The following is a 68,904-nucleotide window of genomic DNA, read 5'->3' as shown; positions in this document are numbered from 1 at the left end:
CAAACTGATTCTAAGCCAAAGGCCAGGCGGAACAACTCTGTCTTACAGGCCCTGCAGAAAGAAATCAGATCCCGCAGGGCCCTGGTCTCATGAGGCAGAGCGTTCCACCAGTGTTGAGAAGGCCCTGGCTCTGGTTGAGGCTAATCTGACTTCCTTAGGGCCCGGGACCTCTAGGAATGATTCATGTTCTTATGTAGCTGCATTGTTTTATACTTTCTGGATGTGCCATGATCATACTTTAAACCAGTTGTGTTCCAAGTTATAAATCAAGCACTACTAGGAGTTGTTTCTTTTTGTTTTCCAACGTATTTATTATCTATTAAAAAAACTGGTGTGGCACAAGCAAATTTTTATTCTGAAAGTGTGGCCCAGAGAACAAAGTTTGAGAAGCACTGCCTTATGGAGACTGACCTGATACCTCCTGTTCAGTCCTGCCACTCTAAGGAGTTGAAAGGACCACTGCCCTATTCTGCAGCCCTGGGAATGGGGAAGGCTGGCCGGGAAGGCTGGCCTTGGAGCCAGGGTTGTTGGGCAGTCCTCCATCTTCTGGCCTGGATGATCCATGAGGAGGGGGCACTGGCTCCCAGGCTCTCTCTCTTCTTCCTCTGAGTCTGCCCCAGAGCTGCATTTTCATATCATGGACCAATAATGTGGCCGTCCTTGCCTCTCCGTGTAATTCTGATTGTGTGGGGAACCGGAAAAATCACGTAGGGCTTAAATGTAAATGAGTTGATTGTAAGCTTCTTAGCACAGGGACCTGCCTTCATTGCTGCACTGCACTTTATTTATTTCATAAAATTTATACACCTCAAAGCAGTTTACAAAAAAAAATGAAACAATACAGTTATTGGTAAAACAGTTAAAAACAACTATTTAACACATTCAAGAATTAAAATTGGGGATAAACTGAAAACCAAATAAAAAAACGCACCAGCCTTCTACTTATTTGGGCACAAAGAACAGAGGGCTCAAAAAGGGGCTCTGAATACCCGTTGCTTGAAGTCTCCCGCATAGAGAGTGCTGATGGACTAAGGTTTGGCTTACGGGTTTCCCGGAGTCATCCAGGGGCCACTGTGAGAACAGGAAGTGGGGCTCGATGGCTGTGGGGCTGATCCAGCAGTCAGGCTCCTCTCATGTGCCTATGCTTTTATTTTTTAAAAAAAGAATGAGGATGATGCAGTAGTTGAGGCTGTTGCCCCTCCCTTGGCTTCCATAAGGAATGTTAAAATGACACCGATAAGAGGGGTAGGGGTGAAAGACTTTTTGGCTGCATTCATATCTACTGGGAAATGCCATTTCAGATGTGTGCCGCACAGATAAAATGTTCTGATGTCATCCAATTGCTTCATGGAACGGCAAGTTCTCAAAATATCACAAAGATTACATGGTTCTTTGATATTCTCCAACGTGGCTGGGGAATTAAGCAATGGAAGCAGCATTTTGTTGCAGTGAAACTCATCGGTAGCAACTGATTGAGAAAATGTGAATTTGTAATTGACCAGCAAATTCCTCTTTTTCAGTTCTGCCCCTGAGTAGTGAAGCGGAAAGGATTCTTGCAGGCTGGTAGCCAGAAGTATTGTGGTGGGGAACCTAAAGGAGTACCTGGGTCCTTGCAGACATCCTTTTCATTTTGCACTCAGGATGTGCTCAGGATGCGATCTGGGTGGTCATACACATGCCCACTTTCAACACCATTTCATTTATTTGTTTATTTATGGCATTTATGGCATTTATATATCACGGAATCATTAGCATCTCTAAGCAGTTGTGGTGTAGAGCTAACGGTTATATGGCTATTTCAACTATAGGTGGCGCTGTGTCCAGCTGAGGCCGGGAGTGCAAGGTTCTTTTGCAATGAAGCTGGTCCTCTGCTAAGCAGCCATTTGCAACTGACTTCTTCTCTTCAATAGCCTTACAGCAGCAGCATTGTATTGTTTGCTCCTGCAAAGGTTTTGGGGTGGGCCTACTCATTCATTTCCAACCAGTGCATACCTTGTAACTTTTCATACCACAAATGTTCTGAGGGTGGTTTTTTTGTCAAGCCTTTGTTGTATGATAGCCCACCCCCCTCCCAGACAGCTATATGGCAGCAATCAGAGCCCGCCCTAGAACAACTGATACACTAGAATAGATCCACCACAAAGACCCGTTTGGAGAGGCTGGAGGTGGAGGGCTGAGGCAGAACAGTCACGTCCCAAATGCAGGCAGCCTAATATGTTCAAATTTATGAAATAAAGCCAAATATTCATAAAATAGCATTTACAGTGCAATCCTATATTCAGAATTAAATGAGTTCAATCCTACTCCCAGGGGAGTGTCTATAGGATTGCAGCCTGCAAATTACAAATAAGGGCCTGGGCTGTGCCTGTTATCTCAGTGGCTCTGTCCATTTTGGCCCAACTCTTGACCAGTCGAAGCCTGCTTACTTCTTAATGTGCTTAATGGGTGGAGTGAGGCAGCACACTTTCCCCCGTGTTTATACCCATGAAAGGGTCAGGGACAAGAGCAGGACATGAATGAAATAGCCTTCTCTCACTCTTGTTCCCAACAACTGGCATCCTAGGCAGCGTACAACCATCATGACTTGCAGCCACTGATTTGAAGAATGCCCACCATGACATCTTGTAGCAAATTCCATAGTTTAACTATGTGCTCTGTTGTTTTTTTAAAAAGGTCAATAGCTCAGAGCTGGAACATCTGCTTTGCACACAGATGGTCCCAGGTTCAACACCACAACTCATCTTGTTGCTTGGCTAGAACAGGAAGCCCTTGTATACTTCCTGTTCTAGACGAACCAGTGGCCAGCCTGGGTGGACTGAGAAGGTGCTTCACAGGGAATCTGCCACATGCTTTCCTTTCCAGGTGCACAGTTGGGAGTGCTCTTTAAGGCTCCTAGTTGTGCACTGGCAGCCCTGTCTCTACCTGCCCTCGCATCTAACATCAGGTATGCCATCAATTGTGAGGCAGGTGAGCATAGCTTAGGGAAAATGCATTTCTTATGTTTCCAAGGAAGACTGCCGCCCTGTTCTGGTCCCACCTCGGAGTCTAGGAAGCAGGGCAGGGAAGACATCTCAAGTGAGCCATTTCCTCTGAGGACTGAGGACTTTTGAGCAAGGCAGGCCTGTTGTCTCAGCACCGTGGAGAGCTCCTAGGGAGCAACTTGCTCTGCCTTCAGTAAGCTCTCCGGAGTGTTTGTTGTGTTCCTCTGTGCAGCAAGGCCCAACATGGGTGTAAGTAAAGGTTCTGAAGGCTGTGCTCTGAAGAACAAAGCTCTGTAGCTGCTCCAGCAAGGAACAAGCTGAAACTGAGTCCATTTACAGAAGTAGCAGCAGGTACAACATAACTGTTAGCTCCACCTGTGCTGCAAGATGTTGCCCTACCTAAAGGGGCCCAGCCTCCTCCAGTAGTCTAGTAATCTACTGCAACAAAGTGGGGGAAGCCGCAGGTCTTTCTTGTTCTTCTCCAGCGGAGTCCTCTGAGTCAGAGAATGGCAGTGCCACATCCCCAGGCAGGAATGGGTGGGGCACTGGCCCCACAGATTCACCTGAGAGCCTTTGTGGGGCTGGCCCTGCTTACCCTTCCACTTCAGAGTCCATGCCCTCATCTGGAGGCAATGACACTGAGACGCTTAAGAGGGCCAGCCCCCCAATCCCCGACACACAGAGGGCTGGGCTGTTTGGAACCCCTTGTGGGTTCTGTGGGCCAGGTCATTATCATGGGCTGAACTGGACAGGTACCGGCCTTTGTGGCCTCCCGCCTGGCGTGCTCTCTGTGCCAGTGAACTGGTGGCGCAGGGGGAGGGGAATGTGGTTCCCTGGCTCAAAGAAAGGTGCCTGTGAGGGTCCTGCTCTGGCATCAGGCTCAGAGTGAAGAACCCGATTTGGCTTCTTAGCTAATGACGCGGCAGCTTTCCACTTGGCGTCCTGGTTGTGAAGAAGGGCCCCTTCCATCACCAGAAAAATCAGCGCCAGAGTTCCAAGAGGGGATCTTCTATGAAGCTGCCCGGTCTTGCTGATTGGACGTGATGGGCTGGACTAGATGACCCTCTGGATCCCTTCTAACTCTGCAATTCAGTGATTCATTGGTTTTTTAAAATGTATTTTTATTAAAGATTTTCTTGGTTTACAAAAGTATGTGCAATGTCTCTCTCTCTCTCTCTCTCTTTCAAGTAACATTTTTTACAGATCAGTTTCATTTGTTGAAACATTAGGAAGAAAAGGGGGAAAAAGGTGGAGGGGGAAAGGTGAGTGGGGTCAGGTGGCAATATTTCTATTTTACTTAATATATGTATGGGGTTTTGTGTCAGCCTCGCTTGTGCAGGTTCTCTGCTATTTGCTTGTGTTCCTTTGGTGGTGGGAGAGGTTGGGGTGGCCTAGGGTGTGGCTGTTCATTTGTGATTGGCTGTGGTGATCTTTGTTTTCAAGTATGAGTGGGGTGGGTGGGTGTTTTGGATCAAGTTAGCCATACAGCGGTACCTCGGATTAAGAACTTAATTCGTTCCGGAGGTCCGTTCTTAACCTGAAACTGTTCTTAACCTGAAGCACCTCTTTAGCTAATGGGGCCTCTGGCTGCTACCACGCCGCCGGAGCACGATTTCTGTTCTCATCCTGAAGCAAAGTTCTTAACCCGAGGCACTATTTCTGGTTTACCGGAGTCTATAACCTGAAACATCTGTAACCCGAGGTACCACTGTATTGATTTGTATGCTGTTGGTGGAGTTTTGTTACTGTCTTGTTGGGCTGTGTATGTGATAAAGTCTTCTTCTATTTGTCCCCATGTCAGTTTCAGTTTCTTGGTTAGTTTTTCTAATAAGGCCGTTTCCCATACTATTTGGTACCATTGGTCCATGCTTACTCCTGACAGGTCATACCAGTGTCTGGTTATGATGTTTCTGGCTGCTGAGTTCTGAGTTCTGGTTATGAGTTCTTTGTGGTGTAAATGGGCATTATTGTCTTGGTTCTGTGGTTCATTGTGAGTAAACTTGAATGAGTGGAGTGAATAGGTTAGGATTAGTTCAGTTTTAGAGCCACAGTGACTGGGTTCATTTTGCATTCTGTCTGGAGCTTCTGCCTGCTTCCCCCTGCATTGCTCCAGTCTCCTGGTCATTCTGAGTGCCATTTCTGACTTTCCCCATCTCTGCACTATCTCTTTTGAGTCTGGTTGCACTTTGTGAAGCTACAGGAATTCTGATGTTAGATATATTTGCCCCATATGTCTGTGACATCTTTATCTTGCTCATTTGTCATCAGCTCCCGTCTTAGCCCACTTCCCCATAACTTTTAAAAGCTTTCACACGGTAACATTTCAAAATCCAGTTGTAACAGTACCCTGTAATTTGTACCCTGACATTTTCAGGAGTATTATTGCAAGTCACAAGGCTCTTTGTACTGGAAATGTTTACTTATTTCATGCCAACAACTTATTGGTTAACTTGTATAGTTTCTCCTTGGCATGAGCAATAGGTGATCATGATTCTAGTTGTTGAATCACTGCCCGTTAGGAGCAATAACTAGGTCCAGATACATTATGTGTCTCTGTGACTTCTATCAGATTGTTGTGCTGTGACGACTCCCCAGTGTTGTGATAAGGCCTGAGACTGACGTGGGCAGAGCTATAGATGGGGCACACAGGGAAATCATGTCATCTTTGGAGATTCACCAGGATTTCCTCCCTGCGAAAGCTAGGGCATGACATTTCATCCTAGGGCGTTTCAGCTTTTTTCCTGATGGAAAGAGCCCTTTTCTCTCCCTGGATGAGCAATTGATCTGCAGTTTTTGCATAAAAACTGCTGCCGAGATCCAAAGTGAGATTTAAGGTGAATCAGCTTTCCTGTTGTTCCTGTGTGGTTATTGCTGCAGCAAAGCATATTTTCTTCCACGAAGTGACAACCTTCCCATCAACTGTGAAACGGTGGGCAGGGAAAAGGTGAAAAACACCTTTTTTAATGTGTTGATATATATCACAAGATGTATATACTGCTTGATTGCAATAAAATCTCAAAGTGGCTTACAAAAAAATCACTTGCACTATTTCTCTACTCAAAAGTGTGCCCTCCCCCCCCCCCCCACATTTTGGCTGCACACACACCATATATTGGAAGCACAGTTAAAGCACATGGCTCCCCCACCCTCAGAATGCTGGGAACTGCGTTCACCCCTGCATTTCCCAGGCTTCTTTAAATGCATGGTACATATGCAGCCTTTGTTTACAGAAACTGGCTGTTGGAGATTTGTAACACACTTTTGCATGCCTGCTGGGCAGTTAACCTCTCTTGCCTTGCCTTCTAAAGCAGGATATGTTTATGAAAAGCAGGATGCTGCTGGCTTTCTATGCTGGCAATAATAGCTTGCTTTCCCAAAGTCTTATTCTTATGAAAGTTCAATAGAATGCTTTATCTCACAATAAATCTGATTCCACTTATATTTCCCTCTACTAGTGAACTTGCCTGTCTCTGTTCCTTTTCACTGTGCTTTTATGTGTGTATTTCCCCATCAGATTAGTTTCCACACTTCTTGATGCCAGCTTTGTAATACTGTAGATTGGGTTTTAGAACCTTCCAGTTTTTAGCAATAATAAGTCTTGAACTGATGAATTAAAAAGTTGCCAAGTATTTGTCCATCAAATACAAGTAATAAAGCCAATTCTGGGTTGGGCTGGAATCATAGAATCATAGAATCATAGAGTTGGAAGAGACCACAAGGGCCATCGAGTCCAACCCCCTGCCAAGCAGGAAACACCATCAGAGCACTCCTGACATATGGTTGTCAAGCCTCTGCTTAAAGACCTCCAAAGAAGGAGACTCCACCACACTCCTTGGCAGCAAATTCCACTGTCGAACAGCTCTTACTGTCAGGAAGTTCTTCCTAATGTTTAGGTGGAATCTTCTTTCTTGTAGTTTGGATCCATTGCTCCGTGTCCGCTTCTCTGGAGCAGCAGAAAACAGCCTTTCTCCCTCCTCTATGTGACATCCTTTTATATATTTGAACATGGCTATCATATCACCCCTTAACCTCCTCTTCTCCAGGCTAAACATGCCCAGCTCCCTTAGCCGTTCCTCATAAGGCATCATTTCCAGGCCTTTGACCATTTTGGTTGCCCTCCTCTGGACACGTTCCAGTTTGTCAGTGTCCTTCTTGAACTGTGGTGCCCAGAACTGGACACAGTACTCCAGGTGAGGTCTGACCAGAGCAGAATACAGTGGCACTATTACTTCCCTTGATCTAGATGCTATACTCCTATTGATGAGGCCCAGAATTGCATTGGCTTTTTTAGCTGCCGCGTCACACTGTTGGCTCATGTCAAGTTTGTGGTCAACCAAGACTCCTAGATCCTTTTCACATGTACTGCTCTCAAACCAGGTGTCACCCATCTTGTATTTGTGCCTCTCATTTTTTTTGCCCAAGTGCAATACTTTACATTTCTCCCTGTTAAAATTCATCTTGTTTGTTTTGGCCCAGTTCTCTAATCTGTCAAGGTCGTTTTGAAGTGTGATCCTGTCCTCTGGGGTGTTAGCCACCCCTCCCAGTTTGGTGTCATCTGCAAATTTGATCAGGATGCCCTTGAGTCCATCATCCAAGTCGTTGAGAAAGATGTTGAATAAGACCGGGCCCAAGACAGAACCCTGTGGCACCCCACTAGTCACTCTTCTCCAGGATGAAGAGGAACCATTGATGAGCACCCTTTGGGTTCGGTCAGTCAGCCAGTTACAAATCCACTGAGTGGTAGCATAGTCAAGACCGCATTTTACCAGCTTCTTTACAAGAATATCATGGGGCACCTTGTCAAATGCCTTGCTGAAATCAAGGTAGACTACATCCACTGCGTTCCCTTCATCTACCAGGCTTGTAATTCTGTCAAAAAACGAGATCAGGTTAGTCTGACATGACTTATTTTTCAGAAATCCATGCTGACTATTGGTGATCACAGCATTCCTTTCTAGGTGCTCACAGACTGTTTGCTTAATGATCTGCTCCAGAATCTTCCCTGGTATTGATGTCAGACTGACTGGGCGGTAATTATTTGGGTCCTCTCTTTTCCCCTTTTTGAAAATAGGGACAACATTTGCCCTCCTCCAGTCTGCCGGGACTTCGCCTGTTCTCCAGGAATTCTCAAAGATGACTGCCAGTGGTTCTGAAATCACATCTGCCAGTTCTTTTAATACTCTTGGATGCAGTTCATCTGGCCCTGGAGACTTGAATACATCTAGACTAGCCAAGTATTCTTGTACTATCTCCTTAGTTATTCTGGGCTGTGTTTCCTCTGCTGAATCATTTGTTCCAAATTCTTCAGGTCGGGCATTGTTTTCTTTATCGGAGAAGACTGAGGCAAAGAAGGCATTGAGGAGTTCAGCCCTTTCTGTGTCCCCTGTTTGCATTTCACCATCTTCTCCTCTGAGTGACCCCACGGTTTCTTTGTTCTTCCTTTTGCTACGAACATACCCATAAAAGCCTTTTTTGTTGCTTTTAACCTCTCTAGCAAGCCTGAGTTCATTTTGTGCTTTAGCTTTTCTGACTTTGTGTCTACACGTGCTGGCTATTTGTTTGAATTCCTCTTTGGTGGTTTCCCCCCTTTTCCATTTTTTGTACACATCCTTTTTTAATCTTAACTCAGTTAAAAGTTCTTTAGATAGCCACCCTGGCTTCTTTAGGCACCTTCCATGTTTCCGTCTCATTGGTATTGCCTGAAGTTGTGCTTTTACTATCTCCCTCTTAACAAACTCCCAGCCATCTTGAACTCCCATTCCTTTTAGTATTACTGTCCATGGGATCTCACCCAGCACTTCCCTAAGCTTTATGAAGTCGGCTTTCTTAAAGTCGAGAAATTGAGTCCTAGTATGCTTGGCTGCTCCTTTCCGCTGTATAGTAAACTTCAGAAGAGCATGGAAAAGGGGATACAAATTGAACTGACTTTAATGTGTACACTACAGAACCACAGAGGGGGGAATCTCCAAGTGATTCTAGTCCACCCACTGCCTAGCCTACAACATCCTTGCTAGTTGGTCAGCCAGCCCTCTGCTTAAAAACCTCTAATGAACATTTTGTGAATGCTGTGTTTTCACCCATTTATTAACTGCTTTGAGTATAAATGAAGAGAAATGGAAGCAAATAAATATAAAAATTATATGTACCAACCCTTCCTGCTAGGTAGTTCCTCACTCTGTGCACCGGCTGCTAGTGTGGTGTTGTCGTTGTTGCTAGCCTCCTTCTGTCTTGACTTGAGACAATGGAGTGCACCTCTGGGGGTGAAGTCAAACCGCTGCATTAGTGGCACTGAACTGCCACATGTGCCTAGGTGTGGCTGGTGGTTGCTGCCTCTGTTCCGATGAACTAATCAATTGAAGAAGAAACCAAGTGAGGGGGAAATTGTCTGCTTTTGTGCATCTTTGTGCTTTTTGAAGCAGACAGCTTAATTTTTTAGCTTTGGCAACAATCCAAGCCTAACCATACCTTAAGTCCAAGGAAAGACCTCTGGTGTGTGCCTCTGATTTCTGCACTATTTTTATGTACTGTACACTGCTACTAAACTAAAGTTTCAAGTCTTTGAATGAGACATCTTGGCTAGCACCTTCCAATGAGTTCAATGAGGCTAATGCTGGTGACACACACAGCTGGCTCATTGAATGAAATTATCATTGATAACTTGATAACCCTTTCCTGCTAAACCACCCTAAGGGCTTCTCAAACTTTTGGTATTGCGAAATTGAGGTCTAAACCAAAGTCTCATGAGATTTTGAGGGAAATAAAGTACTACCAGATGCAATACATGGAACTGATGAATCAAGAGATAGAATGGAAAATAAAGCAAATGAGACAAAAGACATTTGAATCGGCAGATAAATGTGGGAAACTTCTGTCATGGCAACTGAAAAAGAGGCAAAAACTGAATACTGTGACAAGTTTGGAAATGGACGGAAAGATTATCCACAAACCAAATGAGATAAGTAATTGCTTTCAAAGTTTTTTCAGGAAATTATATGCACAAGGGCCAGTCAACGAACAGGAAATAGAAGAATTTATCAAGAAGTATGGATTACCAAAGATTTCAGAGCAAAGTAAAATGATTTTGAATGAGAAAATAACAGGACAAGAAATAGAGGGTGCCATTCAGAATATGCAATTGGGAAAATCTCCAGGACCAGATGGTTTGACGGCTAAATATTATAAAGCATTGAAGGAATGGTTAGTACAACCACTGAAGGAAGTTTGCAACGAAATTTTGGAGGGGGAAAAGGCACCTGAATCGTGGAAAGAAGCTTTTATCTCACTTATACCGAAAACTGAGACTGAAAAGAACCAGGTTAAAAACTACCGCCCTATATCATTACTTAATGTGGATTACAAAATTTTTGCAGACATTTTGGCAAAAAGACTGAAGAGAGTGTTGGTAGGGGAGATTCACAAGGACCAAACTGGCTTTCTTCCAGGGAGACATATGTCAGATAATGTGAGGAACATTATAGACATTTTGGAATTGTTAGAAGTTGACATTAATAGGAAAGCTGTTTTAATTTTTGTGGATGCAGAGAAAGCCTTTGATAACATTTGCTGGAGTTTTATGAAGAAGAATCTCCAAGGGATGGGGGTAGGTCAAGGTTTTGAAAACGGTATAGGTGCTATATATTCCAAACAAAAAGCAAAGTTAATTGTAAATAATGTGGTTACGGAAGAAATACCTATAGAAAAAGGTACACGACAGGGATGCCCAATATCCCCCTTACTTTTTATATCAGTCCTGGAGGTTTTGTTAAACATGATCAGAGAGGACCAGTTGGTTAAAGGAGTTCAGGTCGGAGCTAGACATTACAAACTAAGGGCATTTGCAGATGACCTAGTATTGACCTTGCAACAGCCAGATACTAGTACTAAAAGAGTATTAGAACTAATTGAGATATTTGGTCAAGTAGCAGGATTTAAACTGAACAAACAGAAAACAAAAGTGTTGGAGAAAAATCTAACAATGGCTGAAAAAGAGAAGTTTCAGAGTGAAACAGGTTTAGTGATAACAAAAAAAGTGAAGTACCTGGGGGTAAACCTGACTTCTAAGAATGTGAACTTATTTAAGGACAATTATGACAAATGTTGGACAGAAGTAAAGAAAGATCTAGAAATATGGTCAAGATTGAGACTTTCCTTGTTAGGCCGAATTGCTGTCATTAAGATGAATGTATTGCCTAGAATGCTGTTTTTATTTCAGACACTCCAGATCTTGGATAAGATGGACTGTTTCAAGAAGTGGCAGAAAGACATATCCAAATTTGTCTGGCAGGGCAAAAAGCCCAGAATAAAATTTAAGATTTTAACTGATGCAAAAGAAAGAGGGGGGGTTGCCCTGCTGGACTTAAGACTCTACTATGAATCGGCAGCTTTCTGCTGGTTGAAACAATGGCTGCTTCTTGAGAATACAGACATTTTGGATCTGGAAGGGTATGACAATAGATTGGGTTGGCATGCATATATATGGTATGACAAGGTAAAATCGCATAAAGGCTTTAAAAACCATATTGTTAGGAAGGCATTATACAATGTTTGGATAAGATACAAAGACCTATTGGAAAGTAAAACTCCCAGGTGGTTATCACCAATGGAAGCTAAAGAGACTAAAAAACTTAATATGGAGTCTAAATGGCCAAAATACTGTGAAATTTTAGAACAAGACGGTGAAAGAGTTAAACTACAGAGTTATGAGAAATTAAAGTCTAAGGTAAGAGACTGGTTGCATTACCTTCAGATAAATGAGGTATTTAAACAGGACAGGAAAATAGGTTTCCAGATGGAGAGGTCAAAATTAGAAACAGAACTGTTAGAATCCAATACTAAGAACTTGTCAAGAATGTATAATTTGCTGTTGAAATGGAATACACAGGATGAAACGGTGAAATCAGCTATGATTAAATGGGCACAAGACATTGGTCATGACATTATGTTTGCTGACTGGGAACAGTTATGGAATACTGGTGCTAAGTTTACGGCATGTAATGCTTTAAGAGAAAACATTATGAAAATGATTTACAGGTGGTACATGACCCCAGTCAAGCTTGCAAAAATTTACCATTTGCCCAATAACAAATGTTGGAAATGTAATGAGACTGAAGGTACCTTTTACCACCTTTGGTGGACCTGCCCGAAGATTAAAGCCTTTTGGGAAATGATCTATAATGAAATTAAGAAGGTTCTTAAATGGACCTTTCCTAAAAAACCTGAGGCTTTTCTCCTGGGCATGGTTGGCCAATTGGTGACAAGGAAGGATAGGATGTTTTTTATGTATGCTACTACAGCAGCAAGAATTCTTCTGGCAAAGTATTGGAAGACACAAGAGTTACCCACTCTGGAAGAATGGCAAGCGAAGGTGATCGACTACATGGGACTGGCAGAGATGACCGGCAGAATCCGTGATCAGGGGAAAGAGACAGTGGAAGAAGACTGGAAGAAATTTAAAATTTATCTTAAAAATTGTTGTAAAATTGAGGTGTAATGAGATGTTAAGGTGTTAAGAAATAGAGAATTGCAGCTGTAAACAATAAGCTAAGGAAATTAGAATGAAAGTGAATTAATTAATCAGTTGGAGGGTTGCTGAAGTAAGGTAAAAACAAGGATGCAGAAAAGGGGAGGTATGGGGAAGTCCGGGAAGCAAGGTGCAGGAAGATAAGATTATGAAAGTATACATGTTTATATGTTTGTATGTTTTGTTTTGTTTTGTTTGATTGTTTGTCTTTATTATATGCTTGGAAAACTAATAAAAATTATTAAAAAAAAAAACTTTTGGTATTGCAACCCACAAATCCAAATCTACCACTCTCTGCTGCCTTGGTCAGACCAAACCTGGAATACTGTGTCCAATTCTGGACATACCACAATTTAAGAAGGATGTTGACAAGCTGGAACGTTGTCAGGTGAGGACAATGCAAATGATCAAGGGTCTGGAAACTAAGTCTTGTGAGGAGCACTTGAAGGAGCTGGGTAGGTTTAGCCTGGAAAAGGAGGTGGCTGAAGAGATATAAATGACATCTTCAAATATCTAAAGGGCTGTCACATGGAAGATGGAGAAAGCTTGTTTTCTCCTGCTCTGGAGGGGAGGATTCAAACCCATGGCTTCAAGTTGCAAGAAAGGAGATTCTGACTAAACATCAGAAAGACCTTTCTGACAGTCAGAGCTGTTTGACAGGGCAACAGACTCTCTCAGGAGATTGTGGCCTCGCTTTCCTTGGAGGTTTTTAAGCAGAAGTTGGAGGGCCATCTGTCACGGATGCTTTAGCTGAGATTCCTGCATTGCAGGGGGTTGGACTAGATGACCCTCGGGGTCTCTTCCAACTCTTATCATTCTATGGTATGGTGAGCCATCAACTTAATTAGCACAAGGGCAGAGAGTGTGCTTACAAATAAGAAGGTGGCAACCCCTTGGTGCTGAGGCAGCCATTTCCTGCTTGATGCATCTAGCCTGGCCATGACCCAAACCCAGAGCAAGTGTTTCTGGAGGCATCTGGGCCACAACATGGTGGTCCGCTGGTTTCCTTTGCTCCTCCAGCCCAGCAACTGTGTGCCTCTTGCAGCCACGACCCTAGTTCCCCACGAAAAGCAGGCAGAATAGTTTTGCTTGCAGCCTGGCTCCTCTTGGTCCTGAGTTCCTGGGAGGCTTTTCCTGGACTTTCTCTGCTGGTGCAGCACCTGGGATGTTGAGGATGATGCCCTGTTTTGACTCCCCGCCGATCATGGAAGGGGTTTTCGTGGAGTCCTCAGCTGAAGGCCTTGGGGGCAGTGAAGGGGGTCCCCAAATACAGCAGGAGACCTCGCCGCACCCCTGCTTCTCATTGGAATAAATGACCATACAAGTTACCCCGCTCAGATAGTCTTAATTGGTAACCAATCTTTCCCCATATTCTTCAAACGAAGCCCAATTTCCGTAACGCGGCTCTGAAAGTGACCACGGAACCTTCCACGAAGAACTCTGCCACGGGGCTGGGAGCCTCTCTGCCCCCCCCTCGAAGTTGGCCCGGGAGGGGCGAGGGGGACACGACCTCCGCGCCGCCCCGGGAAGGGGTCCCCCTCGGAGCCGAGCATCGAGGGCCTCGCCGGCCCCTTCCTGGAGGAAAGGGGCGGCCCGAGGGGGTCGCCGGCGGCCTCCGCCCGCCTCGGGGCGGCGCCGGCAGCAGCTCAGGGCTCTTCTGGCCCCGCCCGCCCGAGTCTTAAGAGCGACCCGCGACGGGAGCGCGACGCGCGGACGCCCAGGCAGGCAGGCAGGTGAGTCCGGCCGGGGGCCGCGGGGCGGGAGCGGAGCCTTCCGACTGGGACGGCGCTCCGCACGTGCTGCTTGTTTCCGAGTCGAGGAAGGAGATTTCAGGGGGCCGCGTGAAAGCAGGCGTGGGGCCGGCCCTTCCGCACCTGGGGCCGGGATGCCCCCGTCGGCCCTGGCTGCGCGGGGCTCGGGGAGCCTCTCCGGGCGGCTGGGGCGCAGGCAGGCAGGCAGGCAGCCCCTCGGAGCCGAGCGAGCCCGGGCGCCGGCGCCTCGGCCCGCCCTTCCCATTCCCCAGCGCCGGAGCTCCGACCGGCTGCGGGGCGTCGTGGTCGAAGGCGGCCGAGGCAGGTTCGAATCCGCCCTCGGTGGGGAAGCCCCCGGCGCCGCCGCCTCCAAGGAGGACGGGCGAAGCTTCTCTTGGGCTCCGTCACAAGTTCAGGCTGCAGGTGGGGAGCGGGGCTGCTTCTGTGGGGGACCCCGCCTTGCCAAACCTCCCTGCCAGGAGGGGGAAACGAAGAAGCCTACGCAGAACCCGACCCAGTCTAACCTTCTGTGCGCGGGGCGAATGCCCTGAGGACTTCCTCGCCTCCCACTCAGCATCCTCTTGCATATATGCCTTCTGCCACCAGCACCGGGCATAAATGGATCAAGACACAAACTGATCTCTCCTCTGGAGATTTCAGTGCCACTGAAAGTAGCCATCCTAGAATCTCAGAGTTGTAGAGTTGGAAGGGACCCCAAAGGTCACCGAGTCCAACCTCCGGCAATGCAGGGATCTCAGCTAAAGTATCCAGGACAGAACTGATATTCTGCTTAATTTTTTTAACCACCTCCAAGTGGTTTATAATTAAAAATAAAAATAAAATATCCAAATTATCACCATACATCTTTACAAGTACAAATAAGTGGGAGGGGGAAACTCCCTCCTTCCCTTTTTGCACAGACAGCACTCAGGAATTTGAGAGTCACACAATGTTGTTTTGTCTTTCTGAGGGTTCTGGCTGCCTCTGCAGAAAATAGATGTTCCCAAAAGGCCATCCAGTCCACATGGTTTTAGACTGCCTTTGGCACTGGATTTACTATCTTCTCCTTTGTTTGTAAAGGCAACCAAGGTTCACCAGACTGCAGAGAATGCTCCCTTTGTCTTTTGTCCTCTGGTGATGCACGACTTCTGGGTTGGTTTTTTGGTTAAAGCCAGTTTCTCGGACTCTCTGTTATACCATTTCTGGATGGCTATTCCTTTTCAAGTCTTTGCTATTTGAGTCCTTTCTAGAAAGCAATACTTGGAAAGCTGTGTTTGTTCTCTCTCTTGATACATTGCTAGTGAGCCGTATCCATAATGAGACGACTGTAAGGGCAGGAAACCTTTGAATGGGAAGAGAGAGAAAGAGGCAGTGAAGAGAGACGCCAGGCTGTCCAGATGCATCATTGTGATGCCCAGTTGCTCCCACGTAAGGTTTTGTAGTGGGCTCCATTGCAGTGGGTGGATCCCCCAGAGCAGCCCTGTGTCAGCACAGGACACAGATGGGCCAAGGAATTTTGTAAGTGTCCCAGACAGGTGCTGCTATTGTGTAGCCTGTTCACAATCAATGCCGTTTTATTTATTTTGTTTATTGCGTTACTATGTTTGCCAGTGAGATGCTGGTATCAAGGCCTGCTAGCCTTCCCACTTCCTCAGGTGATGAGAAATCTAGAGAGCTTTCTTTCCATGAAATCCCTCACCCAAGGCTCCCGTCCTGAGTAAACGAAGGTCACAACCACACCACACATTTGAAACGCATGGCTTCTGCCACCCAAGAGCTGTAGTTTACCTGGCACAGAGATAGAGTTTCCAGCACCCTTAACAAACTATGGCTCCCAGGATTCTTGGGGAGGAACCACATGTTTTAAATGTTTTTGTATGTGGGGTGCAGCCGTGAGCTAAGGCATCCTCATGTGGATCAATAACCAACTGAAACAGCAGGAAGCAGAATGGAAGTATGGACAGTTGTCACAGAGAATCTGTATTGTCTCACTTTGCCTTTTAACTTCCTCATAAATAGCCTAGAGTCCAGGGTGAGCTGTGAGGTGCTGGATTTTCCAGATTGTCTCTCTAAAGGAGTAACTGGGAGGCCAAATGGGGTTTGATGCATGCAGGGGTAAAATGTTGCACAGGCAGGGGGTGGAGGGAGAATCCCAACTTTGCAGTTGGGACAGCTCAGTGTGAATGCTGAACAGCTGCTGTGAAAAAGTCAGATTTCATGTTGGGGATCAATAACAAAGGAGTAAAAAATAAAACTGCTGAGAAAAGGATGCAAGGATGCCTGAATGCAAATCTGTGGTGCAACTGCAGTTGGATTGCTGTGTTTAGCTCTGGTTGCTGAACTCAGTGGAGGATAAAGCTATCAGTGGTCACTGAATTATCTCCAGGATCAGAGGCAGGATTGTGAGAGAGAGGGTCACTGCCCCAAGGCCCAGTTCAGGGGCTTCCAGGAAGAACAGGTGCTGCATTAGGTAGGATTTTGGACCGACCCAGGAGGGTTCTTAAAGAGCATGAAGTTCCCCAAGGACAGCAGGGCTGGTTTATTATCTTGTAAAGCAATTCTTTTGGATCACTTGTTTGGGCAGGGAATTGGGTGGGTGCCTCAAAGAGGCTGGTCTCTTCTGGAAACAAATAAAAGACTTGTATAACAAGAAAATAATATAGTAAGGCAACAACCCACTCTGATGCAATGCAAAATAACCCAGTAGATGTTCAGTTTTGAGTTTGGTGACGACCATGTTAGTTAAGCCAGACTTGGGCATCTGCTTTGTATATTTTACCCTTCACAGTTAGTTCATTCTCCAAAATATTAGATTTTGGATCTACTTCTCATACTCAGTACTAGGACACAGTAAGCAAGAATACAGTGGGTGGGTGTTTGTGTGTATGTATGAGGTTTTTTTAAAAGGAGCCCAAATAAGTTTTTGAAAATACAGTGGTACCTCGGGTTAAGTCCTTAATTCATTCTGGAGGTCCGTTCTCAACCTGAAACCGTTCTTAACCTGAAGCAGCACTTTAGCTAATGGGGCCTCCTGCTGCCGCCGCACAGCTGGAGCATGATTTCTGTTCTCATCCTGAAGCAAAGTTCTTAACCCGAGGTAATATTTGTGGGTTAGCGGAGTCTGTAACCTGAAGTGCATGTAACCTGAAGCGTATGTAACCCAAGGTACCACTGTAATTGTATTGTTATTTAATTGTCAGTATTTGCTTGTGCCACTCTTTATCCAGCTAACTATGCAATCTAATAGCCTGGGGAAGGTCTAACTCAGTCACAGAAGGGCAGCTATAGCTCTGTGCCACAGGACATCATCAGATTTGCATGCAAAAAGTCCTGGCTTAAGTCGTCCGCCTATCCTGGTGTGGCTGGCCTGCCCTGAAGCCCCAGGGAGCTGCTGCCGCTGAGTGTAGACTGCACTGCTCTCGATGGGCCAGTGGAAGCTTCTTGTGGACAACAGGCAGCCAGCCTGTGCCGCCACAGGCACTGCTGCACGACCGCTTCCCTTATCCTTGACTTGTAGGATGGGACTGAAGGAAGTGTAAACAATAGTGACCTAGGTGGATCAACGGTCTGCCTCAACAGAAGGCAGATTCCCATTTTCCTAATGTCCTCTGGTACCTCAGAGGAAGGTCAGCTGTCTGCTGCTTGTCCTCCTTAAATTCAGACTAGGAACCAGTTCTTTCAAAACAAACCTTCTGCTTTCAGTCTATTTAAGAGCATCTTACAGAGCTCCCAATTTCCATTCAGGCTCGGCCAAGTCCTAGGCTGGAAGCTGGAAGAGCGTTGCTAAGGGAACTACATGCAGCAGCTCTCTCTTTGTGGCTCAATAAGTTATTTCTCCTTCTTTCTAATACAGGATTACATTCTATACAAGCACCAGGCTGACTCCCTTCTGGTGGGGCTGATCCTTAGAGCTGGCTGGCAGGGGCTTTGGGGGCAGGAAGCAGGTTGGAGCTGGCAGCCTTTGGGTTCTTAGAACCATTTGCTTCCTTGAGATGTGCTTGCCAAACTCAGTTTCCACCCCTGTAAACACAGCTGTATCTCTGACATGTGGATCCAGTTAGATTGCTTTATCTTTTTGGAACATCCTTGTTGCTGGCTGGAGAAAAGGGCGCAGGCACCAGCATACAGAGAGTGGGCTCTGCACATCATTGGCCACTGGGAACAGCTGGTGTGGTGTCTGGGTTTCTTTTTACAAAAATGCTGGTCAACTTTTTGTGCCAAGCACTCAGATGTGCAAATCGCCGTAATACTTTTCTACCATAATACAGCAATAATGATTTTTTAAAAAACAGAGGGCAACAGTGCAGATTCAAATCCATTTACAAAGTGCAGAGGACATAGATCATAGAATTGTAGAGTTGGAGGGGACCACAAGGATCATCTAGTCCAACCCTCTGCAATGCAGGAATCTTTTGCCCAACATGGGGCGCAAACTCACAGCCCTGAGTCTCCTGCTCTACTGACTGAGCCCTCTCAGTCTCTCTGCTGGAGTGCTAGTACTGAAGTAAGGTAAGAGAGACTCCCTGGGAAGCAATTCCACCATGGAAAAGGACCTTGTGGGGCCCTGCAAAATGTCACTTTGTGTAGAGCAGCCCCTTCTTTGTCCACGGGCCTTGTTGCCTTCTGGGGTGGGGGACACATGCTGTGGGGGAGGGGCAGAGCAATAAATGTGGATTTTGCCTTTGCACAGGAGGCTGGTTTACACACACACACACACACACACACACACACACACACACACACCCCCCTACCTCTCTGTTCTCCATCCCTGCAAGCTGAGAGTCACTGTCAGCTTTCAAGGACATATTCCAGCCAGACAAGGAGGGTGCAGAGCACTGGTTGAAGGAAGAGTTTGCTCATCCCGTTTTTGCCTGTGGTTTGTGGGTTCGCAAAATCTTTTCACAGACAAAAGAAATGTGTGTGTGTTCTGTGCGTATAGAAAGCAGACAACTTCTCAATAAGGCTGTGGGAGAGAGATTCATTCATGCAAACCTAATCTGCCCTTCCTAAGCTAATAAGCAAACTGAAACACACATATTCCTTTTGCTTGCAAACTCACCAGCCATTCCTTGATTTTCAGGTTCCAGGATGGACCGATGCCTCGCTTTGGTAGCTTAATGAAGTAATGCAAATGCAAACTTCCTGGGAGGTTTTTCTTTTCCTTAGGCAGGTGGCTACCTTTAAGCAAGGGTTTTAATTAATCTTTCTCCAGTCTTCTGCCTCAGGCTTGAGGTAGATAAATATGATTTTTAAAATGCAAACATTATCAAAACGTACAGTGCTACCCTCACTCAGTAAACTCAGGTTTTTGTGGACATCCAAATAAAATGTTTGCAGAGTATTATTATTAGTTTTCTTTTCTTTTCTATACCGCTTCATATTTTTAAGAAAAAGTCTCAAAGCCGTTTGTAACAAATTAAAACATAAAATATAACAATCCAGAATAAAACATTACTGAAGAAAGTCAAAGATAAAGTATGTATTCAAAGTAATGTAGTTAACAGGAAACTAAAGTATTACCTTAAAGATTTCAAAACAAAACCTTATAAAGGAGGTCAACTACAGAATGTGCATTTAACGCAGTAAAGTTAACAAAAAAACTTAAACATTTCAAAGAAGGAAGCCTGATATAAAATGCACATTTAAAACAGCACAATTAGCAAGAGAATAAAATTTTACCTTAAACCAGTGCTTTTTTTCTTAAAAAAATGTTTAGGGTTACTCTCATTTTCCTACTCATATTGAAATACTGCCCCCCAATGAGGCCAAACTTAGAGTCATAAAATGTTTAGGGGTCTGCGTCCCCCCAGAAAAAAGCACTTGTCTTAAACAGAGAACATACCTGCTGCGGTTGCTGCCAGTCCTGCCAATGGTGGTTGGTGCTGGCTGTGAAAGCTCAGACTTGAAGAACTGCGTCTGTGCTAAGAGAAAACCAAGATGGTCTCTGGCCTCTTCAGCAGCCCCAGCTTTTGTAGCTGGAGTCAGTCAGGGCCCTTCCTCCCAGGCCAGGTGGGAAAAGGCCGGCAAGGCAGGGGTTAAGTCTTCCAGGACACACAGCCAAGATGCTCTGCAGGAGGAGGCCTTCAGAAACCTTCAGTGACCTTGCTGGATGGCCGCACCTTTCTAAACCGTGTGCCCTCCAAGGTTTTGGGCTCAAATTTCCGTCCAGAGATTTTGGACCAAAACTCCCCTCAGTTTCAGCCAATTTGCCTAAAGCATCCGGAAAGGCAGCTTTAGAGGGCAATTTTAAAATGGGGAAAGTATGGGGATAAGGGGAAGGAGAAAATAAATGTTGCCTTTGGAGGAAGACTTGGATAATGGAGCACCCACAGCCACAACTTCTTTTGGGGTGGGCACAATGTTGTGAATATGGCAGCAGGAGAGTTAAACCAGAAGGGCAGCAGTCAAAGGCCTGGCTCTTGGCCTCGACTCAAGGCTACAAGAGGCTTGTTGTGGCTGCAGGGAAGTGAGTCAAGGAGGTGAAAGCACCGCCACCCGGATGAGCAGAGAGCCAAGACCACAAGCCCCGTTGCTCCCAGGCCAAGTAACCTACTTTCTTCAGCAAGCCAAAGGGAGGGACCAGAACACAAACAGTCAGCCTGGGCTGAAATTCTGGAGCAGATGCGCCTGGCTTGGAATCTGCCAGTAAATATGCTCTGCTGTGCGGCAGCTGCTGTTGCACTTCCAGGCTGAGCTCTCCAGCTGAGAGATCCGCTCTTGCTGCCCGGCCATCCGTTGTTGTGTGTGCTTCACGAGTCTTGGGCAAAGTTCCTAGAAGCAGCCAGTCAGCTCCCGGGCCAGAGTTTGCCATTGCAACTCCCTTCCTCCAAGTAGAGGTCTGCAGTTTTATGATGGGTTAGGTCTTCCTTAGCTGCCTTCTCTCCTACCTCTGTTTTCTTTTAGGCTTCTTGATTACACTTGGAAGAGAAGGCCTTGAAAAGACTTCAGAATGAGGCTGGGACAAGGACTCTCCCCATTTCTCCTGCTGCTGGGAGGATTTGCCACAATTCAGTGCCAGGTAAGAGCTCATCCTGCCAACCTGTCTGTTCACTTTGGCTTTTCTTTCCAGCCGCCTTAGCAGCGCATTAGAAGAGGGATAAGCAGACTTCCAGCTTGCGGTGCAGTTGGGTAATTTTAGACTCTGGACTTAAATCACCTTAGCAGGTTTGAGGGATGGGGAGCCTATTGAGATGGTCTTGTATTGCTTCACTTCCATTACAAGGCCAGCTCTGCTCTGTTGGGGGACCCCTTCTGCCCCTGCTGCTGATGTCTGTCCCAAAGTCCAACCCTGACAGCACTATGGGGCATGGCCTCTTGCTTCAGTCCCTTACACACCCGCCCCCCATAACGGCAAGAAGGAGCAAGAGAGAATGTTGTAAGTGTGTAGTGCTTAGTTTTAAGTCCTGCGCTGCACACTGTTTGGGGGAGCAATCCTAACTGGTGCAGCAGCTGGCGGGCGGAGATGTGTTGGGGGAGAGGCAGACAATTGTTGCAGCAGCTTGAAGTAGTCCAACTGGACCCCATGCTATCACGCAATGTCATTGGGACTTGCTTGGGATCCAGTAGATCCTGGGCTGACTCAGCCCCTCCTTACCTCTGGAACATCACCTGCCTGGACATTTGGAGGGGGGGGGTGCTCTGCACTGGTGGATTGACACTTGGCTCACCCCTCAGGCAGGATGCCAGTTTAGCCTGTAGTGGCACCTCCACCCAATCAAATTCTTTCTGGTGGGGTGGGGACTAGGTTGCTCAGCCAATTTATCTCTTCTTAAAAAACAGTGTTTAAGTGACTTAAACAACAAAGGGACCACCTGAGAACCCGTAACTCATTTTGCTTCACTTGGGAATGGCAGGACATGGAGCTCTCCCTGCTGCAAAGCATCTCTAGCTTGCTGGTTGGGACTGATTGGAGTTGCAGCCCAAAATATCTGGAGGGCTCCGGGTTGGGAAAGGCTGCTCCAGAGCTTAGGAAGTAGCTATGAAATAGGACTTTCTCTGGCAATGTCTTTCCTTAAAAAAGCCAACGTTTCCCCTCTGTGTCTTGGCAGGAATTTTCTTGGTATGCTGCACTGGGATCTCGGTCAAAGGGTAAGTAGCCAGGATTAGCACCCCAGTTCCAAAATGAATGAGTGGAGTGTGCTGTTCTGAGGAGATAGACACAAACAAACTGGGTGGTCTATTTTGATTTTGCTCTCCCGGTCCTAGGGGTCCCCACACAGAGCACCAAACTAAGCCCCGTTCTGTGCTCAGGATCTGTAACTGGAATTTTAAGCAAGCATGGAAATCTGTGACCTAACTTGTTCAAAAACTTGTTCATAACTTGGGTTTTGTAAATGGAACGAAGTTGGGATTCGTTTGGCAAGGCCAAAAGTAGTGTAAAAGTAGCTATTGTTAATGATAATATTGGGATTTATCCAGAGCTTAGTCCTACTCTGAGTAGACCTATGGAAGTTAATGGACATGGCTGAGCTGCTTTAATTTCAATGAGGCTGCTTGGAGCCTGACTAGCATTGGATACAAGGAAACACCATTAATATGAATATTTCATACACTGCTTAATGCCAAGCAGTTTTATGAAGTTGAGGATAAATGAACTGTGGGGCCAAAGCAGAACGGTCACGGGCAGGCAGGACTAGCTGCACGAGTATTCCAAGTTGCTGACCCCGAATACCCACATGGCACGATCCGTTTGCTTGCAACAAGAGTGAGCACTGGGGACTTTAAAACTGCAGAGTGTACTGGAAGAAAGCAGGCTGCTTAAATCAGGCAGCACAACTGCCAATCCTGCATTGCTCCCCCTGGCCAAAATCACCAGCTATTGCCCCCTTGCCCCCCAAGGCTTATGGTCACTTGGCAGCCCTATGCAGATGCAAATAATGCACTGCCCTGGAGGGAAAATATTTTGGATTTACCACCCTCCCTTTGGCTGACAAGGTTTGAAAGTATTTCCAAGAACTTGGAAGAGAAGGTAGACATTTCCCTTTCTCCTTTACAAAGAGAAAGAGGGTGACTGCTGAGCAGTGGAGGCTGGTTCATGAGGGCATATGGGGCAGTGCCCTACCATCCTCAGTCTGCTTTCAAGGAAAGGATCTAGACACTAGGAGAGGATATATTGTTTAGTTGTTATCCTTCCTTGTTCACATTTGTAAGATCAGAGTACCATCCTTTGCAGCTTTTAAACTTGAAAGCTAAGGCAAGGTTAATTTAACCTTCTACAACAATAATCCAGGATGTTTTAAGGCAGACTGGATATCCTGGTGTTACTCCTTTTCTCCCCCGTAAAAACACCAATCACACAAACATTGTTTTGTGAAGAAATAAAAGTAGTATTTACTTACATAATCTAGATCTTGTAGCAAGAGTTAGAGTAGCAAAATGAAGGCAGGTTTAAAACTGCTAAGTTACCAAAGTACAAAGTGCTGTCTGAGCTATAGACCCCAGATGGGCACGTGTGGTCAATTTGGAAGCAGGATAAAGAAAAAGGAGACTGCCCGGGCAGGAAGGAAGGATGTAGTGTAATAGCTTCCTGCCAAGGCAGACAGAGGAAGTGATCTCACAGAGTTCTCTCTAGCAAATTTCACAGGAAAGCTCTATCAGTTCAGCCCCTTCATGTGCCTATCTTAGCAAAGCATGAATTGTTGGTTTGACCATAATAATGTCCCACAACCCCCACCTGCCTGCCTTCTTACGTGTAACCCGTTGGTCTGCTTCATCCTCCTCCATCTCAGTGTCCCCCTTGTAGAGCTTTGCAGGGAGGAGGAAGATGGTGACAAACCTAGGATTTGCTGGCTCTGCCTGTCACTGGCAACCTGGCACCACCTACTGTTGGCCTCCTGGCTTATGTCCTCCCACTTCCAGCCACCATTGCTGCTGAGCAGGGAGCAAAGGGGAGTTTGGTGCCTGGAGGGTGGGAAGTGGTGGTGTGGGGGACTCTTCTCAGGAGCCCTTCCTCTCTCCTGATTGCAGTTGTATGCAAAGACCCAGTAACACAAGAGATCTACCAGTTCAGGGACAGCTGGCTACGCCAAAGAGAAAAAGAACTTGAATATTGTCGGTGTGTGACCAACGGCATCATTTGTCATATCGTGCCAGGCACAGGTGGGTATTAGATGGGTACATATGGGAGACAGTTTGGGTGCAGGATGCAGCAATGAAGCGGGTGACCCAAACTTTTGCAGCTTTTTTCATAGGACCCTGGGACCCGATGGCAGGAGCTTGACAGTCTTGCCTTGGTCCTAGGAACACCTCTCTTGTGATGTTGCTCACTGTCCTCCTCCTGCAGCAACTTGCAAGGCTTCCAAAGGCAGTGAGTGGGGTGGTTGAAAACGCCTGACCCACGATGTGACTCCCTAGAACCCCTTTTAACTGCAGAGGCCAGCAAGTAGTGCACTTGAGACCTTCTGCAAGCCACGTATCCGCTCTGCCTTTGAGTTGCTCCTCCACCCCAAGAGGTTATGGGCCCAGGAACTGAAAGCACTCGACTGCTGGCGGGGGAAACCTGAGGTTCTCTTTCTTCTTTGTCTGACAGCCTGCAGCAGGAGGCAACAGTGCTTCAATGAGGGCCGCTGCAAGCAAGCATTATACTCTTCTAACTTCTTCATCTGCTTATGCCGCCCAGGCTTCTCTGGGAAGCGCTGTGAGATTGGTGAGTAATTGGTATGCAGTGTGGTTGGATGGCTGATTGATTGATTGATTGCATTTATAGTTCACCTTCTTCTCCAAGGAGTTGAAGGTATTATACGGGGCCTCCCCCTCCTCATTTAATCCACACAACAACCCTGTGAAGCTGAGGGGCAGTGACTGGCTCCGTGTTGAACAGGATTTGAACCCCACTCTCCGAGGCCTGACACTCTAACCACTGCACCACATTTATTGTGGGGTGCAATATAAGGAGCCCTGACTTGGGCTGAAAGCCACTGTGTAGACGCTTGGCCTTTATTTGGCTTTCATCTGGGTAATCCTTACAACAGTTCTAGGTGGCAGGCAGGCATTATTATTCTCCCCTGCCTTGCTTGTCTATTATTGGATGCATTTGATGTGGTACCTTGGGTTGCATACGCTTCCGGTTACAGACTCCGCTAACCCAGAAATATTACCTCGGGTTAAGAACTTTGCTTCAGGATAAGAACAGAAATTGTGCTCCGGCGGCGCGGCAGCAGCAGGAGCCCCCATTAGCTAAAGGAGGTGCTTCAGGTTAAGAACAGTTTCAGGTTAAGAACAGACCTCCGGAACGAATTAAGTACTTAATCCAAGGTACCACTGTACCGTATTGGCCCAAAAATAAGCCATACTTCCCCCCCCCCCAAATTCTGATTGTGAAAAGTTAAAGTGTGGCTTATATTTGTGACCTTACAGTATCACTGCTGAAACAGCTGCCCACGAAGGCCGTCAGGGGTGTGGGACAACAGCTCCCGTCCCAACCGTGTCTCTCAAGCCTCCCCTAAGCCACTGTAAGGAAGGGGGAAGGGGGGCAGGCCTCCGGCAAAACGGTGTGGCTCCCCCCACAAGGAAGCAGCCCGGGAGTGTGGGGCAGTGGCGCACAGGCCACCTACCACTGCCAAGCCTCCTCTGGTGTTGGCTTGGGGAGGTTAGCAGAGGCAAAATCTACATACATACATACTTTTTATTGCGGCAAAAGCCAGTGACACTAGACACCACAAGATCAAACAAAAAGAGATCAACAACAACATCAGAAAAGAAAAAGAAGGGGGGGGAAAGGATTACACAGGGGAACTTCGCAGAGTGCCGTTCAACAGAGGAGATTTACGCTTCCTGATTACTAAAGTGCAAAATTTGGCCACCTCATATGATATTGAGCTTGAGGAATCTTCCAGAAGGTATTTTCGTAGAATTTCGGGGGAGGATTCCAAATAATGTTGTAGGGGTATAAATTTTGATTAAAGCGGCAAAATAAATTGAGCTCGTTCTTCACTATAAAATTCGCAAAATAGAAGGATGTGTGTGACAGATTCTACCTTATTAGACATACAGGGGCAGAGACGTGCATGCATTGGTACCCGCGTGAATTTGCCGTGCAGCACTGCTGAGGGCATTGTCTCAAAGCGGGCTCTAGAGAAAGCCCATCTATAAGCTTCGTTAGTGATGTTAGTTAAGTAAGGGGCAGCTGCAAAATTAGGCCAAGCTTTTAAACATCTATACGACTCCGGGAGTAGGGCGTCTTCTTGTTGTAATTCGACATCGTAAAGTCTCTGAGTGATAATTGCTTTTGCCTTGTTCAGAGTTCCAATAAAAAGATTTTCAGGGTTTAAGCCAATTTGTTTGATCTTGTTAGTTATTTGCATAAGCCAAGGAGGGTAGGGAACTGCGGCCAGGAAGCAAGGTAACAGTCCCTTAGGATTGTAATAGATTTTCAGCCAGAGGGATATTGCTTGCTCCCAGACTTTTAATTCCACTCTGGGCAGTCCTGCCTCTTGCCTTAAGACTGCATTAGGTGTACACTTTGGGGTAGCAAATAATGATCTTAAGAATTTTGATTGTACTGTTTCAAGGGTCTTAAGGTTGGCAGAGGGGCTCATTTGAGAGCCATACAGGAGTTGGGCTAAAGATTTTGCCTGAAAAACTTTTAGGGGCATCGGGAGGAAGCCAGCTCCTTTCCTTCTGAATAATCTAAGGATGGCATTTGCACTTCTTCCTGCTGATATAGCTGATGTGGTCAGGTGTGTTGACAATTTGGCATTATAAGAGAAAGTAATGCCTAAGTATTGGAAGGTCTTAGTCTGTTCAATGGCGTTTCCCTTTACGCTCCAATTATCTTTCCTGAAGGAGCGGTTAAAATGTACAATTTTGGTTTTGGCAAAGTTAATTGTTAACAGTTCAGTGTTACATTGGTCACTAAACTTTCCTAAGGCACGTTTCAGACCCACTTTGGTTTGAGAGAGAAGAACAGCGTCATCCGCATACATTAAAACTGGTACTTTTCTGCCGTTAGAGAACACGGGGGGGTGGGTTTCGATTTCACGGCAACATGTGACCAGGGAGTTAACATAGATGTTAAATAAAAATGGGGCTAATAGGCATCCTTGTCTAACTCCTCTTTGGACTGGGATTTCTCTAGAGAGTCTGCCGTCCTGTGCGAGTCTTATCTGGAGGGTATTGTTCTCATGAAGTTTAATCATCAGAAGTAATAACCTTCTGTTAATACCCATATTGGCCAATTTGGCCCAGAGCCTATCCCTGGATACAGAATCAAATGCTGCCTTTAGGTCCACAAAGGCTGCATACAATGACTTTTTCCAATGTTTCACATACTTATAGACAAAATAATCCAGCACTAAGCAGTGATCAATGGTGGAACGTCCAGATGTAAACCCTGCTTGTTCAATTTCTAGCAAGTCATTATGATCTAACCATTCACATAATTTTAAGCATAGATGTTTTGTATAAAGTTTGCAGATCACATTCAGAAGACTAATTGGTCTATAATTAGATGGATCAGAAGGGTTGCCCTTTTTAAATATAGGAACAATTATAGCCAGTCCCCAATCTTTAGGGATTTCAGTTGTCTTCTCTATATAAAAAAATAGATTTGCAAGAACCGGGGCCCACCAGTTTATTTGCGCTTTCAGAAGTTCAGCGACAATGAAATCACTTCCTGGGGCTTTGCCAGATTTCATTTGTAGAATTAACGAAGTGATTTCAGTTTCAGATGTTGGGGGCCATGGTGTATCATTATCTAAGGGAATGTTAAGCAGTGCAGAAGGACGATGTTCCCTAAACAGCACTTTGTAGTGCTCTTCCCATGAGTTTGCAGGGATTATTGTGCCCTCGTTAGGAGCTTTGACTGGAGATAATTTTCCAGAAGTTGGTATTGTCTTTTTGGGGAGGTAGTGCCAGGAGGCGGTAGTGTTGGGAGGTGGGCGCACAGCACCCTCAGAACTGAGCACCGGCACCGGCTTGGGGGGCGGGGTGGCAAGCACTGGTGCCAACCGCCCCCCGTTGAGGGCAGTAGTGCCAGGAGGTGGGCTGCACCTGCAAATAAGTCTTGAATTTTAAAGGTGTGGCTTATTTGCGGGTGCGTCTTATATTTGGGCCAATACGGTAATCCATTGGCACAGTCAAATACAACATTCCTTGTTTGCCTAGACTGGACACAGACAGGGGGATGTTGATCCAGCCAGTTGAACTTCCTGTTACACCTGGTCTGGAACATCCTCCCCCTGCATGTGACCAGGTAGGTGGGCGTGGCCCTTGCAGACCCCACAAAAGGTCCAGTCACGCAGCCGCCCTCCTCTCTTGATGCTGCTGCTTCCTCTTGATGCCATGCTCTCCTGATCCTGATGCATTTTGCTGTCTGCTGACTCTCAGGGGCTCATTCCCATATGGGATGAACTCAAACTCTCTTCCGTAACTCTAAGCTGAAGCTTGCCTTCAGGATCCAGCTGTGAACTGAATGTGAGTAAACTTCGTATTACTTTTAAAAGAAGCTTCTTGTGTATTTATTCTTTTTAGGAGGGATAAAAGGGGTCTTACCAGGAACAAAATCCAACCTGAACAAAGCCAGATTGGATTACTTAAGTATAGAGATTCAACCGAATCCACCAACTAGCTTCCTGCTATATATTGGGGAATGAACTTTGCTGTATGACTCACAAGCGTGAGTTAGGAAGGATAATATTTAATCAATATATCATCTCCTAGTATCCACAACATTCCCACATTTGATTTATTACCTTCCCTCAGCGTAAGATCCAAAGGTGGGTCACAACAGTTTAAAATACAACATACAAAAAGCAGTTTAAAAGAAATAAAACCAATGGCTGCAGTTGCTTACACAGAAAAATTCTGGTCTGCTTAAGACCACATCTGCATTTGACACAAATGAAGCCATAATACGAACTGGAAACTTCTTTGCCTGCAGCCTTTTTGGGGAAAATAGAGGGGTCCCCAATTTGGAGAACACTCCTGAACCAGATCAGAACCCTGCTTTGGTTCCCCACTGAAAATGGCCCCCTGCCTGGCTGCTGCTGTTATGATTAATTAGTACAAGACTGCATATGCGGCCTTTCATTTCTAGAAGTAATACCTGAATTTGGTATACCTGCAGCAGTCCCCCCCCCCCCAAAAAAAGCGAGCAAGTTTAAGCAGCCTTGTTCCAAGATGTGACTGTGGTGGGATGGTCAGAGTGCCAGCTCCTACTCCGGGAGAGGAGGGTTCAATTCCCCACTCAGCCAGGAAGCACCTTGGGTGACCTGGGGCCAGTCGGCATTTGCAGCCTGCCTCACAGGGTTGTTGTGAGGAAGAAATGGGGAGGAGGAGAACCGTGTACACCACCTCGTGTGTGTGTGTGTGTGTGTGTGTGTGTGTGTGTTTATTACATTTCTATACCACCTTTACTCCCAAGCAGCTCCTTGGAAGAAAAGGGTGGTATAGAAATGTAATAAATAAATTATAATAAAAATAAATTGTATGTAGCTTGGCTGCCAGGCCTGCTGGCTTTGCTCGCTGTGCCTGTGAGGGAGAGGCAGCGTGGAAGCAGCACCTGGCATAAAGTGTCATGAGCTTCCTGTTTCTTCCAGTCCAAGATGGCTGGAATAGTGGAGAAGGAGGAGGAAGATATCAGCGGAGATGGCCTTGTGCTTCTTCCATCCTCCACCTCATCTGGCAGGGGGCAAAAATGGGCACAGGAGGAAATGTGAATTTTGCTTTGGTTCATGAGGCTGGTTTCTACACACAAACTGTGGCATTCCTCTCTATCCTCCAGCCAGACAAGCAAGAACCATTATCAGAGTTCAAGACCACATTCCAGCAAGTCAAAAACATTTGAGGAGAGGTTGCAAAGTAGGGCTAGTGAGAGGGGTGGAGATGCTGAGGGCCGGGGAGCCGGGAGAGAGTCCCAGGAGCTAAACAGAATAGACCTGGGGGGGGGGGTCACATGTGGCCCACAGGCCCCTGCCGTCTAGCCCCCAGTGACCACGGCTGCAATCTCCCATCTTGATCCTGAGCAGCCCCATGGATGCAAGATGTGCGCAGAGTACCTTTGGAGAACAGGCGGGAGACTGAATACTCTGCTCCTCCTTTTTCAGATACCAAAGCCAAGTGTTACCAGGGCGCTGGAGAGGGCTACATGGGGACATGGAACACAACTGTGAGTGGAGCCAAGTGCTTGAACTGGAAGCTCGATTCCTTGAGGAATAAGCGGTACAATGCGTACCGGGCAGATGCCGCTAGGTTGGGCCTTGGAAACCACAACTATTGCAGGTGAGAAAGTGAGTTTAGGAGGGGCCTCTTCCTCTTCTTGCCCCCCAATACTGCCCCCCATCTTCTTGCCCCCCAATACTGTGGGACATTATTGCAGTCAAACCAATACAGTGGTGCCTCGCAAGACAAAAAGAATCCGTTCTGCGATTCTCTTCGTCTAGCGGTTTTTTCGTCTTGCGAAGCAACCCCATAAGCGGATTAGCGCTATTAGCGGCTTAGCGGCTATTAAAGGCTTAGCGGCTAAGCTGCTAAAAGGCTATTAGTGGCTTAGCACCTTTGAAAAAGGGGGGGAAAGTGGGGGGGAAATGGCGAGACTCGCAAGAGGTTTTCGTCTTGCGAAGCAAGCGCATAGGGAAATTCGTCTTGCGAAGCGCATCACAAACGGAAAACCCTTTCGTCTAGCAGGTTTTCCGTCTTGCGAGGCATTCGTCTTGTGGGGCACCACTGTAATTTATGTTTTACCAGATAGGTACATGAAGGGGCGGAGGCTCATAGAGCTTTCTTGTCAAATTTGCTAGAGAGAACTCTGTGAGATCACTTCCTTTGTCTGCTTTGGCAGGAAGCTGTAGCACTACATCCTTCCAGCGTGGGCAGCCTCCTCTTTCTTCGTCATGCTTCCAAGCTGACCACATGTCCATGCCTGAGGTCTGCAGCTCAGACATAATTTTGAACTTACCTTTTGTACTTTGGTAACTTAGATATTACAATCGTACTTTGGTTTTGGAACAGCTTATTTCCTGAACATTTTGGCTCCTGAATGCTGCAAACCCAGAAGTGACTGTTCCAGTTTGCAAACTATTTTTGGAAGCTGAACGTCCAACAGGGCTTCTGCGGCTTCCGATTGGCTACAGGAGCTTCCTGCAGCCAATCAGAAGCCAAGTTTTAGTTTCTGAATGTTTTGGAAGTCAAATGGACTTCCAGAATGGATTTCTTTCGACTTCCAAGGTACGACTGTAGTTATAAACATGCTTTTATTTGGTGCTGCAATTGCTACTTCAACCTAGATTATGTAAGTAAATACTACTTTTACTTCTTTACAAAACAATGTGTGATTGTTGTTTTTAAGGGGTAGACAATGGGTAATACCAGGAAAATCCAGTCTGCCTTTAGAGCATCCTGGATTATTGTTTGTAGAAGCTTAAATCAAACTTTTCTTAGCTTCAAAGTTTAAGCTGCAAAGGATGGTACTCTGTTGATCTCACAAATGTGAGCAAGGAAGGATAATAACTAAACCATGTATCCTCTCCTAGTGCCGAAATCCATTCCCACAAATACATCCTTGTAGGCAAAATCTACTCTGAGCGGGAGAAATATTGACATTGTCGAATAAGGATACTGCAGAGCTGGAAAAGGTTCAGAAAAGGGCGACCAAAATGGTTGAGAGCATCTCCACTGTGAGGAAAGGTTACAACATTTTAGTTTAGTGTAAGTGAGACTTTGGGAAGACACACAAGGTGGAGGTGTATAATATCATTTCATCATAATTTCATGAAACTGTGTGCTCTTTGTGGAGAAAGGGAATAAATAGGAAGACATCTAGGCCATATAGTGAAGCTGAAGATTGGAAGATTCAGGGCTGACAACAGGAAGGACGTCTTCCCTCAGGGCTTAGAATTAAACTATGGAGCTCCTTCCCCCAAGGCGTAGTGTCAACCACCAACTTGGGTTGAGAAGACCAATTCCCACGAGCCTAAGAGGAGCCTGTGGGAGCCGGTGGAGGCAAAGCAGAGTCAAAATGGCCAGCGGCCATCAAGGGCCCCTCTCCGCTGCTGCTGCTGCTGCCTCCTCCTCCTCCTCCTCCTCCTCCTTTTCCCCCTCCTCCTCCATGAATTGGTCCAATCCTCTTTTAAAGACATTCCGGTTGGTGGTTACCGCTGCCCCTGTGGGAGTGAGTTCCAGAGCTGAATTCTGCACTTCATGAAGAAATAATTTTTAAAAATCTATCCTGAATCTTCCAACAGTCAGCTTCATTGGGTGTGATATGAGAGAGGGAAGAAAACGTCTCCAACCACTTTATTCATGCCTTGCATAATTTCATAAAATTTCATCGTGTCACCTCACACTTGCCTTTTCTCTAAATTAAAAAGTCCCCAATGCAACAGCCTTTCTTCATAGGAGAGTCACTTCATCCCTTAATTATTTTGGCAGCCCTTTTCCTGGGGGATAAGGCTGTCAGTGGCTACTGGCCTTGACGGAGGTGATGCTTCCCTTGGGCAGTCGGCTTCTGAATAGCAAGTGGGGGGCGGGACAGGGCAAGTGCTCTTGCACCCAGGAAAGGCTGCTTCCAAGCCTTTCACTGACTTCTAGTTGGCTGCTGTGAGAACCGAGCGTCTGTCTAGATGTTTCTTCGTATGATCTAGCAAGACCCTTCCTACATCCTTCAAATTATCACTGCATTATTTTGAGCATAAATGTTGGCCTCCCCCCCATTTCCCCCCCTTATTTTTGAGGTTGCAGCTGAGTTTGCAGCTGTCTCCAGTGGTGCAGTGGGCCAGTGCATCTGACTATCAACCAGAAGGTTGGTGGTTGGACTAGATGACCCCTGGAGTCCCTTCCAGCTCTACAATTCTACACTTCTATGATAAATGTCTTAATGGTACAAAATGCCCAGTGTTTGCCTTTCCTTTCCTCTAGAAACCCCGATTCCGACACCATGCCCTGGTGCTTTGTCTACAAAGGAAACAAGTACAGCTTTGAGTTCTGCAGCCTCCCTCCCTGCGCCAACAGTAGGTTCAAGGCTCCTCTGCAGTGGGGCAGAGCCAGGTGGGGTGGTGAAAATGTTGTGCTATGAGCGTTGGAGCCGAAGGGAAGAAGGCTGTTAGCAGTTTCTCGCCACATCACGGCCCTGATCCAAATTAACTTGTGTGAATTCCACACCCACACACTTGTATTTTGGTCTGCTCCTTTTCAAAAGAAATATGCACCAGACTCCGAGAATCTTGCGTGGAATCTTGAGCTCTAGTTCCACCACAATCATTCCCTATTTGTGCAGCATGTTTAGTTTTGCAGAAACAAAGAATTGGCTTCATATATGGTTATTGCCATGCTTGCAGGAAAATGGAGTAGAAAACTTGTGGTAGTTGGCCTCAATGACCAAACTCGCTCATTACGGTAAAAAAAGAGAAGATGAGAAGATACAATATATACTAAAAGAGACTTGATTATGAATTAAATAAAAATGGGAGGGTGCTGGCTTCAAATAATCATTTTGCAATGTTCTGATGGCATTCAACTTAAACATTTTCTTAATGTTGCATTTTGGATATTGATACCTTCATGTTTGCAGCAAAAATGTATTATCTTGTTTATTACAAATTATTTAATAGGGCTCGTATTCATAAGGTATGTGTAAGCTTTGTTCTAAGACATGTACAGTAACTTTCGGCTTTTTCTGTGTTGGTTTTCTAGTTAAATAAAAATCATTTAAAACTTTTCTAGTTAAATAAAATATGTAAAATTTAATTTAAGAACCAGCCCCATCCCTTGTAACATCTGTGGGGCTTTACAGATGAAAGGTGGGTCCCTGCCCCAAGGATCATACATTTAAGGCACACACACCCCCAACTTGGAAACTGTGGGTCATCAGGGGTGCTGGGAGTTGTAGCTCTGTGAGAGGTAAACTGGAGCTCCTATGATTCTTGGGGGGGGGGGGGGGAGGTGCTTTTAATGTAGGCTTCACAATTAAAAATCTGCAGTGAGAAAAATCCTCAAACTATATGCCCCATGAATGTGGTTTGGGACTGATGCAAACCTGCCTTTTTTGTCACAGAAAGCCATACTTGCATTTCTGGAAGAGGCAACAACTATCGAGGTCCCCACAACCACACGGAATCGGGTGCTGCTTGCTTGAGGTGGGATTCCCAGTTCCTTACTGGGCTGGTCTTCAATTCCCATAGGGAGGATGCAGAGCAGCTCGGTCTCACTAGCCACAACTTCTGCAGGTAAGCAGACCCTCGCCTTTTCTCCTTGCAGTTTTTTGTCCAGAAAGAAAAACTAAATGCAAAACATGGCTTATTGATAAGATATGTGTTTGGCCCGCTCTGCCTTATCTAGTGTAAGAACAATAACCCGCTGATTTGCTCTGCCCTGTGTGCTGCTTTTATTGAATTCATAGAAATAATTCTGCAATTAGATGAGGCTGTGTTTTTGGGGTCATCCAATCCATTTGTGCCATTTCATTCATGTTTGCTACAAATGCCTATGTGGTTGTTGATAAAATATTGGTGAAAACCCAAATTTGGATGTGGTCATGTGTAGGATTGCATTCAGTGTCTTGGCGTGTGTTCCACTGGTGTACGCATATATGATCTTGCACACTGGTAAAAAAAACACCACACACAAAGAATCTTGATGCAGTTATCTAGAAACTCAGGAAGTGGACTTGTACATTCCCTGCACCCACCACAATACGGCACTGACTGGCATTGGCACTGACTGGAGATGGAACGTGGGTCCCTTGGCATCCCACCATTGGCCAGGCTGGTGGGAAACATCTGGAGGGTATGTTTAGCAGCCACTTTCCAACTTTCACTGAATCATAGAATCATAGAGTTGGAAGAGACCACAAGGGCCATCAAGTCCAACCCCCTGCCAAGCAGGAAACACCATCAGAGCACTCCTGACATATGGTTGTCAAGCCTCTGCTTAAAGACCTCCAAAGACGGAGACTCCACCACACTCCTTGGCAGCAAATTCCACTGTCGAACAGCTCTTACTGTCAGGAAGTTCTTCCTAATGTTTAGGTGGAATCTTCTTTCTTGTAGTTTGGATCCATTGCTCCGTGTCCGCTTCTCTGGAGCAGCAGAAAACAACCTTTCTCCCTCCTCTATATGACATCCTTTTATATATTTGAACATGGCTATCATATCACCCCTTAATCTCTTCTCCAGGCTAAACATGCCCAGCTCCCTTAGCCGTTCCTCATAAGTCATCGTTTCCAGGCCTTTGACCATTTTGGTTGCCCTCCTCTGGACACGTTCCAGTTTGTCAGTGTCCTTCTTGAACTGTGGTGCCCTTCTATCTGGGATCCTTTTAACTGAACATTTCAGGGATTGAACCTGGGACCTTCTGTATCTGTGGTCCATCCCTGAATGTACCTTGACTTGTCCCAAGGCCACCTTGATGCATTGTGGCAGTGCATTGGTAGTGTGTTACCAGGGCACATCTGTGCACCGGGAACACATTGCAGGGAAGGGAAGAAGTGCAAAAGAATGGAAAGCTGTTGCAAAACATGCCTGCCTAGTGCTCTGTCCAACTTGAAAACAGTAAAAACAAGGGAGAGTTTCAATAGCATTGCTTTCCAGTGCAGAAACTATTCAGATCTTTTAGAATAAAATTGGGATGAGGACAATTTCTCAAGCGCCCCCTTCCCAAGGACTCTGAGTGAGGCTTTGAATCACAGCTGAGGCCAAAGGCCACTTCACACAGTGTCTGTGAAAGCCGACCAGGAGGAGGAGATGATGCTGGATTTAATGGCTTTTGACTTTCCCCAAGTGTTTCCAGGCCTGCCTGTGACTTTATAGTATAGGATGGATTGATGGATGGACACAGGAAGTCACGGCTGTTGCAGAGCTTTCTGTGGCATGGACCAGTTTCAAATTCATGTTGTGTTAAGCTGGGTGGGGAACCTTTGGCCCTCCAGTTGTTGCTGAACTCCAACTCCCATGCACCCACAAAAAGGGCCAAGGATGTTGGGAACTATCATTCAGCACCATCTGGAGGGCCGCTTGAGTCATGGCTTTCCCCCAAATAATTCTGGGAAATATGGTTTGTTAAGGGTGCTCAGAGTTGTTAGGAGACTCATATTTGCCTCCCAGAGCTACAATTCCCAGAGTGGTTTAACTATTCATCCCTCTTCACAGGGAACTCTAGGAATTCTAGCTCTCGGATCAGGAACAGGAGTCTCCCACTAACCTTCAGGCTACTTAACAAACTGCAGCTCCCAGAATTCTTTGCAGGAAGCCCTCTAAAGTGGTATCATAGTGTTCTAAATGTATGATGAGAATGTGGCGCCTTCGTTAGAGCCTTGACCAATCTGCATTGAATGGGGCTGATGGCCAAAACGTCAGGAGTGTTGGGAAAAAGCTGTTCTAAGTACATGCAAAAAACAAAGAAGGTTATAAAGCAGCCCTCTGTAAACTCCAGAACATCGTCTTCAGGGGACATACAAACCTGGGTAGCCCACACTGCTGCTCTTTGCAGGGGCAGAGAGGGGGGAGCATTTGATCTCTGAAGTAATCCTGTTCCACTTTTGTGTTGCAGGAATCCTGATAATAGCACCCAGCCTTGGTGCCACGTGCTCAGGGGTGGCAAGAGGAAGTGGGAATACTGCAATGTGCCAGCTTGCTGTAAGTGCCCGCCTTATCCGTGGGGCAAAATGCCAGCCAACTGCATTTCAGTCGCTGGCTCCAATGGTGTTTTGATGTACCTTTACTATTGTTTTCATTGCTTTGTATTTTATAATAATGTTTCTAAATGTTGTGAGCCACCTTGGCTCTAGCTTTGGGAGGAAAGGTGGGATAAATACTACTGCTGTCTATTGTCTTATGAGCACCTACCACAGACCTTCCTCTTCCAACTTTTAAGCAGAGATCTTTCTGTGTCTGCATCTGTAGTGGAATTGTTTTGAAGATGCTTTTATCATTAAACTGTTTGCCACCCTGGTTCCTTTGAGAGGACGGATGGGATAGCAATGTGCTAAATAAATGAAGAGGTCGGCCCTGTGAGAGCATTTTGCCCCAAGCGGAGAGTTAACGTTGTATCTGAGTCTGGGGTACATTTTCCTTGTTTTCCTGGCCACCTACAGCCACGTGTGGAACGAGAAAGTACCGTCAGTCTCAGTTTCGGATCAAAGGAGGCCTCTACTCGTACATCCAGTCCCACCCGTGGCAGGCGGCCATCTTTGTCAGGATACAAGGAGTAGAGGCCTACCTCTGTGGTGGGGTCCTGATCCATTCCTGTTGGGTCCTCTCAGCTGCCCACTGCTTTGTGGAAAGGTAAGAGTCCAGCGCCTGATTTGCCGTCTCTTCTGCACTTGCTGCCCCCTCAGCAAGTCTCTTGAAGTCAGAGGCAATTTGTGGTTCTGGAGATGAAGGGCCAAGTGGGAGGCAGCAACATTTGTGCATTGAGCAATTGTTCCGTTCGTGCAGGTTTTTCTTGGAGTAATAGCAGGTGGGATTCTACTGGGGGGGGGGGCGGTTTGTTGCTGCAGTCCGGATCTCCCCCGCTCCTGTTCCTGCTATTTGTATTGGGAGGCAAGTCCCAATTCTCCATCTACCTCAATACCCGCCCCCCCCCCCGGACAGGAAACATCCCTTCAAGGTCTGGGGCAGGGTTTTTTGTCCCCCCCCCCCCCAAGACACAAAATGTTTGCTTTGTTGTTATATGAAAGTAATCCATCCAGCAACTTTGCAAGGCAGCCAGTTTTCTCCCCCTGTAAGGGATGTTGTGAAGAAAGACAGTCAGTCCTTAGCTAACGCACCAAGAAATGTAGCCTTTCTAGGCCCTTTAAAATGGATAGGAAATGTTGCACCCGAGCAGGGATGAAAAGAGTCAAACGACACCAAGGGGTTAAATCCAGAGAAAGAGCTTTTATTCTGCCATCCGGGGGCAGAGGAGCAAGTGTGATAGAGTCACAAAACAAGCATGAGTTCAAAGCCATTTGCAGAGAGTATATATTCCCCTTCCAGTTCCCTCCCCTTTCTCCTCCTTCTGAAAAGTTCTGCCCCATGTCTCCTGAGCATGAACAGAAAGTTCCTGTCTTGGGACTCTTTTTGGACTCTTCACAGGAAAGGGGGTGAGAAACCAAAGGGGGTTTCAGAGTGTTCAGATATGTTTCATTCTCTTGTCCTGGCATAGTTCCCGGACAGAAAGTTGCAATCTGGTTTTTAACAAGGCCACTGGCCTTAGAAACAAAAAGGCTCTGAGAAACAATGGACTCTGTTCTCTACCTTCGTTACAGTCTTTTTGTTACGGCAAGAGGAATATGCTTAGCTAATGCTTTTAGCCTTATTTGAAAAGTGCTTGAGGCGAGGCTTTGAGGCCTGGCTGGGGAGGGGGAATTCATAAACAGTTTTGGGGTTTTAGGGTAACCTTAACTGTCTTTCTTCAGTTGCACATGGTTGAGCTGAAGCTTGAGCAAAGGCCTTCCAGTTCCTCTTCTGGGCAACCACGGTGGTCAGTTAGCTGCAAAGCCATGGTTACAACTGGACCTTGAAGGCCTTGAACGCTTGAGCAAGGAAGTTGAAGTCTGTATTTTTAGGAGCATAAATTACACCTGAACTTGGCAGTCACCAAAGCTGTCCCCCCCCCGCCCCCCAATTCTGTAGGTTTGACACCAGTCGTCTCAAGGTTGTGTTGGGCAGGACTTCCCGCAGAAACCCGGAATGGTCTGAACAGACATTCTCAGTGGAGAAATACGTTGTACATAAAAGCTTTGTGCAGAGCACCTTTGACAACGATATTGGTAAGACCTTTCCCTCCCTACACACAGACCTAGATCTGCACCTGCTCCAGCCTCTTGCCTTGACCCACCCTGACTTTTTCTTTGCTTTTTCTCTTTTTGCTAGCTCTTCTGAAGCTGAAGTCCTTGTACAATGAGTGTGCAATGGAGACAGATTCCGTTCGTCCTGTCTGCCTCCCAGAGCCTGGCCTGAAGCTGCCTGACTGGACAGAATGTGAGATCTCAGGCTACGGCAAGCATGAAGAATGTAAGAACTTCTGGCTTGCCTCTTGAGAGTTGTGCTCCTAAGCCCCAACCCAATAGCTAGCTAGGGAGACACCAACCCCGTCCATTTCTCTTCCTCGTCTTTCCAGTTTGTTACACTTCTGCATCAGTTTGAGAATTTTTGTACATGTCCATTTTCTAAGCAGTTTCCCCTAAAATAATGAAAGTCATCTTGTTTTAATTAATACAGGCATTCCTGTGTATGATTTTTCTAATGTTTGTTTATTAAGGTGTATGCATCTTTTGTATGGAAAAGTGCTTTGCAAAAATTGGAGAAGGGTGAATCTCAAAAGATAACTGTATTGTGGTTTGGGAAATGCAAATATGTAAGTTAGTTTTTCAAATCAAACCAAGCAAATTTCTCCCTCTCCTATTCTGCATCCAAACCCCTTCTGCATTTTGAGCAATGTTGAGTAGTGTTGGAGAACTTGCCAGTGGATTCTGGGTCTCTCTCACTGCCTTTGACAGCCACCCCCCACCAAAAAAAACCACCTGTGCAACCTTCCCTTTCCTTGCAGTAGTCCTAGGCCAGTGATGGCGAACCTTTTAGAGACAGAGTGCCCAAACTGCAACCCAAAACCCACTTATTTTTCGCAAAGTGCCAACACGGCAATTTAACCTGAATACTGAGGTTTTAGTTTAGAAAAAACAACTCATACATTAACATATTTTGTCTTAAAAGAAAAACACAATTACAGAGCTTTCAATGATACAAACAACTTTTTATTGAAAGGTAAAAGTTTGCATTATCCTTGTTTGGGAAATCATGAAAAAGGGAATTACTCCCAGACAACATGGCCGTTTTGATAGTTTCCCTTCCAGAAACTTCTTTGGGAGATTTCAAAGCAGAAGCTGCATGGCCGCCTGTCATGGATGCTGTGGCTGAAATCCCTGCATCGCAGGGGGGGGGGGTTGGACTTAGAGGACCCTCAGGCTCCCTTCCAACTCCCCACAACCCTATGCGAAAACCAAAACAGTCTCTTTTGGCCTCCCCTGTGTGTCCCCTAGCAGGGAGGATCTGGCACTTACCCATGGCGATGGGAGAGAGTTCAGCTCAAAAGTTTACTTCCCAGCCTGACCAAGCAGGCAAAAAGGAAATTTCGGTCACAGCCTGGGAGGGAGGAGCCCCAGCACAGTTCCTAGGGGCAGCATGCGCGCTGAATAGAGCTGCGCATGTGCGAGTAGCCGGTTTGCCACCCGCGGGCTGCAGCTGAAATGGGAAGGTTCCATTCCGCTGTCTTAAAGAGCCTCGGTGCAGAAGTGCCAGTAAGCCGGGTGGCGTTTTGCTCCCTCCTGCACAAGTGGGCTTGAGAAGTGCAGCCCGGCGGGCTAGCCATTGAATCATAGGAGTGTGGGGAGTCGGAAAGGGCGACGGGGTACGTGCCCACAGAGAGGGCTCTGAGCGCCTCCTCTGGCACGCATGCCATAGCTTCACCACCACTCACCTAGGCGGCAGCGGGGCGGGGGGAGGTTGTTTCACAAATGTCTTATGTACTTGCTGAAATTAAGGTCACTTGGTCTGGAATGGGACTGTCCAGTTGCCAGATTTCATCTGTTGCACAGCTGCAGAATCAGCCTCTCTCAACAAACATCTCCCTGCTCCTAATTTGATGCAGTGTTTGTCTGTGAGATGAATTCCTATCTGCTTACTAACTGATCTATATGACTGAACCAAGTTTACATCAGCAGAGCATCTGGCTTCTATTAGAGCTGGCCAGATCCCGAAAGTGGTGACCTTTATCCTACGTGTTTTGGGAACTTCATTTCTTCTTTTCAAATTTCTGTGTGCCATGGCTTTCAAAGCCAATGAAAAGGCAGCTACCTGGAGCAGAGGCAGGCAGCGCCTGGTCCTGGTCCTTGCATGTCCACCTGTGTCTGGGATGCCTCTCTTCAGAGGGCTGGGGTGGAGAGCTTGCATGATGGAAAGCTCATTCAAACAAAAGCATATCTCTGTATGCAGAAACCTGGCTTTTCTCTGAAATCTTGTTTTCTGTGTGCAGTGAATTCTTTGTTTTTCTTTGGTATTGAGGAACATTCTGCCATTTGAGCCTCTAACTCTTAACTGCCTTCATGGCTGACTCTACAGTCAGTGATCATATATATCCTGCAGTATGCAGAACATGGTGCAGAGACTTGTTGAATCAGGGGTGGGGAACCTTTTCTGACTGGGGGGGCAATATCTTTATCTCCCCACCCCTGCCTGGCCAGACTTGGGTCAGTCGCTTGACATCACTATGATGTCAGGTGATGCTGCACTTTGACGCTCCAATTTGCCAGGACTTCAAAGTGCAGTATGGGATGGTTTGAAAGCCTTTTGCAAACAACCCCAGTGCTGTGCTTTGGCTACATGCACCTGTTCCTTTTTTCTTTTAAAAAAAAAAAGATTTTATTAAGACTTTTCATAATACATACAATTAAACAACAAACTAATCTAAACAAAAACAAAGAAAAAAAGAGGGGTGGAAGAATGATTCAAAGTCCTGTTTCCAGCTGTTCTTCCCTCTGCTAGGTGATGTTTTTCCAGTCTTCAATTCAGGCATTCAATTTTCTTTCAAGACAAGAAGTCCAGAAGAAGTTCTCTGATTATTATTATTATAGATAAACATCAGCCAAAACCTTCTGCCAATCCAACATCACAACTTTTGCTCTAATATTAAGAAGTATTCAGTCCTTGCTCTTTATTCACTCCAGAGTTTCTTCACTGTGATTATGTATTAAGACAATAATCCAGATGAATATGTTCTCTTTCTATCTACAGTTTCTGCTTTCTTCTCGGAGCGTCTGAAGGAAGGACATGTGAGGCTCTATCCAGACAGCCAATGCACACCCAAGCTCCTTTCAAACAGGACGGTCACTGAGAACATGCTGTGTGCAGGAGACACCAGGGAGATTGACGATGCCTGCAAGGTAATCCCAGTTCTAGGAATGTTAGGAATTGCCCTGCTGGATCAGACCATCCCTGCACTTTGCAGTCGTGAATCGCATAGAGCAATGTTTCTCAGACTGGGGTCCTCAGCTGTTGTTGGACTTCAACTCCCCTCATGGCTGACCACTGGTTCTGCTAGCTAAGGATGATGGGTGTTGTACAACAACAGCTGAGGACCCAAGTTTGAGAAACACTGCCAATCAATTTAATTGAGTAACCTCTTGAGTTTCGTGATGATGAACTCTACAATTCTGTGATTCTGTTGTATTTCCTTTTGGGGCCTTTTTAAAATATAGTTTTTTGAGTGGATGCAAACATTTTGAACTAGCCTTCAGGACCAGGCTGGGGAAGGCTGCTTCACCCTTTCCTCCTAGATCACCATATCTCTTTGGCATCAACCTTTGCAAACAGCGTTCATGAAAGCAGCAAGGAAGACCACTGACCCACTTAAAGGTTAGCTCATTTGGGCGCCTGGGTATAGGCAGCTTATTTAGATACTGGTTCCTGGATCTGCTGATCGTAGGAGGACTAGGTGGCTAATTGTGGCTAAAGACTTGTCTTCAGTGAGCCTTAAAATGAATAATGAACCTGTTGCTCACTTAATTCACCCCCTCCTTTTTCTTTTCTTTTTGCAGGGCGATTCTGGTGGGCCTTTAGTTTGTCTGAACAATGGCCAAATGAACCTGCTGGGGATCATCAGCTGGGGCGTGGGTTGTGGGAAGAAAGGCATTCCGGGCGTCTACACAAAGGTGGTTCACTATCTGAGCTGGATTCAGGAGAACATGAAGCCTTGATGGCACCTGCAAGCCAGTCATTCCTCCCATTGGAATCTCCTTGCATCAGGGAGAGACAGTGGATGGCAGAACACGAAACTTGCTTCCATATGTATGGAGTGGAAACTGGCAGAAAGCAGGCATGTGCGTGTCTGAATTCACCTGCGTGTCCAGCATGCATATGACCCCGACATGCACTTTATGAGAGGAATGAAATCTTCAGCATAGAGCCACACTTGCCTTGTTTAAAGGAGTGTATATCTTTCCCACTTCCACACAGTTAAGAACTTTTCAAACCAGGAAGCCCTGTAAAGAGCAGTTTATGAACAGGAGAAGACAAGAGAGTATATTACTCTAGCAGCAGGCTACACAATGATAATATGTGGGCAGCAGCCAGTAATAATAAATTCTCTCACACACGCTTAGCCTGCTGAATGAAGAAAGCTCCAGTTTCCTAAAGGTATGCGAAGAGAACGTGGGCATTGCAAAGAAGGGCCCTGATCTGCTCCACCATTTCTCCAAGCCGGCTTCCCACTTCTCTCCTGCAAGGCCCCTGACCTGAAAGACCCAAGGCTCCCCCAGCTGGGGACCAAATCGCACTTCTAGTCAGGAACACATTCAGATCCTTTTAATCCAAAAGTTTGCTTGCAGGTATTTAACCTTTCTGTGTATGTTTTATATAAAACACTCTTTAATACAATGTTAACCATCTGTCCAAAGGCAGAGTTGTCTTCTGCCGCTACTTGAAAATACTCCTGTGCTGAAAATTATTCTTCTGTGTGTGGTTCCTAGGGCATTAAACTACCTTGTCTTTGAATTAATTGGTGTGCATTGTATTAATTTGCTTCAATGTTTTTTTCTTTCATTTTTTTTTAAAAAAAAGGGTTACAAAGAAAAGACACGGGCACAGTGTGTATCGACCGATCCAGAGTCCCACTGAAATCAAGAACACAGTAGTTCTGCTTGCCCAGTTCCCACGCATTTTGAGGTGGGTTGTGCAGGAGATCTTTCTCCTAGGTTGTGTGCTCGATGACCAGCTTGGAGGGTGGAGTTTGAATTGACACGACAGTGCGAGGATTGGGCCAATGTGGTGCTTCAGGGCCTCCCTTGAGAATCTGCCCCAGTCCTGTTCCACATTTTTCTTTCGTATTATTCATTAAACTTCTATACTGCCCTTTGAGGATCACAGAGCTATTTACTGTATAAGAGGCAACAGGGCTTAGTGAGCGGGAAGCGGCTGGGGCAGAGAGCAGTCCAGAAGCGGAGGCTGGAGAGGAGGGGAGGGGCCAAGAGGCAGAGATGAGTCTGGCTGCTGAAGAAGCTGGGGGGTCCGCCCCCCTCCTGCGACCAGCTCCCTTCCCCCTGATCTCCCAGAACCAGAAGAGGTGAGAGGGCGGAACACCAACAGGCACAGCAATGGAGTCCAGTTGCTTGAGAAAGAGCTGGGAGAGGAGACTTAGGCAACTGTGGGAAGGTGAGGATCTTCAATCCACACAACTGCCTCATAGGGGCTAGATCTACAGGGATGAGTTGCTGTGCTCACTAGGCCTGGTCTGGCCTGATCCTAAACCTCCGCTGCCATGTGGGATACCTTTGGGAGAAGAAAAGGCTCTACACAAATCTGGAGTCCCCAAGACCTTGTATGCCTCCTTCTGGCAGCCTTTGGACCATGTTAGCGAGGCCCAGAGCAGGGTCTTGTCGCCTGGGCAGCCCAGGACCTCCATCCACACTGCCCAGGCTTGTGCCCCAGGGAAGTCACTTCAGTGCTGCTATAGCAGCAGGTGGACTTCACCCCCAGAGGTGCACTCCATTGTCTCAAGACTGAAGGACGCTAACTTCCAATGTTAACCTGCATTTCATACCCCAGCTCTCGTGTGCCGTTTTTCAGCAGTTCATTTTTTGAACTTGCTGCTCCATAAGCCTGGAATATTTCTCCACCTTTGATCCAAACAGCTACTTATTGAAAGTGCATTTTTTCTCTCTGTGTGTCCTGCTGTTTTTTCATGATCTTCCTTTCTCCCCTCTGCATTCCCTTTCTCTTGCATACCATAGTTTATTAGATTGCAAGCCTGGGGGTCAGAATGTGCCCCTCTTTGATTTCTGCGTGGTGCCCAGCAGGATGCTGAGGACAGCACAAACAGCAAATGTTGGCGAAAGGTCAACTGCAGGAATCAAATAATCCTCATATATAGAAATGACAGAAATAGATGAAAGGAGAAAGAGAGTAGCAAGTAAGATAAAAGAAAAACAAGCAAAATGGTTCAGGGCAGTTAAAGGTGAAGAAAAGAAACAGAAATAATGCAAAAAGGATATTACAGTATTATTATTTCTGAAAATAAGAGATTGGTGGCATACACAATTACTTGGGCATGTCCCACTGAATTCAAGAGGACTTGCATCTGCATTGAGGTATCAGGGTTGCAAATTCCAGGCTTTTCTCCTCCCAACTTCACAAGGTCTTTCTGCTCTGCTGCTGTTCAAAGTTCAAGCCAGGGCTGATTTGGCCTTCTGGTGATTTAGCCTTTCAGGAATGAAGGCCTCACTCCAACGCAGTGAACAAGGCCTTCGGCGGGAGGCTTGTTGACTCAGCGAAATGAGACGGGCATTTCTCCCTCTCCAGAAGCCCCAACAACAGAACAAATGACGGCAGTAATGTGGACGCTTGCTTGGCTCCCTCTGCTGTGTCCTTGACATAGGTAAGCCATGGTTTTCCATGAACTACAACTCCCATCAGCCCCAGTCAGCATATCTTAGGGTTGTCATATTTTTTGGGTTGGGGGGGGCAAAGTTGTTGAGCTTTTTTATTTTTGCCCAAAGTTGTTGAGCTTCTTTTGCAAAATCTCAAAAATATATATGAAGTTTTAAAGGAAATTAGCCAAAATCCAACATGGGTTGCCATACGTCCAGATTTTCCTGGACATTTCAGTGGTTTTCAACCAGACGCTGTTTCCAAGGGATGGATCCTGGCTATGTCTGGGAAATTCCAGACGTATGGAAATCCTAATATAGCTAATAGTCAGGGATGATGCGACTTGTAATCCAGCAATTCCTGAAGGGCCACATCTCTACCATAGAGATCCAGCAATTCCTGAAGGGCCACATCTCTACCATAGAGATCCAGCAATTCCTGAAGGGCCACATCTCTACCATAGAGATCCAGCAATTCCTGAAGGGCCACATCTCTACCATAGAGATCCAGCAATTCCTGAAGGGCCACATCTCTACCATAGAGATCTGGGGGGCAGAGGCTGTTGATTTTGTGCAGTACCAGAGGTGCCTCCTTTCAGCAACTCCTGCAGCCCAGCTGGTGCCAAATGTATTGCTCTGCTTTCCTTTGGACCCCCCCACCAGTGAGGCCGAGAGGCAGGTCTTGTCGTCTGGGAAGCCAAAGACCTCCCTTCACATGGCCCAGGCTGGCGCCCTGGGAAGGTCACTTTGGTGCTACCAACGCAGCAAAAACAAGGCAGGAGGCGGCAGTCACAAGTTACTGTTCTCAGCAGCCACAGCAGGTGCTGTGATTCTCAGAGGTCTGATTCCCACCCCTGCCAAGGCATATGCAGTTGTCTCTTGATACAGATGGCTGTCAACCAACACCACCACAAATTGGGTGTGAAATCTGACCCACCTGGGTGGGGAGGACACCAGTTTGTAGGGAAGCTGACTTGCAGAAGTTGCTGGCGGAGGGCCATAGCTCAGAGCACACACTTTGCAACTGGCTCAATGGAATAAGGATTTGTCTCGTTTAAAATCAGTCCTTTATTCAGAATCATGAGGGCTGGAATCTTACTTTATTATGAGAGGGAAGGGTTTTATTTTGGAGGTAGCAGAGTGCACACTTTAAACACAGAAGGTTCCCAGTTTCGGTCCTCAACATTTCCCTGCCCCAAACCCTGAAGAGTCACTGCCAGTCAGTGTCAGCAACACTTAGTTCAACAGGCCAACTTGACAGGACGCAGCTTCCTATATTCCCATTAGACTGAAGGTGAGTAGCACAAGACCATCAGATCCAGCAACTGGAATCAGGCTTTCAGCGGGCACCAGGAGACAGCAGCACTGAAGGAGTGTGGCGGCAGCGGCAGCACCTGGCAGGCAGCCCAGCCCAACCCTCATCTTTCCAAGGTCAAAAACTGAAGAGGATGCAAACTCATCAGGAAGGCCTGATGATGATAAAGAACTGGGTCATCCCGGGATTAAACTTGGAAGCAACATCAAATTCCAGGCCTTTGAGCAAGCTGAACTTGCCCTCAGAGATCAAAATCAACAGAATGCTTCCAAGTTACCAGAGTAAACATACTGGTTTTTTGTTTTGTTTTTATCAATTTTTATTGGAAGTTTTCCACATAAAATACAATAAAAGCCAAGCTAATCTAAAGAGAAAGCAAGAGAGAGAGAAAAGCAAGAATAGAATCACAGAATTGCAGAGTTGGAAGGGACCCCAAGATTCATAGAGTCCAACCCCCTGCGATGCGGGAATCCCAGCTCAAGCATCCCTGACAGGTGGCCATCCAGCCTCTGCTTAAAAGCCTCCAAGGAAGGAGAGGCCACAAGCTCCCCAGGGAGTCTGTTCCACTGCCAAACTGCTCTTACTGTCAGAAAATTTCTCCTGATGTTGAGTCATAATCTCCTTTCTTGTGACATGAAGCCATTGCTTCTAGAGCAGGTGAAAACAAGCTTGCTCCATCTTCCATGTGACAACCCTTGCGATATTTGAAGATGGCTCTCATATCTCCTCCCAGTCTCCTCTTCTCCAGGCTAAACATACCCACCTCCTTCAACCTTTCCTCAGAAAGCTGGGTTCCCAGACCCTTGATCATCTTGGTCACCCTTCCTCTGCACGCCTTCCAGCCTGTCACCATCCTTCTTAAATTGTGGTGCCCAGAATTGGACCCAGTATTCCAGATGTGGTCTGACCAAGGAAGAATAGAGTGGGACTATAACGTCCTTTGATCTGGACACTAGACTTCTGCTGATCCTTTCCACATGTACTGCTAGTGAGCCTGTACATGATTATCTCTGCTGACAGGAGTGTCAGCAGTCTAGTCCACCACGATTCCTCCTCAGAAGTCCAGTAAACATACTGGTTTGGAAGAGTGGGGTAACAGTGCATCAAGTGGATTGGCACACGTGCTGGGTGCATGTGTTTTACACTAAAACCAGCACGGTGAGTGGTTAGAGCAGAGGCATGGAATCTTTTCCAGCCCAATTCTCTCATAGGCAACCTGGCAGGGGCTACCTGACAAAGATGGGCACCGCCAGAGATGCAGGCGAGCAGCTCAACGGACATGACTCTTAGTCTTATGCAGGAGGCTATATCTGAGCCATGCAAAGTCAGAGGTTTCTTCACACATCTCTTGACCCTTCCAAGTTGAAGGAGACATTCCCATTAGACACAAGCACTTGAGAAGTGCCAGAGATCTGCAGGCAGGAATGTGTAGGGCACATGCTTTTCATGCAGAAGGTCTCAAATTCAACTTCTGACATCTCCAGCAAGGACTTGGGGACCCTGCCTGAAAACTTGGGAGAGCTGCTGGCCAGACAATGTAGTCGAACGAATCCACTGGTCCATCTCACTCAGTACTGTCTGCACTGACTGGCAGCAGTTCCCAACCATTTCAGAGAGGGGGTGTTCTCACCCCGACCTGGTGGGGACTTAACCTGGGACCTTCTGCACGCAAAGCAGATGCTCTCTTACTGAGCTCTGGCCCTTCCTTAATAGTGGGCTAGAAGGAATGCTGGTCTGAGGGTAGAAGAGCAGCTTCTGCTGCTCCTGCCTAGTCCATCATCCTATTGTGGCCATCGCAGGTGCCCCTTGGGAAGCCCTCCATCAGGACATCCTGCAACCCTGTCATCAGCTAACCTAGGGCACAACATATGCAGAAGTGCCGCGCCTGCTCCCTTGAAATGAAGCAAGACATTTCCATCAATGGGAGGAGCTGCAGAAGAGCATGGTCTCAGGTGCAGGATTTCCTTCTTGTTGTACCTGACGAGCCAGATCTGTGCACCTCTTGCTCTACTGTCCTTACATGGTGCCAAACATCACCTACCTTTTGGCTCCCACCTGAGAAGGCCCACTGGTTTGCAGAAGGGGAATAACTATACAAGGGCACAGAATCACAATTCCTGGAGTTGCAGCTCCACCTACTGAGCATGGGAAGCAAGCGCATCTCTCCCTCCCACAGAAAGAGGAGAGTGCACTTCTCACATGTGCCAAAACCACACCTAAGCTTTTCTTTCCTTTACACACACTCACATGGGTCTGGTGGGCTTCAGCCCCGCTGTGCATATCCAATTCCATTGCTAATGACAACATGCACTGAATATCATCCTCCTAAATACGGTGCTTTAGGACCCTAAAGGACTCCTTTCTCCTGCTTAAATCTGCCTGAATTTCTAAGATTGTCCTGGGAGGCTTCTACAAGTCCACATGTCCTTTGAAGCAAGAGGGAAAGGCTCTGTTCCGTCGTCTTCATGGAATGCTCTCTTGACACCAACTCTGATTTCTTGCCTGCACCAAGTGCTGAAATAGGAACAGACCGTCTACCTCACGTAATCCCTGACCGCTTCATCCATGGTTCCAAGACTCATAACGAAGTCCTGGGCTCATAACTCTTTTACATCTAAGTGTATGTCTTTCATACTTGGCTCCAGTTGACAGATCTTGAGGCTACAGTATAAATAAAACACACAACAAAGCAGATCACACAAGCCTGAAGCCTGCCCACCCTTGCTGTAGATCTGTCTTTATGCCAGAGTTTTATCTGGTTTTATTGAGATTTTGTTGTTTTTAAATAGTTCACTACTATTATGCACTTTTATATGGAAATATCAGAGACCAGAGTTCCTTTCACACAAGGATTGTAGATGTGGGGGGTGGAAATTGTAGGTAGAAAAGGGCTGCACTCAAGGTTGCACACACACACTGCCAAAGCCACACCCCAACATTGGCCTGCTCCACAACACCCACAAATTAGGCATTTGCAAAGGAAAGCCTCCCCATGTTCACATCTAGGCAGGATTCCAGAACACACAGAAAGTCTAATGTGTTTGGAAGTCTATACATGTAGACTTTTCTTTGCAGGTGTCCACTCTTAATGTGTAGGAGAAACTTCAGGAGTGATGCACCATCTTGGGGCTGAGGACAGAGGGCTGGCCCTGCAGCCTGTCTGGATGTGGACTCCCCTTTGCATGGGGAGCTAAGGCTTAAGCCAGGCAATGGTCTGTGGAAATGCTGGGGCAAGAACAGAAGGGCAGACCTGTCCCTGGTGGGCTTGTGCTCCCTCTGAAGGACCCAATTCAAGTTTTGTAGGTGCTCTCAGATCTGGAGCTGCTTCCACATCTTCAGGTGGCAAGGAGTGCTTTGGCCCAGTTTCAGCAGGTGTGTCAGCTGCAGCCCTCCCTGGAGAAAGCAGATCCGGCCAGGGACTTTAAGTCACATTTGGATCAGATCTACACATTATCATTCAAAAGTGTTTGGAAATGACAGCTGGTGCAGAATCATGCAGACAGATTACCACATTACAACACTCTGCTAAAAATGGCACCACCTTACAATCTGCTAGTGGCTGCAATTCAATGGGCTGGTGATTACATATGGGGTCTTACTGTAGGAAGGTGATCATTGAGGGTGGAGGAAGTTCCTTTAAGAGAAAACCTCCACTGCTACAAGGGGATGCACCTAATTCTGTCTTCTTTGCACTCAGAGAGTGGCAGGGATCTGACGGGCGAAAGGGTCTTCTGAGATTCTGACCCACCAGAGTCCTGAAAAAGCGATCCAAGGTACACTGCCATTTTAATAATTATTTTTTTAAAAAAAAAAATGGGCACTTGAATCGTGAAGTCCAGCGTGCAAGGATTGTTTTGGCACAGTAACTAACCAGCCTCGTGGATTCTCCCCATGTGGCTCACAGCTGTATGCTGTGCTTTTAGAGTTCTCAACAATGGGGACATTCGGAAGATGGTTTGCTGTGTCAAAAAGGAAACAACCTGGCTTTGCTGCGTTTTATAAAACAAACAAACGTGCAAATTGATGTAAGCTCTGACCGGTATGCACACAACTATAATCTAATAATCTACTTGCATAGGAGCGATATGCTTAAGAGAGAGGACAGCCAGGAGAGCAACACACCACTGCATGCAGGAAGAGGAGCCACAAAGCAGCCCCCGCAAAGCCCCAGGCTCCTGCCACCACTCCACTCCCTGAATCCAGCCTTCACTGTCTTGGTGCCCTCCAGATGTTTGGGACTGCAACTCTCATCAGCCCCAGGGTGGTCCAAAGTGCCTGGAGGTCAACCAGGTTGGTGAAGGGGCTGCCTTAGCAAGACGAAGGACACAGGGGACACAGGGGACACAGCCTCCCCTCCCACCACAACCCTTCAGCAAAGAAAATAACGGGGATTTTTTGGACAGCGAAAGATGGTACAGCAGCAGCAGCAGCAGTCCTGCTGGAGAGCCAGTGTGGTGTAGTGGTTAAGAGCAGTAGTCTCGTAATCTGGGGAACCGGGTTCGCGTCTCCGCTCCTCCACATGCAGCTGCTGGGTGACCTTGGGCCAGTCACACTTCTTTCAAGTCTCTCAGCCCCACTCACCTCACAGAGTGTTTGTTGTGGGGGAGGAAGGGAAAGGAGAATGTTAGCCGCTTTGAGACTCCTGAAGGGGAGTGAAAGGCGGGATATCAAATCCAAACTCCTCCTCCTCCTCCTCCTGAACACAGTTGCATTTTGTGTCCCACTGCTATCTCTGGATGAACAGGCTTTGTGGTTTTCAAAGCATGACCAAGAAATCTGCAAAAAGCCATTCGAGACAGATGAGTGTTGGACTGGCCCTTGGCAGATCTGCAAGGAGCTCAGGTGCCTCTTCCACGTGGCCTTCAGGCCCCGCAAGACTATTAGCTCTTTCCAACCTCTTCCCCAAGCAATACATTTAAAACGGGACAGGAGGAAATGAGGAGAGCATCCTGTTCCCCTGTCCAGTCCTCTTCAGCCAGCTCTTTGTCAAGGATTTACCGGGTGGGGAGTTCTTTCCTAGGCAGTCTTTGAAACAAACAAGAAGAGTACCAGATGCAAAAGAGGAGGAGCATCTTCAGGATTAAACCCCTCAATCTCTAAAGACGTCTCCTCCTGTCTTCAGATGCTACTGGAACGCCAGACAACAAATAACTAAGCAAATGCCAGCCAAAAAATAGGGAGACGGGGGCAGGGTTTTCATGAGCTGAAACAGTCGCTGGTAAGCCGGGAAGATGGTTCACAGTTTCCCGTTTGCTCTTCAATCCCACCCAAGAGCTTCACAATTTAAGATCCAGGTGTAAGTGCTAGGTTTGCCCAGCTGGCAGGGGTGGGGGGTGGGAAGAGATACCTGCCTTGACCTACTCCAGGTGGGCCATAGCAAGGAGCAGCTCTGGGAGGTGGGACACAGTCGGACTGAAAGTCAGGGCACACGCAAGCCTTTTTGCGGGCACGGCCACCGTTAGGTTCTCACTTGGAACTTCCCAGCTTTGGTCATGTATTTGATCCCTTTGAAAGGCTTGTATTTCTCTCCGTACATGTCCAGGCGATTCACTTTCAAACCTAGGAGGGCGGAAAAGGTAAGGAGAGAGGTTGGGGGAGAGCAACTGGGGAAGACCAGACATGGCGGCTCTGTTCTGCCTCCACTGACGGAGGCAGAAGACCCGAGTGCCCATTTCTGGGAACCACAGGTGGGGAGAGTGCTCTTGCACTCAGGGCCGGCTTGCGCACTTCGCAGGGCATCTGGTTGGCCACCGTGAGATCAGAGTGTGGGACTAGATGGGCCTCTGGCCTGATCCAGTGGGCTCCTCTTAGCCCCTTAGGATGTTGAGACTGTTAAGCACATATGCACAGAACTGCTTAATCTTCATGAAACCTGTTATGCTAGAGATGGGAAGGAGCAAAGGAGGGGACTAATCGTCTGCTGCAGTCCACTGAGCCATATAGTTTCTTTCACATGTCCCCCTGTAGCAGTAAGATTGCTGCTTTGTACATCCCCGTCTTTAGGCACCAGGCCAAAAAAAAAAAAAAATCCTCTGTAACCAGGACTTCGGCCATTAACTATCTGTGGCCTTTTAGAAGGGGGTGGGATGTTTTTAATGTATCCCCTTGCCTGGTTTTAGTGTATCTCTGTGGGGTGGGTGAGTGGGTTGTTAAGTCACTTTGGGTTGCCTTGGGCAAGATAATGTCATTAAGAAGTTTAATAAATGTTAGGTGAGTGGCTAAGTGCCCCAGAACAGAGTCCAGCAACGACCAGGATACCAAGTCAGAGGCTACAGCCTTCGGTTAAGGAGCCAGATCAGGTTCCTGGCTCCAAGCTTGACACAGGTAGTAAGGGAATCTCTGAGCCCAGCTCCCACAACACCAGGGGTCAGAGAACCAGAGCCAAGATGCTTCACCTGAGCTCGAGGAACCAAGTGCCTGCCCCTCCCAAATGACCTGACCAGGGACCACAGGAGGCAGGAGGCCACAGCGCCTAGGAGAAGTGGCCATCTTCAGGCCAGAGGCTGCCCCTTTAAGGACACTGCTTCCCCAAAGGACGTGGAGCCAGAAGAGGCAGGACGGAAGGCAGAGGCTGAAGAGGCCTCCGTTCACTCCCAACCTTCTCGTAGCAAGTCACTCACTGGGCACGCTCCGTGCCGCTGAGCCAGCTGACCGGCCTGGATGTGTGAGCTCCTCCAGGCACCAGACTGATAGGGCATGACAGAAGAAAGGGGATTCTCAAGGATGGCGTCCAGGATAGAGAACGTTTGGCCTAGGAAGACCTACCTGCTTTGGTCAGGTGTCTCTTTTAAGAAACTGGGCATTCATTAAAACACCAATCCCCCCACCTATTTGCCCAACAGAGTGGGAGCTTTTCAAGGCGGCTCAAAGCAACCATTAAGATGGAATAAGGGTGGCTTTTGCGTCAGCAACAGGCTGTTAAATTGCCTTGCAGGCCCACCATCCTCTGCTGTCGTCTGCTTTGCTTTAGCCCAATTGGGTCAACTGAGAGAGAAATGTTTCAAAAGGAAGTGCGTAAGTTTAAAAAAGCGGAGTGTCACTGAACTCTCTGCCCACATACCGGAAATGGCCAGCTGCTGGATTTTGAACTGCAGGTTGATGGTGGGGTTCTCGTCCGGCTTGGAGGCTCCTGCCTGGAGGCTCATGGTCCCCTTCAGATTGGGCAGCTTTTGGGGGTTGATCTTCCCCACATCCCAAGACAGCAGCTTCACAAGAGAAACAGAAGACAGGCAACCACAGAGCTTGGAGTCAGTAAGACAGAGGAAGGTTGAAAGCCAGTGTGATGTTGTGGCTGGAGGGCTGGACTAGGACCTGGGAGAGACCAGGGTTCAAATCCCCACTGAGTCATGAAGCTCGCTGGGTGACCTGGGGACAGTCGCTCACTCTCAGCCTAACCTACCTCACAGGGTTGTTGTGAAGATAAAACGGGGAGGAGAAAAAGAAGTGTATCACCTTGAGTTCCTTGGAGGGAAGTTGTGATATAAAGGTAATAAATGAATAAATAAAATAAAATAAAATAAGGTTTGGGGCCTGGAAAGTGTAGGACTTGCAGTGCTGACACACAGGAAGGAAGGGTATCAGAATATGCCTCTGCCTTGACCTCAGACATACAGACCAATCTGCAGCTAATGCACTGTGAATTAATTTGAGTTTACATCTCACCCCTCTTGTGTGCTTATTCAGAAGCAAGTTCTTGCTCTATTCAGAGGACGTAAGTGTGGATAGGAAGCTTTAGTTAATCATCCAAGACACCCTTCCCAGGGTGCTGCTGCCTTTGGAATCAGAGGGTGGGGAGGGCAAAGGGAGGAAACAGTAAGAACAGGGGCTTCTAAGCAGTGGTGCCCTCCCTGGGGAATTCATTGTTTGCTCACTGGACACCTCTAGTGGGCTGACCAAGACCTTTCCTCTCTTAAAGCAAACTGGTCATTCCTATTGCTGCCATCTCCAGTTCCACTCTACTCACTTGACTGCCTTGGCGACTGCAAATTGTTTTTAACTTGGTTTCAATATATCAGTGCATATGCACATTGTGTGGCCTGTCTTCGAGTGTCTTGGCTTTGAAGACACTCGAACTCAGGACGCAAGGGAGAAACGTGCTAAGAAGAAGGCCCGCTTGGCAAATCCACACCATGATCAACTCCCAACCGGAAACCAATGTCCCCACTCTAGAAGGATGTATAGATCCAGAATTGGCCTCCACAGTCATTTACGGACTCATTGCTAAAACTCTGTGGAAGACCATCTTACTCTGCTACAAAGTGATCGCCAAAGAAAGAAAGAACATTGTGTGGCAAGTAGGAATGGATCTCAGGTTCTCATTTTTTCAGTCGTAATATCTGTACTCCAAATTTCTGCAGCAACTTGTGGATTATTATTTTTTAATCCTCCTGAAAATTCACCAGCATCTTAGTGCTAATTTCTCCTAGTGAACACATTTTGGTATACTATTTTTAGTAATATACACAATTTCACAAGCAATTTCCTGTAATATAATGCATTATTGTATGTTGTTTTCACTAATACACGTGTTTCTATGCACAGTTTAGTATATATTTCTGTACACATTATTTGGCTGGAGAACAGCATGCAGAAATTGTGCCACTCTAATTGCCCTACTTTGAAAAGACATTGAAAAGCATCTAAATGGGTCAAGGGGCGCTCATCTCCTCTCTTCCTGGAAGATGAGAGAAATTGTTCAAGAACCAGACTTTGCTGCCCCATTCGCACCTCCCTTCTCACCTTTGTGACAGGATCAAATGTGTGCGTCCCCTGCGAAGGCGTGAGGGTCATGTTTAAGACTCCTTTGGGCATCTGGCTGGTGACCATCACCCCCTCCACGCTCTTCCCCATTGTCTGCTTGGGACCCACGGTGATCTCAAAGCGGCCCAAGGAGTTGCTGTCCCGGAAACTGATGTTGTGCTTCACATAAACAGGGATGGACACCAAGCTGGAAGAGAGGAGACACCATTGCAGCAGCAGCAGTAAAAACCAGCTATCCCCAACCTGGTGCCCTGCTCCGTATGTTTTGGAAAACAACTCTCATCAAGCCTAGCTAGTAGGGGAGTCACGTTTCGGCACTGTGGTCCAAACCGCCCCCTCCCTCCCACTGTGCTGGCCAACGATGATGGGAATTGCAATTAAAAGCATCTGGAGCAGGGCACCAGGTTGGAGAAAGCTGCCCTAACCTGCCCGGTCCTGTGTAGCAGGCTAATGTTCAGCAGTCACATGCGATGGTCCTTCCCAGAGGATAGCTGGGGCTGGCTGGTGTCTGTGGGGAGCAGGGCAGGGAAGGGAGAGTCCTTCTGAAGTAGGCTCTGATGTCTTCCTTGCACAATGATATCTATTATATTTTAAAGGTTTCTAGTTCTTATGACTGCAGAGGAAAACCTGAAAGAATATCTTCCCCAGGTTTTCCATGGTAATTCCAAATGCATTGGCAGTAATATGCAAGAAGCCAGAAGGGGCTGTTGAGCAGCACTCTAGTGGTCTGAGGAGTGGGATTTCAATATCCTCGGGCAGCTCCTTGTATTTACCCCCACACCTGTGGTCAGTTCTCTCTGGCCTCTGCACCCAAGGCTATTTATTTTTGGTTTTCTATATTCTGTGACTTCTAATCTTTGCCAAAAATATATACAGTACAGGCAGTGACTGTTATGTGCTCGACCGCACATGCGTGCACTGTGCTAAACTTTGACGTTACCCAAAAAGTCACAAAAAGGGGCAGGGGCTGAATGAGGTGTTTGCAGGCTTTTTCAATGGGTGCTCCGATTACACACAATTTCTCACAAGCACGCAATGACCTGGAACACAACCCCTGTGCAAGCGGAGTTGCCTGTCAGCTTCCTCTGCACAATGTGTTCCAGGTGCATCATTTGGGAATGCCTTGTGGAGGACAAGGATTTTTGTAGAGCCAAAGATGCATTGTAGATCTGAAACAAATTTGGGGGAGGGATGGTGGCTCCCAAGTGCTTTTTTCCTTTTTAAATTTGGCTTGCAAAACTATGAATTTACATTGTCAGCATTCCCAATGACAACTACTGTCAGATTTATAGATTTTAGTCAGTCAGTCAGTCCCTAAGCGTCTATATATATATATATATATATATATATATATATATATATATATATATAACACCTTGCCTCCTTCCTTACAGACTGGCTTCTTTGCTACGTAGCTTTCGGCAAATGCTGGAGACATACCTCTTTACCCTTAGACGCCTGAGATGTGTGTTTTCAGGACATACTGTATTCTTGTGAATGTAGTATGTTCTGTTTTTAATTCAGAATTTTAAGTTGTTGTAACCCGCCCTGGGACTTGATGATGAAGGGTGGGCAATGAAAAGAAGAGAAATAAAAATAAAATCAAAAAGGGAATGGAACCAATAAGAGGGTGGCAGTTCCCCTGGGTGGGGGAGAAGCAGAATGTCACCACGAGGGATTCCTTTTCAAACCAAGTGTTTAGGGAAAGCTCCTGGACCCTGGGAGCCAATGATTGCTCCCAACCCCGCTCCTCCTTACTTCTGAGCGCTGACATGATATGACAGCAGACGGAAGTTCCCATCTGGAGGAATGAAGGAGAGGATTCGTTCTGATTCCCAACGCTTGAAACGCACACAAGGGTGGAAGCTGACGTCGTCCAGCAACCTGGGATTCTAATGCAAGCAAGATAAAGACAGCAGAGATTTCTAACCAGACTGTTCTCTCTCCTGAAATCAGTGGGTTGTCTTTTCTGCTGCCTGGCTCTTCCCCACAGTTCCTGATGTATTCCCAATACCCATTTCAGAGGTCTAACTGAGGGCTGGGCCGTTGGGACTCTCCCCAGGTCACACACCCTCCCCGGCCAGGCACTGGACCCTCCTTGGGTGCTTTCGCTTGGATAGGTGCCCTTGAACTTTGGTAGTGACTCTTGCTTGTCTGGATGGAGGAGAGATGAGCATGTGTAGAAACTAGCCTACTAGACAAAGGTTTGTTGCTCTGCTTGCTTTTGCCTCTGTCTCCATGCAACACTGTCATGTGGCCCCCAAGGGGTTGCCCAGAAGGAAATATGGCCCTTCAGCTGAAAAAGTGCCCCCCACCCCTAGTTTAAACCCTCCTCCCCACCACAACATTCTGCAGTGCCTTCCACCCACACCAGCCAGTTCCTCTGGCATCTTCCCCCAGGGAACCTTGGCGGGTCTGCAGGACAAGCCCCACTTGAATGCCTGGACCTCAACAGTCATCAAGTGATGAAGGACCACACAAGCCCCCTTGGGCTTAGTGGCCATCTTCCAGGCTTCCCTGACATCTGAAGCCAGGCACAGAGAGAGCAGGAAAAAGGCCTTTCTCTGTTGTGAGGCTCCATAGAGCCAGATATGGAATGCCTTCCCTAGGGGTGCTTGCCTGGTGCTGACTTTGATGCTGTACTGTTGCTAGGCAAATAATTTTAAAAATTGCCTAAGCATCGCTGTAGGCAGCAATTTTCCTGCTTGGCTCCTCCTGCTTTTTTACAATCTGGCATGTGAATGTTTTTATACACCGACTGTTCTACTATATTACATATGCCACCCTGACATTTTTATACGGAAGAGCAGCACAGAGTTGTATCCAATTAAACTGGAACCATTGAGATTAATGGACCACCCACCCACACCATTCCACTTCATTTGTTCTGCAATGTTTGCCCAACGTGACCACATCACTGCTGCCTGGTGGGCCATTATTGCACTATAGAGCAATAAAAGAAGGACAAAAAACAAACAGAATATTTACAGTATAAAAAAAATACAAGATTCCAGCAGAAAGTTACAAGACATGCATGGATTGGAAATGAAGCAGGATGTCTGCCCCAAAAGTTTTGCAGGCACAAGCAGTACAGCAAGTGGGGTTGCCTTTAACTGCCCCATCAACATCATGGGTGCAAATAATCATGAAGGCACAACAGAAAGGACATACGGAGGGTACCATAAGCTTGTGATGATCCTTAATTCCAGGAGGTCTATTCAGAGAATGAAAAAAGCAAGGAAGAGGTCGTTCCTCTCACACTTTACCATAAAGGAGAGGGTAAGGTCTGGCATCCCAGTTAATTTCACGCAAGCATCAATCACCCCTTGGATTTCAGCCGTAATCGTGGAACCTGCCATGGGAAACAAAACCCAAGTGGGTCACAAAGGAGGCCAGGAAACCTGAGGAAATCACTTTGGACACTGATTATGGTTAACAGTAGTCGAGACTTCTCAAAATGGTAGATCACTTTGTAAGTTACATTGGAAAAGTAGCATGCAAACACCATCACTGACGAGGGAAATGAAATGAACAAGAGGAGGGGAATGCATTGAAATGTGTCTTCCTTTGGCCCCAAATGCTGCTGCTTCTGTTCATTGAGGCAAGGACACTGCTGCCTAGAGGCGATGCCATGTGAATACAGATCTATGTACCTGATTTGTCAATGATGGCATCTATCTCCTCAATCACATCAAAATAGGCCTCATTGTTGGTGTACTTCACACCGGTTCTTCGCCAAGGAACAACAGACAGCTGTCCTGTGGGGAGCTGCTCTCCCACATTGGTGCTTCCTGAAAAGGTTAAAAGAGATGGCAGTAGACAAGTGGACAGCCAAACCCATTTCCTAATTTCTCATACTCTTGTACCACAACAAAACACTGCTCTCTCTCTCAGAAACAGCAGTATTTTCAGATTGCATTTAGTGCAAGGAGTTCCCACCAGGAAGAGCCAAAATATTTTTCTTCTGCATACCAGATTCATAGGGCAGAAGCTGTATGCATATGGAAGTTTGCAACTCTTGCAGCAAAATATCCCACAGCCCAAAGGGAGCAGCTAAGTCTCACTGAGGTTAATGAGAGCTACTCACACATAAATTTGCTCGCATTTTTATGGCAAGGAATGCACCAAACTTGGGGGTATTTGTGTCTTCTTAAAAATCTTCTTTGCATATGTTCTTGCAGGTCTGTCAGGCATTCGCCCTCCAGGGACAACTTCTGGTACAGTAGGAGAAGTCGTATGCATTGTCTTATGCACACTGAAACTGGGTATAAATCTTACAGTGTGGGAACATGGGAAGGCAAGATCCCTGCTGGGATTCTGACTGTTCATTTGTGGTTCAGAACAAATTATAAATAAAATTAAATAACAATAAAAATCTTCTCCACATTGGCAAGACAGATCCCATCACCATTAGCCCTGAGAACATTATTCTCAAACTGAGGCATAACCTCTTGGCTACCTTCATCCTCACAGAGATCTAGGATGAATGGGAGAAGTTGCTTTTTCAGGAAAGCTTTGTTTAGGTCCCCAAAGCTACAGTTGGAGAGAATGGGTACGTGCAACAGTTAACCATAGCTTCCACTTACATTCAAACCAAGAAACTATGGTTAACTGCTTCCAAGCCAACCAACTTTAGGCTGTCTCTCCATATTCTGGCTTGCTGAGAAGCCATTAATCATAGCTTCCTGGTTGGTACATAATGAGAAGCTATTTTTAAACTGGGGCTTCCTGGCTCATTTCCCCATTCTATGAAGGGAGCAGCAAAGCAGCTGCATGTGGAGGAACAACGCTGGCTCATAACTTGGCATATTAAGCCAAGATTTGATCATCCAAACACAGCCACTGATGACCAAATGAGACTATCTGAAGGTAGGAGCTGTGGGGGCATGGAATCTGCATGCAAACCAGGAATGGGAAGCCCTCTAGATGTTGTTAAGGCTCCAAATCTCCTCATTCCTGACCACAGGCCATGTGAGCTGAGGCTGATAAGAGTTGGAGCCCAATGTTATCTAGAGAGCCGTAGGTTCCCTGCCTTCAGTGCAGACAATCAGCTCACTGGCCTGTATTGCAGTGTGAGAAAACTTATTGATAAAAATTAGAAGTAGAAAGCGGTCAAAGCCAAATATGGAGAACAGCTGTTGAACTGAATATGGGTCAGTTGTCAGGTTGTCTACATGCAGAATAGTGTCTCAGAACCATTCAGTTGTCAAACTTGTTCGTGACAGTCTTCTTGACATCATCTGAACTGAGCTGAAGGAGCCGCCTCTTCCATTCATTCCAGCTGTTCAGAAGGATAAACCTGGCTGTGCTCTTTGTCAAGAGGAGGTCCACAATGCCACCTGCGCTTCCCCAGTGAAAACAGTAAGTCATGGGATCCATCTAGCACATGCAGTGAAGATTCTTCAGGAAGTTATGAACACCACCAGAGTCTGAGGCATCTCTCATCAAATGCATCTCTCATTGATGCAACCCTGCATAAAATTTACTTGCAAGCAAATCCTACTTGTCTCAGTGGGGACAAACTGCCAGTTGCAAAATGCAGCTGTGAAACCTTTTTACTTTAAAGCTCTTACACCAGTTCTCCACTAGTTCACCTGTTAAGGCTCAGCCCTCGCCCACTACCAGGGATGGGAAAATCCAGTGAAAAGTGTGAGATAACTCTCGCTGCACTGCATAATCATTTAACCACCCCACCAACAAATGAGAATGCGTGCTCATCAGTTAACGCCATCCAATCTCCCTGCGAACAAATCAGAGTGAACGCTCAATAAATAGGTTATTTGGAGACCACACACACACATACACAAAATCACAGACCTGTAATGGTGTTGACAACTGTCCGTAGGATGGTCGGGGGCTTGATCAGCTCCTTCAGAATGTTGGACTCAGTAGCCAATGGGAATCCATTGTCCAGCATCTCCTCCAGCACCTCATAGACCACCACAACATTGTCCTTGATGACAATCTCGGAGCAGACTCCAAAATAATCCTGTGTGTGGAAACAAGGTTAACAAGCCTCCTCAGGGTGTCTGCTGAAACAGGCCAAAGAGGGAGAGCTCCGCTTATTCCCCATGAAAAGAAAAGCCAGAGGTGGTTTTCCTGTGTAGCAAGGTGAGGAAGCCACTTCAAGCAGGAGTTTTGAGGTATCACTGGGAGCAGCACAGTGAGATATGGAGAGTCCTGGCCCAAGGTGTCAGGGAGATGCAAACGGCAAAAGAGCTAAGGGGAGAGACCAGCACTTATAGAGAGCCTAAAGAGATAATTAGTAGCCTGTCGTCCGACAGCGAAGAAGAGGGAGGGAGGGGGGAGGCTGAGCCCGGAACTAGTTATTCTTTGAACAGAGGAAATCAGAGACGGGGTTTCCGCCGACTAGCCTGCTGGGGAAGAAAAAGTAAAAAAAACAACCATACGAGGCATCTTAGCCAACAGGGTCAGACATGCTTTGAAGCTCTGGAAACTTTCTTTCGAACTTTGTAAATAAATCTAAAAGACAGCAACTGGCAGCGAGGCTGGAGTTTTATCTATGCCGGCTTTGGCAGCACTCACCTCTCACACATGGGATACCTGGGATCACAAGGAACGAATGGTACTGCTTGAGACCAGGTTAGGTCAGCCTTTTCCATCCACAGTCCATGCAGGTGACTGCAATCTATGGGGGGGAGGGCACTGCTACCCATACCAAAGTCCATGGGTTCAAAGGAGGGCCTTTTCCATTGGGGAGCCCATTTTGTGGAACGAGCTCCCTATGGAGACCAGGTGAGCATAGACAATGGAGGCCTTTTGCAGACAACTGAAGACCTTTCTGGGATTCCTTGACTATTGGTATAGAACTCCTTTAAGAACATTTTAAGAACCTGCTGGATCAGGCCAATGGCCCATCTAGTCCAAAAACCTGTGGCCAACCAGAAGTCTGTGGGAAACCCAAAAGCAGCACTCGAGCACAAGAGCAGTCTCACCCACTGTGGTTCCAGCAACTGGAATTCAGACAGAATTTTGCTCTCTTGGTTGCTGCTGCTGTTGAAAAGTACTGTATATGGCTTGTCGATGTTTTAACTGGTGCTATTTATTGATTTTATGTATACTGTGAACCACTTTGAGATTTATAAAATGTATAAATGAAGAATAGCATTTCAGTATTAAAAAAACACACAGTGAAGTACAATAATTGGGGAACAATGCTGGTCCACCTGGAAGTGAACCAGAGCACTCTGTAATTGTGGTGAGAATGCTGGAATAGGGCCAAGGAGACAGGCGTTTCAATGTCACCCAGCCATGAGGCTCACAAGGCACCTTGGGGCCAGTGACTATTTACTGACCTTACTCCTACAGGGTCTTGTGAGGATAAAGTGGGAATATTTTGTGTGGTGGGGGGCAGGAACAGGGCGGGGGGGGGGGGAGAGATCCATGCTTGCCACCACAAGTTATTTGGAAGAATTGAAGTATAAAATTATTAGAAGTTAGGAAGCATCTGGCCCTGTTCATTTCAGAACATCACCCTGGATTGTGACCCAAGTTGGTCTGGAGTTTCCCAAATTTGGGAGGGTGGGCTCTCCTTCTCCGTCTTCCCCGGCCCTTTTCTTACATTCACCAGGAAGCTACAGTGGTAACTGGAGGAGGAGAAAATGAGGCACATAAATAATGAAGGAGTGCAGAGAAGCATCCCTGATGCTCAGCTCATCAGATTACAACTCAGATTCCATCACTGGTTCTCATGTGCTGACAGGTAGTTAGAAAATTGTGGTGGGTGTGCAGTCTGAGCATGCCCAAAGTAAGAAAGGAGGCGAAAGCCATTTTTCTGTAAGGAAGGGTAAAAAATTAGGAAAGAGAACTGGGGCATCTCTGAGGTGGCCTTTTAAATGGGGGTCTAGGAGTCTGCATGGCCAAGAGCCCGAAAGAAAGGTGGTTCTTCAGCGGTGGAGCACCTGCTCTGAACGCATCTCCAGGTGGGGTGGCAAAAGACTCCTTCCAGAAGCCCTTTAGAGCTGCTGCCAGTCAGTGGGACTGGTGGCAGGCAACCTGTGGCCCTCCAGGTGTCGATGGACTCAAACTTCCATCCTCCCCAGTCACCATGCCCAATGGCAAGAGATTGCATGAGCTGCAAACATCTCCTGAAAAGCGGTCTGAAAGCTTAACAACAGTCCAACAACAACCTATCAAACAAACAAACAAACAAACAAACAAACAAATAGTCCACCATCTGGAGGGTTTTGAGCCCCCCCGCCCGCCCCGTAGACCATGGAAAACTAGATGGAGCAGTGGTCTGGCTCTGTATAAGGCAGCTTCGTATGTTCCTGATCATGAGGTGCCCTGTGACAAAACACAGAATCCTACACTAGATTCTAGTCCTCGTTGCCATTTTACGTACCTGAAAAGTATCCACAACCCGATGAAGAAATTCAATGACAAAAAGCGGGGGTACCTCTGTCTGGATCACTGCCACAAAGAAGATCTTGTGCCGATAGACACTCAAGAGATAGTGGTGAGGGGTGGGGATCACGGGGGGCACATTTTCTGCCTCTGAGGCTCTTTCCTGTGCCTCAAAGAAGTAGTCACAAACCGAGCGGCTAACCACACTTTTCCAGTGTTTCTCAAGGAAGATGTCCCCGGAAGAGTTGATCAGGAAGAGGCTGTGAATCATGGCTGGTCCAACGGGGAAGCACAACGCTGGAGATGTCTTGCCAAGTCCAGAGGAAGTTGGACTGTGCTACTTCAGATCTTTAAAAAATCAACAGTGACAAAATATATATTACTTCATTGAGTGTTATTGAGGAAGGCCAGCTCACAAGTGTTGTACCAGCACCTGGGAGACCAGGATTCAGATCCCAGCTCAAGCATGAAGCTCACTGTCTCTCTGCCTAACCTACCTCACAGGGTGGCTGTGAGGATAAAAAGATGGGATATAAAAGGAGTAATGAGAACAAATAAATCTCAGGACCAAAGTAATTTCACCCCACCCAGTCCTTATTGCCCAGCAGCCACAGCAGCTCCCACCCAGCTGCTCAAGATGGTTCACTGTTAAAACAGTGTTTATGGAAGACAATCTCACTCGGCTACGAGTGATCGCCAAAGCAGCAGCAGCAGCAGCAGCTCATGAGGGTGTTGGGGTGGTTATATGCAATCTCAGTTTTAATACTGTTTGTGCCTTCAGACGTTTAAGGACAGACCTACAGCTTTGTTTCCATGTTTAACTTCCTGCTGGAACCCTGTATCTCTTTATGCTGCAATGAGGGGCCCCTCCAGGCGGCAATAATGCTGAGGAGGCATCCCAGAATAACCAAGGAGGGGGAATGATGTGTGGCTGGTCCAGTATACACCCACCACTAATGCCCCATTACTGTGTCAATGACATCTTGCAGAATAGATCTTCAAAACAAAACACACACACCACCATCCCCCGCAACCCTTGGCCAGTCTCCATTCACACACCCTCTCATGTCCCTCTACTTCAGCCCCCACCTCCTCAAATTTCAGAGTGCTCACTTTATCAATCATCTATTAAGCTTGAGCCAGTCTTGTCCCTTCACTTCCAGGTGCCCCATTACAAGTAAGATACCTTCCTTTCATTCCTAGCCTTCATCCAATTAGCTCATCCTGTGTTAAGCTTTGGAGACTACAGCAAACTGAGAGATGGTTCACACTTGCAGTCACAACCAAGAGAGAATTGGAGTGAGAATTTCAGGTGTGGGACCATGGCAGGAAACGTGATGTGATTACAATGCAATTGCATGGATGGAAAGTAACAGCGACAGTATTTGCAGAAATGGTGTTATGTTTTCTGCATGTAACTGATCAGTTCCAGTTAGGCTTTCTCCGCAGGGTCACATACCTTGTGAAGGCTTGAGCCTGACCAACAAGCACTCTCTCTACAATGACATCCATGCACCAATGTCAAATATCAAGGGAATGCACAGGGGCATTTCTGACAATGCTGCACATTTATGGATCAGATTCTCGCTTAGGGTTTGCCAGAACCCAAACCTCAATGCGTTTTAAGAGCAGAATAAAACTTCTTTTATTTGTGCAGTTGTTTGACAGCTGGGATTGCAGACTTTAAATTTAAATTTACAAGAATGTTTCCTTTCTTAGCTGCTTATAATAAAATGCTAGTATTACAAATTAATGTGGTACCAGATAATAATATACTATGTGACCCCAAAGCTCTGTTGTGAATTTCTCCCAGGCTTTCCCTTAGTAATCACCAGGGTCTCCAGCATCCACATTCCTGTTTTTCTATTCAGGGATCCACAATTGCACTTGCCAGTCTTCCCCTAGAAAAAGCAAGGATAGCATTAGGGACAGCCTCTGAGCTTCTCTGCTTGGGAGGAGTGGAGGGGCCACATTGCACCTAAGAGGCACTCAGCAAGTAGACTTCTCATCATTTTCCAAATGGCTCTGAGGTTCAGGACAACAAAGACAACACCCCCCCCCCACCTCAAAGTTGGGGAAGATGTCACGGTATTCTCACCCCTTGCATTTTAAATAAAAGCACACATTCTACTCGTGTAAAAACACCAGGCAGGCCCCACGCTGATTATCTGTGGTACCAGATAATAATATACTATGTGACCCCAAAGCTCTGTTGTGAATTTCTCCCAGGCTTTCCCTTAGTAATCACCAGGGTCTCCAGCATCCACATTCCTGTTTTTCTATTCAGGGATCCACAATTGCACTTGCCAGTCTTCCCCTAGAAAAAGCAAGGATAGCATTAGGGACAGCCTCTGAGCTTCTCTGCTTGGGAGGAGTGGAGGGGCCACATTGCACCTAAGAGGCACTCAGCAAGTAGACTTCTCATCATTTTCCAAATGGCTCTGAGGTTCAGGACAACAAAGACAACACCCCCCCCCACCTCAAAGTTGGGGAAGATGTCACGGTATTCTCACCCCTTGCATTTTAAATAAAAGCACACATTCTACTCGTGTAAAAACACCAGGCAGGCCCCACGCTGATTCCTGGACTGTCCATGGGCCGGATTGAGAAGGCGATTGGGCCGCATCCGGCCCCTGGGCCTTAGTTTCCCTACCCATGCTGTAAGTCAACCCCCTACACAACACAGGTTGTAAATCTGCAAGCAACCCCAGCTGCAGTCTCTCAGCTCTCCAGAATAAAAAGCCCGTCCATGGATGTTGCTTGTAATTCTTAAAATCCTCATTACAACTGCATAGCTCACAGCTAGACATCCACAGGGTTGCTGTTTTTTAAGAACCAAGAGCTCTACCCCCACATTAGAGCCTGTGTTATTTCTAAGAATTCCTATTACAATTGCCCCAGAGCACAGGGAGGATTTCTGCTAACTCGACTATTACTTAGTGATGTGGGTTAATAAAATAAATGAATTCCCCCTCCCCCATACAACTTAGGGAAATTTGCACTGAATAGTTTTCTGTTTCCATCAGAAGATATTGTGATGCATTGGAGTAATCTAATTTAGCACATTTGTTTTACTTGCATTTAGCAAATAGATTAAAAAATTAAAACTCCAAAGTAGCCTAATATTGAATTATTGCCCTTGGTATCCATTCATTCTTAGTAACAAACTTTTAAAATGGAAGCATTTCCATAGAAAAATAAAGAGCTGGAAAATGTGGAATGTTTTCAACTCAACATCGCTATTACGGCCCTACTGTCTTCTAGGATGCTACGCTGAAGACCCTAATGGAGCTCCTGAGCATCCCCTCTGGGACACCTTCATGCCTAACATACCAGCACAGGAGCCTGAGCACCCCTCCCACTTAAGCAAACACTCCTTTTCATACAACCCTCCACACCTCCTGAACGCAGAGCCCTATATCTTATGTACCTTTCCAACTCCCTGTTCTCCATAAGTATGCACATTGCAACCCCACAGATTTCACCCACATGACCTCATTGAATCCCCATAGCAACCTTGCCAGGGAGATTAAGCTGAGACAGTGACTGGCCCAAAGGGGCTTCATGGCTGTGTCAGGACCCTGGCCAACGCTCTAGCTGCTGCACATACTGGCTCAAGCAGCCTTTGCCCAAGGTGGTGCCCTCTGCATGGCCATCAGCTGGGGCAGAGGGGAGTTGGAGTGGAACATCAGAGTGTTTCCCAAAGCTGGGGCTCCAGCTATTTCTGGACTACAACTCCCACCATCCCCAGCTAGCAATACCAGCAGTGAGAGATGATGGGAACTGGAGTCCCAAAGCAGCTGGCAGCCTACGCTAGGGAAACACCGACCTAGAGGGCGCCACCTTGGCCAATGTTGCGCAGCGTTCCCCACTGGCGGAACCCCGCGAGACTGCGGCTCTGAACCCCCAGTGGGCCGCAGCCCCGCCCTCCCGCCCGGGGTCTCGGCCTGCGCCCCCCCCCCCAGCCCCCCGGGGCTCCGGCCCGCCCGCGCCCCCCGCCCCGCCTCACCGGACGCTTCCTCTCCTCGCCAGAGCCTTGGCCACGCCCCTTACCCCGGCGGGCTCCGCTGATTGGTTCGCGGCAGACAGCCCCTCGCCCTCCCCCCCGCCGGCAGCACCAGCTGAGAAGGGGGCGGAGCTCCTCCACGTCGGCCGCTGATAGGCTGGAGCGAAGGGGCAATAGCGGGGCGAGCTACCCGAGTGGCAGCCGCGGCGGCCCGTGAGCCTCGACCGCAGCGGAGAGCGGGGCTGGCGATTGGTCGGCAGCAGGGGGGCTCTTTCCGCGGCCCTGGCCGAGGCGCCTTAGCAACGGGCCGTCGCCCGAACCCGCGCGGCGCGTGACGCTCAGGTGGGCCTCGCGCGAGAAAGGGGGCGGGAGGGCAGTGACGTCATCGAGGAGCAGCCGCGGCAGGCGCGTCATTCTGGCTCTTTGATGGGCGCCTGAAGAGCTGAAGACACAGCGCGGGGGGGGGGGGGGGCTGGGCAGTTCTCTTTCCCCAAGGGCCACAGGGAGCTTTCTCCCCATTGCAGTCCAGAGTCCCGGGACATTCGCAGGGAAACCAAAATGCTTGTTTTTTTAGAAAGCTATTGTACTACCAACATTACTGTCTGCTTGTGAAACATGGACCACTGATAAACGCCATCTCCAACTCCTCAAAAGATTCCATCAACGGTGTCTCCGGAAAATTTAACACATCACTTGGGAAGACAGGAGAACTAATACCAGTGAACTGGAAGAAGCAAAGATCACCAGTGTGGAAGCAATGATTCTTCAACATCAACTTCGTTGGACTGGTCATGTTGTGCGGATGCCTGACGATCGTCTTCCAAAGCAACTACAGTGGTGCCTTGCAAGACGAAATAAATTCGTTCCGCGATGT

General features: G+C 46.9%; 2 protein-coding genes across 9 annotated transcripts; one reads left to right on the top strand and one right to left on the bottom strand.

Annotated features, from left to right (window-relative positions):
* Window positions 1-14,137: 14,137 nt before the first annotated feature.
* Window positions 14,138-43,711, top strand: PLAT (plasminogen activator, tissue type). 5 transcript variants are annotated; one of them, XM_028741534.2, is made up of 14 exons: window positions 14,140-14,234; window positions 21,156-21,270; window positions 22,301-22,340; window positions 24,219-24,350; window positions 24,781-24,897; window positions 30,296-30,470; window positions 33,105-33,196; window positions 34,240-34,411; window positions 36,732-36,817; window positions 37,276-37,465; window positions 38,798-38,934; window positions 39,038-39,178; window positions 41,954-42,102; window positions 42,757-43,711. In XM_028741534.2, exons 2-14 carry the CDS (start codon window positions 21,202-21,204, stop codon window positions 42,913-42,915), a joined length of 1,659 nt encoding a protein of 552 aa, XP_028597367.1. In that variant the 5' UTR covers window positions 14,140-14,234; window positions 21,156-21,201; the 3' UTR covers window positions 42,916-43,711. The 5 variants fall into 5 exon arrangements, with proteins under 5 accessions (XP_077787189.1, XP_028597367.1, XP_077787187.1 ...); XM_077931061.1 differs by lacking the exon at window positions 14,140-14,234 and adding an exon at window positions 14,445-14,464; XM_077931062.1 differs by lacking the exon at window positions 14,140-14,234 and adding an exon at window positions 15,205-15,680.
* Window positions 43,712-50,705: 6,994 nt separating this feature from the next.
* AP3M2 (adaptor related protein complex 3 subunit mu 2) lies at window positions 50,706-68,175 on the bottom strand. Of its 4 annotated transcripts, XM_077931065.1 has the most exons (10): window positions 68,034-68,121; window positions 66,273-66,341; window positions 64,023-64,372; window positions 61,475-61,646; window positions 59,311-59,448; window positions 58,924-59,009; window positions 57,416-57,549; window positions 55,637-55,844; window positions 53,958-54,102; window positions 50,706-52,456 (listed from the first exon to the last, which is right to left on the bottom strand). In XM_077931065.1, the coding sequence occupies exons 3-10, from the start codon at window positions 64,293-64,295 to the stop codon at window positions 52,356-52,358; spliced, it is 1,257 nt and encodes a 418-aa protein (XP_077787191.1). In that variant the 5' UTR covers window positions 64,296-64,372; window positions 66,273-66,341; window positions 68,034-68,121; the 3' UTR covers window positions 50,706-52,355. The 4 variants fall into 4 exon arrangements, with proteins under 4 accessions (XP_077787191.1, XP_028597364.1, XP_077787190.1 ...); XM_028741531.2 differs by lacking the exon at window positions 66,273-66,341 and having other exon boundaries at window positions 68,034-68,175; XM_077931064.1 differs by lacking the exons at window positions 66,273-66,341; window positions 68,034-68,121 and adding an exon at window positions 65,857-66,017.
* Between the last annotated feature and the right edge of the window lie 729 nt (window positions 68,176-68,904).

Source organism: Podarcis muralis, chromosome 7 (assembly GCF_964188315.1).
Source record: "Podarcis muralis chromosome 7, rPodMur119.hap1.1, whole genome shotgun sequence".
NCBI classification, from domain to species: Eukaryota; Metazoa; Chordata; class Lepidosauria; order Squamata; family Lacertidae; genus Podarcis; species Podarcis muralis.
This window is presented reverse-complemented; position numbering and strand designations above follow the sequence as displayed.

Coding starts and splice junctions, on each gene's coding strand:
- PLAT (XM_028741534.2), top strand. CDS start 21,202: ATGAGGCTGGGACAAGGACTCTCCCCATTTCTCCTGCTGCTGGGAGGA. Junction 21,271..22,300: donor TTGCCACAATTCAGTGCCAG/GTAAGAGCTCAT, acceptor GTGTCTTGGCAG/GAATTTTCTTGGTATGCTGC. Junction 24,898..30,295: donor TGGGAAGCGCTGTGAGATTG/GTGAGTAATTGG, acceptor CTCCTTTTTCAG/ATACCAAAGCCAAGTGTTAC.
- AP3M2 (XM_028741531.2), bottom strand. CDS start 64,295: ATGATTCACAGCCTCTTCCTGATCAACTCTTCCGGGGACATCTTCCTT. Junction 59,010..59,310: donor TGCCATCATTGACAAATCAG/GTACATAGATCT, acceptor TTCCCATGGCAG/GTTCCACGATTACGGCTGAA. Junction 55,845..57,415: donor TATCATGTCAGCGCTCAGAA/GTAAGGAGGAGC, acceptor CCTCTCTTCCAG/CTTGGTGTCCATCCCTGTTT.